This window comes from Lactuca serriola, chromosome 2 (assembly GCF_051521515.1).
Source record: "Lactuca serriola cultivar US96UC23 chromosome 2, Lser_US96UC23_V15, whole genome shotgun sequence".
Taxonomy (NCBI): domain Eukaryota; kingdom Viridiplantae; phylum Streptophyta; class Magnoliopsida; order Asterales; family Asteraceae; genus Lactuca; species Lactuca serriola.
The window spans coordinates 183,116,589-183,185,243 of record NC_136409.1 but is presented as its reverse complement, the minus strand read 5'-3'; the positions used below and the strand labels follow the sequence as shown (position 1 = coordinate 183,185,243).

Genomic DNA, 68,655 nt, shown 5'->3' with positions numbered 1-68,655 from the left:
TAAGATGTTATCGTCTCACCAATCACTCATGATACAATTCATGGAGTGATCCAAGTGAGCGTGGGTTTAATCCAATGCTCAAATCATATTCATAAGCACTCATGAACGTTGCAGCAAACATTTGCTTATATCTAATCCTCTTTTAGACAATCCACACACCAATTCACAACAGTCTTCATTCATATCTACTTCCAACATACGAACGACTGTGGCTCGTTCGAAATCAGTAATGCTTACAACCTACTGCTTATGAACTCACCAGCTTTATGCTGATATTTTTAAACTGCTTGTATTCTTAGGAAATCAGTAAACATGTACCTGCTTGGTTTTTGAGGAGTTGGAGCAATAAGAGTTTAATGTTTATATTCTATATATATTCCGTATGATGAAATCCAAACAAGTTTCAGACAATTTCCAAATTGATGTAAACATTTTTATTTAAGTATTTAATGTAATGGTTGCGTTGCTATGATTGCTATTATACATTAGTTGGGATGTTATACATGACGTCCTCCACCCCAGAACGTTTCCGCCATTCTGGTTTTGGGGTGTGACACCCCGCCAGGCTTCGAGCCCCGCTCTGTGTACATATCTGTTTCTCTTAGGCCCCGCCTGTCTATGGGCTCCGCCCGCTAAACATATACAACATATAACATATCGCATAGCACATAAACTATAACTACTCTACTGCATTCTTGTACTAAGGCCTTGCCTGTCTTGGGCCCCGCCCTTATCCTGCTACTAATGAGTCATGGAACCTCGTCCACACTCCTACTGATAGTGAGATACGGGCCCATCCCACACTCACTTCTTTCTTGACTCGGGCCTCGCCCATGCTCGGCTACTAATGAGATATGACACCTGTCCATACCCTGCTAATGGTGAGATACGGGACCTCGCCCACACTCACCTCCCTACCAGGCACATACAAGTATCATACAGACAACATGTGTACTCTATCATACAAACCATTCCTTGGGCACCCGCCCGACATTGGACCTTGGTCCTAGTTATCATACTAGCAACAATGCCTAGGGCTAACCCCCGGGGTCTTCCTACTCATAACTACATGGGCCGGCATTGTGGCTGTAGACCCATTCATACAACAAGGAGACTCACCTCGAACTGTTGAAACTGCTGATAACCCTCTGACTGCTATCCAACAACTCTCCGAACCGTTGCTCCTTTAGCTCCCCGAGCTACCAATACCAAATAATAGAAACACTTAGCCTAACTGTCCTCAAGAAGTCAACTAAGTTACCTCTGGTCAAAGTCCTTCTCAAGGTTAAAGTCCTGGTCAAAGTCAACCTTTCAGTTGACTCGACTCGTCGAGTTGTTCTGCCAACTCACCGAGTCCATGCTCCTCAAATCCCAAAACAACCCCGACTCCACTCGTCGAGTCTAGCGAGAACTCGACGAGTTCTCATTCGTCTAACACTTCGGGACAATCTCCAACCGACTCGCCGAGTTCATCCTTGAACTCGTCGAGTTCATTATCATCGCATGAATATCTAGTCCATGACTCGCCAAGTTGTATGAACAACTCGTCGAGTTCATCTTCATAACTAAGAAGATTTCCTTGGACTCGCCGAGTTCCTTTTCGAACTCGTCGAGTACTATGATCTTCATGTCCATTACGGACCCAGTCTGGTTGAATCCTTTACTAACTCCACCTAGTGATCCGAATCATAAACACAAGGGTTTGGGTTTGCGACCCGACTCGCCGAGTCCATGAACTGACTCGTCGGGTCCACCTTGTGACATCTCTATTCTGCCGATTACAGTTCATTCCAACACCTTCAACTCATAGATCTAGACTTCTAATGCTAGCTTTGCACGTAAAGTTGCTAACTTTATGTGCATGCAAGGTTTTATGAGGCTAGAACACTTAATCCAAGCTTCAAAGAAGGCCTAGGTCATGAAATGAAGCCATGGATGGGTAAAGTTGCCCCCTCAGAGCTTCTCAAGCTCAGAAATGCTTAGATCTTAAGTCCTTTTTGTCCTCAATGGCTCAAAGTTCGGATTGACCTTGGAAATGGTCCAAATGTGATCAAATCTATGCTAGAAAGGGGATCTAGATGATTAGCAGCCAAGGTATAAGCTTTTTACCTCTAAATGGTCTGAAATGCCACCCCAACTCTGGATCTATAGGTTCTTCTTGCACCACCAAGGTCCTTCTTCCTTCTCCAAGCTTCAATTCACTCTCAAGGCAAGAACTAGCTCAACAATGGAGTTGGGTGGCTAGGGTTTCGAGTTATGGACAATAGGGGCCGCAAATGAGCCCTAGGGAAGTGAATAAGATGCTTAAATATGGTACCAAGTCTCGGAATTAGGGTTTCCTAACCTAGACCTGACTCGCTGAGTCCACTTGCCGACTCGTTAAGTCGGTCACTTAACCTTGCTCATGGATCCCGCTCCGACTCGTCGAGTTCTTCCCTAGACTTGACGAGTTGACCCCCTTTTGACTTAGGGTTTCCTTCCCTTTCTTAGTCTTTTGTATTTTAGGTGTTACAACTCTCCCCCACTTAAACTAGACTTCGTCCTCGAAGTCCGCTACGGCCAACTGTCCTGCAATCTGCTTTCAACCTTCCTGCCTGATCAATCTAACCCTTGCTGACCACTTCCATTGACCTTCCGCCCGGTCATTCAGACTAACACTAGTCCTTGCAAATATCACTCCTCAAGTGCACTCTGATCCCGTTAATCCTAAGAATACAACTTACTCAACTGACAATCCTACCGGTACTCCCCGAGTACTTATGCTGGACATTTTAGGGGTTCACCCCCTTTTCCTTGCACGTTTTCTGACCTTCCCGAGGCAACATACCTTAACTAATCATTTCTTCTAACACTGTGAAGGGCTTACCCTTCACGGTATCCATTACTCCAATCACTCCCAGTGTTGGCCACTACTGTCGGTACACACTGAATACTTCTTACTACTACAATTTAGTGCTAAGCACCCATCCCCGCAAATGGATCAGATAATCCTTCGAGTAAAAGATTCATCCCTGCAATGGTTAAGACTCAGATGAGAGCTGCACAACAGGGTCAAATCCTTCCCTCTAAGATTATCCAACCCTCCTGTGAGAGGCGTAGCACCCTCGGTTAATTAGTTGTCTCATACCATAGTCCTCTTATCGTCACTGCCACTAACTGAAAATTCTGCTGCCCCTTATCCGCCTTCTGAATGAACTAGGACCACCCTGGTCCCCACTCATCTATCAATATCTGTATTACCGGACTCCCACCAATCGTTACTCCCAACACAATCTCCTAGTTGCTCCTAGCGACTTCCGAAGAAACTTCGGCTATCTAATACTGCTCCATCTACTCTACCACTCTGGCGGTACAAGTCCTGTGATCCTCGATCCCCTAACTTGACCCTAAGGTCCCTACCAGGTCCCACCTGTGCTACTATAATCTCACGGGCCTCGCCCACGGGTATCACCCAAAACCATATTACCGAGCAACCCTAATCTCAGGTCTCACCTATACTGCTACTCACATACAAGCCTCGCCCGCGGGTCTCACCCAACTGTATCCTAGAGCGGCCTCTCCCAAGGTCTCACCTCTCTAGGGCTACGCAGGCTAACTCCATACTGTTCTCAACAACTACCCTTTCCTAATCTCTACCTTGATCACTAGGAGATACAGGCCTCCACGCACACTCCGCTAACTATACTGCTAATGAATGCTACGGCTTACCCGCAGTCTTACATCACTTCCCTCACTAACTCGCTGCTGGGGAATGTTGTTGCTATCCCACAGTTCTACCATGCTCCCCATGATGTCTCTGTCACCGACTACTAATTCGAAAGCATCTCATGCCGAACGTTTTCACAATCTACATTCCGACTCACTCAAGTCCTACAGGCGATTCCTCCAACCTGATTTTCCCAGACTAGTTACCAACCAGCTCGAAAACATGAACTCCATGTTAAGAAGTTTCTCAAACTCCCAACCCTGTGCTCCCTGATCCATCAGTCGTCGCGCTACTTCCTTTCTTTCTCAGAGGTCGCGCACTCATTTGGATCCGCGTGCTCCTGCCCTTGACTACTCGGAAGGTTCTCCCCCACTTTGATTCTACTAATACCTTGCGGCTCAGTGCTTGAATAGAGTTCCCAATCCTTCCGATCATTCAATAACCAATCTGCTGCAAACCCAAGCTTACCACAGCCAGGGGTCTAACCGATCTATCACTCAACAACACCTTCCTAAACTAGCGAGACACCACCGATTCCCACACATACATGCTACAATTACTGCATCCTAAGTAACCGGCTCTAGAAAGGAACATCCTCTAACTACCATTCTAAAGTCATCGGTATGCAATTGGCATATATCTTACTCATAAGCAGGCCACACAATTCTGAAATACTAATACCAGTAACGATGTAGAATCGTAACAATAAAATCATGAGTAAAAGTTCATGAGGGAATAAAAGATATGCACCTGCAACGTCCGGTGTTGCTCGGGTCTCCATGGTAGTAATCTGAAAAGCCCTGCCTCCTACCGGAGGCGCCTCTGCTCGGCCTTGACGGTCGTTTGCAATCCTCAACGTCGCAGGGGCAGGTGCTATCACCCGTCCTGCTGAAAGCAAACTCGGACACTGGGCCTTCTTATGGCCCCGTTGACTGCAATGAAAACATATCAGGTATGATTCCTGAGTGGTGGTCGCAGTACAATCTCTGCTAAAATGACCAGTCTAGCCGCACTTGAAGCAACCAGAATCTCCACCACTACCACTCCTACACACACCCTCGTGCGTCCGACCACACTTCCCGCATCGGCTGCGGTTCTGATAATCCCTTGATCTCAAATCCGACCCCTTGGGCCTTTTGCCCGAATCGAGTACAGATCCTCTGCTTTCAGTAGTACAGGCCTATACTACCATCTAGATCTATCCGTACTTTCCTCAAGAACAACCTCGACTCCACCAGGTCCCTTTTTCTACAACTACCGCTCCCAACATTAACTCATCCTAGGCTTACCCTAGGGAAACCTCCAACCCACACCCAGTCCTCAGTTACTGAAGGTATCTTTATAATGCAAATTAGCTACTACCTGAATACCATCACATGTGACGAGGCTCAGATAATCCTTCGAGTAAAGGACTCGTCCCTACTACGGTTAGACTCAAACGAGAGCTGCGCAATAGGGCCAAATCCATCACTCTGAGATTATTCAACCCTGATCACATTTGAATTGATGTATTCACCTAGTGGTTAACTCCCATAACTCAAAGTCCCACAAAGCACAAAGCACAAAGCAAGTAGCATTCAAACAGAAGGGGAAATCTAACCATCACATAATCAAGCAATCACATTCACATAACAAGAATATGCACTAGCATGCAACATAAGCTCAAAAGCACATATAATAGGCACATAAGGCATCCTCCCTAGATCCTTAGCCTTAATCTAGCATGCTATTCTACTAACTGATAAAAATGACATAAACTTGTATGGGTATTTTGGGGTACTTACTTGAGTTCGTCTGATTGCACGCACCACACTCCTTTTCTCCTTTCAAAGTTATTTTCTTTCTAATTTCTTTTTGCTTTTTCTAAAACTCTTTTCTCTACTCAAAGCTCCTTCTATAAAAATGATTTTCCTTTTGAAAATTTCTATACCAATTCCTTAGTTTGAGTTCAGACACACCCGAAAGTATGTCCGAATCCCTCAAACCAAGGCTCTGATACCAACTTATAACGACCCAAAAATCACAACTAAAAATTTCTTTTTAAAACATTACTTAAACCACAATTGTCAATTCATAACATAAATCATAAAAATCAGAGTGTTAATTCAAACATTTTCTTATTATCAGAGTAAAACATCCCAGGCTGACTAACTATGGTGCGTGCCATGCAATCATCCCGAGCCCTTCCCTATGCTACCGGAAGTACCTGAAAACAAAAATGAAAACTGTAAGCACGAAGCTTAGTGAGTTCCCCAACCTACCACATACCATACATATAACTGCATACTGCAAATATTGGGCCTCGCCCACTACCTCGGGCCTCGCCCGCTACAATAGGCCCTGCCTGGCATCGAGCCTCGCTCGGTGTACATATCTGTTTCTCTTAGGCCCCGCCTGTCTATGGGCTCCGCACGCTAAACATATACAACATATAATATCGTATATCACATAAACTATAATTACTCTACTGCATTCCTATACTAAGGCCTCGCCTGTCTTGGGCCCTTCTCTTGTCCTGCTACTAATGAGTCATGGAACCTCGTCCACACTCCTACTGATAGTGAGATACGCGCCCAACCCACACTCACTTCTTTCTTGACTCGGGCCTCGCCCATGCTCGGCTACTAATGAGATATAAAACCCGTCCATACCCTGCTAATGGTAAGATACGGGACCTCGCCCACACTCACCTCCCTACCAGGCACATACAAGTATCATACAGACAACATGTGTACTCTATCATACAAACCATTCCTTGGGCACCCGCCCGACATTGGACCTTGGTCCTAGTTATCATACTAGCAAACAATGACTAGGGCTAACCCCCGGGTCTTCCTACTCATAACTACATGGGCCGACATTGTGGCCGTAGACCCATTCACACAACGAGGAGACTCACCTCGAACTGCTAAAACTGCTGATAACCCTCTGACTGCTATCCAACAACTCTCCGAACCGCTGCTCCTTTAGCTCCCCGAGCTACCAATACCAAATAATAGAAACACTTAGCCTAACTGTCCTCAAGAATTCAACTAAGTTACCTCTGGTCAAAGTCCTTCTCAAGGTTAAAGTCCTGGTCAAAGTCAACCTTTCAGTTGACTCGACTCGTCGAGTTGTTCTGCCAACTCACCGAGTCCATGCTCCTCAAATCCCAAAACAACCCCGACTCCACTCTTGGAGTCTAGCGAGAACTCGACGAGTTCTCATTCGTCTAACACTTCGGGACAATCTCCAACCGACTCGCCGAGTTCATCCTTGAACTCATTGAGTTCATTATCATCGCATGAATATCTAGGCCATGACTCGCTGAGTTGTATGAACAACTCGTCGAGTTCATCTTCATAACTAAGAAGATTTCCTTGGACTCGCCGAGTTCCTTTTCGAACTCGTCAAGTACTGATCTTCATGTCCATTACGGACCTAGTCTGGTTGAATCCGTTACTAACTCCACCCACTGATCTGAATCATAAACAGGAGGGTTTGGGTTTGCGACCTGACTCGCCAAGTCCACCTTGTGACATCTCTAATTATCCGATGACAGTCCATTCCAACACCTTCAACTCATAGATCTGGACTTCTAATGCTAGATTTGCATGTAAAGTTGCTAACTTTACGTGCATGCAAGGTGTTATGAGGCTAGAACACTTAAACCAAGCTTCAAAGAAGGCCTAGATCATGAAATGAAGCCATGGCTGGGTAAAGTTTCCCCCTCAGAGCTTCTCAAGCTCTAAAACGCTTAAATCTTAAGTCTTTTTCGTCCTCAATGGCTCAAAGTTTGGACTGACCTTGGAAATGGTCCAAATGTGACCAAATCTATGCTAGAAAAGGGATCTAGATGATTAACAGCCAAGGTATAAGCTTTTTACCTCTAAATGGTCTGAAATTCCACCCAACTCTGGATCTATAGCTTCTTCTTGCACCACCAAGGTCCTTCTTCCTTCTCCAAGCTTCAAGTCACTCTCAAGGCAAGAACTAGCTCAATAATGGAGTTGGGTGGCTAGGGTTTCGAGTTATGGACAATAAGGGCCACAAATGAGCCCTAGGGAAGTGGATAAGATGCTTAAATAAGGTACCAAGTCCCTGAATTAGGGTTTCCTAACCCAGACCTGACTCGCCGAGTCCACTTGCCGACTCGTCGAGTCGGTCACTTAACCTTGCACACGGATCCCGCTCCGACTCGTCGAGTTCTTCCCTAGACTCGACGAGTTGACCCCCTTTTGACTTAGGGTTTCCTTTCCTTTCTTAGTCTTTCTGATTTTGGGTGTTACAATTTTCGTCTACAGGCCCAACTAAAGTTCCATTTACGGTTCTAGTTGGTCCTGAACTAAACCATCTAACTGGCGGAGCTTTATCTCAACACCTCTCAACACAGGTGATATCATCCACTTCAACTTCTCTCTCAATCCACCGATTATCACATCTCCTATTACAATGAAACCCCCTCTCATTCTTTAAACTTAATTTGTACCCCTACCCTGCCATTCCCATCACTGAATCAGTTGAACCGAATACATCCAATTTTGAAAAACATAATGAAAGTGAGAAGACTGTCAAAATTTGGAATGAAATCGGGTTCGAAATCACAACTGATGATCTCATCCTAGCAGAAACCATGGGCGAATACAGTGATAATATTGGTGTCCAATGAAAGTGGCGGGTATGTATCTTCTCCTTATCTCTTTATTTATATTGAATTGCATGCTTATATTTGTGTTATTTGAGGATCGTTCCTCGTGAACAGTATCTCTGCATTGATATTATTTGATTTGGGGGTCTTTTGTATTGCTTGCTCTTAGCAAGAGGTTTTTTGGAGCTCCGGGGGAGATGGATTATCCTTTAGAGGCTGAGAATGTGGATGATTGATTTGTCCGGTATCAGGGTTCATCAGGGTTGTGTTCTTGAGATGTTCAGCGAGCAGTATCCGATTGACTTGGTTCCCATTCCTTTGCGTGGGAACAAAGTTATTGTATGGATGGATTGGTCGAGCCCCAATGGGGCGGTGATTGATTATGAGCATCAGTTGGTATATATTCGGACCCAAAGTAGGAGAGAGTTGGTGGTGCCGATTCTTTGTTGTAGCTAGGGCCAAACGCTATTTTCATCAGGGTTTGTTCCAAATATTTCACCTATGTTATGGATGCCCAAGATAAGGGTAAGGCGACTGTGGAGGATGTGTCAGTTGTATGGGAGTACCCAGATGTGTTCCCGGAGGATTTTCCTAGGGTGCCTCCGGAGAGGCAGCTGGAGTTTAAGATTGACATGGTTTCGGGTTTGGCTTCGATAGCCAAGGCACCGTATCGGTTAGCTACTCCAGAGATGCATGAGTTGACTACAAAGCTGCAGTTCACCATGGAGAGCACTGATCATGTTTGTGAAGAATAAGGATAGGTCTCATTAGATGTATATTGACTACTGGGATCAAAATAAGCTAACGGTGAAGAACCATTATCCAGTACTAAGGATTGATGATTTGTTTGACCAACTTTAGGGTGCATCTTGGTTTTCCAAGATTGATCGTTCAGGTTATCATCAGATGAGGGTTAGAGAGGAGGATGTGCAAAAGATGGCCTTTTGGACTCGTTATGGTCATTACGAGTTTGTGGTGATGCCCTTCAGGATCACCAATGCTCCAGTCACGTTCATGGACCTCATGAACCGCTTATGTAGGCCGATGTTGGATCGTTCCGTGATTGTGTTTATTGATGACATCATGGTCTATTCTAAGACCTAGGAATTGTATGAAGAGAATTTAAGGGAGGTGTTGGAGACTTTGAGGAGGGAGAGACTTTTTCTGAAGTTTTCCAAGTGTGAGATCTGGTTACGTGAGGTGCAGTTTCTAGGGCACCTTGTTAACCAGAACGATATTTAGTCGATCCGGCCAAGATCGAGGCGGTGATGAGGTGGGAGATTCTGAGGTCTACATCTAAGATTCACAATTCCCTTAGGTTAGCATGCTACTATCAGAGGTTCATGCAGGATTTCTCCAACATAGTGGTTCCTCTGACTCGGTTAACAAATAAGACATTTACTTTTCGTTGGGGGCCTGAGCAACAGGTAGCTTTTGAGACCTTGAGACAGAGATTGTGTGAGGCACTGATTTTGACCCTAGCAGAGGATGTCGATGATTTCATGTTTTATTGTGATGTGTCGATCACGATTTTGGGTGCAGTTCTGATGCAGAAGGGTCGCGTCGCGTGATCGCTTACGCTTCGAGGCAGCTAAAGCCTCATGTGGTAAATTATCCGACACATGATTTAGAGTTGGAGGCTGTGGTTTTCACCCTCAAGATTTGGTGACATTGCCTCTATGGGGTCCGTTGTACTATTTACATGGATGTAACATCCCAAAATTTAAGACCAAAATTTCATTTATTATTAAGTTATTATAAAACCAACAGTATAAAAACATCCATAATAACATCCCATGTCAAAATCAAAGTGTCAATAATCAAAACATGTTATCACAAAACAATATCATAGTGTAATCCCAAAGATCTCATGTGCGGAAAACATAGTGTGATGCACTGCGATTACCAACTCCTTTCCTTGAAAAACAAAGTATCTGAAACCAAAACTGAAAACCGGAAGCACGAAGCTTAGTGAGTTCCCCAAATACCACATACCATACATATCATCATGTTGCCTAGTATATATGGGTGCTGGTCTACCCATTCGGTCCCTTTCAACCGAATACTACCATACATAACTGTGAGCCATACAAAACAATCATATATCATAATTAAATAAAATGTTATGTGCCAAAACATAGTCTTGCCATTATGCCACGGGCCGACACATGGCCTTTCTTGCCAAGTCGGGGGCCACCCTCTTCGGTCTTACAGACAAGTGCCAAGAGCCACCTCCTAGTCTTCCATGCAAGCATCACAAAGACAACTAACATACATACTATTCTACTTAGCTAATCAACATACAATGTGCCAAGAGCCACCTCTTGGTCTTTCATACATATTGCCTAGGGCTAAACCCTGGGTCTTTCTACCATACATAATAGCATACAGTGTGCCAGGAGCCGCCTCCTGGTCTTTCATACATAATGCCTAAGGCTAACCCCCATGTCTTCCTACCATACATAAACTAAATGGGTCGTCACTGGTGCCTTAGACCCATACAAACAATGAGGAGACTCACCTCGCACTGCTGAATTCCCACGAATAAATACATGGTTGTTGGCTGACAGATCCCCAAACTGTCAATCATTAAAACAAAACCCAATTAATAATTGGGTTCTAATACATAACCATAAGTACACACTTAGGGTAAAAGACTATTTTACCCCTAAGTCACACTTGAAGGCCTAAAATCCAAATAATCAACCAAGGCCCATTTATGGCCCAATTTTTCAAATTGGGCCTAAGCGCCCTTGCATGGGCCTTACCCTAAAGCCCATTCAAAATCCTAGTCCATACACCTAGCATTTCGAGGGTCCAATATTTCATAATCATCAAGGCCTAGTTATGACCCACCTATGGCCAATTTTCCAAATTGGTCCCAAGCCTTTCCAATGGGCCTTATCCTAAAGCCCAATAATTTCCTTAGTCCATAAATTTGTTCATGGATGGCCCATTAATAACCCTATCACCAGAGCCCAACAAAAGGCCCATTTAGAAGCCCAAACTAATTACGGTTTCTCACATGAAATGACGATTAGGGTTAAGTGTTCTTACTTAACCATTAAAGACTTAACCCATAAATTCCAATATTGTGTTACGACAGTTATAGGGCATTATTATGTATTATTTAGAAGTTTAATTAATGACTTCAATGCGGGTCCCGACAATCCAAAACTAATCATCACCAAAATTAGGGTTTTCTAAACCCTAATTAGGGTTTCCAACCCAATCGTGTGCCAATCAGTCCAACGGTTAAATTTTTAGATTAATTAATGTTAAATAAGTCGGGTACCACCCACTACCACCTCGGGTAGTGGTGGTCAACGGCGGCTCACAGCAGCATCCACCACCTCGCGGTGGTGGTTATGATTCTAGACCAAAATACATCAAATACATCCCAAATAATGGTCCAATCACATGTAAGAGCACACAACCACCTAAGGTGGCGGCTGGTGGCGGCGTGAGGTGGCAGCCACCACCTCACGGTAGTGGTGGTGGGTGTTCCGGCCAAATATTGCTTATACAACGTCAAAACATGCAACACACAATTAAATACACCATTTCACACACACACACAACCACCTCTCACGGTGGCTGGTGGCGGTAGAAGGAAGAAAACTTGGCGGTAGCCACCATGGTTGGCTGCCATGGTGGTTCGCCTCACCTCTAGCCGACTTAACAACTCCTCCACACATTTTACAGGTTCCAATAGCAACACAAGCGTGAACAAGACCTATAACCACCATTCTCAGCCACCAACAAGGCGGCTAACTACACTGGAAACAGAAACGACAACCAAAAGCCACCGGTGACAAAGGACGACGTGCACGACGTCAAACCATAGAAAAGAACAAAGGTGGGTGGCGATTATCCTTACCGAGAGCTTACCTGTCACTCACAATTTGCACAACAACAAGCACAACTTGCTTCACCGGTCTCGATGGTTCTCCGGTTGCACACAACGTATTCGGCAACAAAGCTGCTGTGGCGGCGTCCAACGATGAGGTTGCAGGCGGAAAAGAGGTGGCGATCGGCTCTTGATGCAAGCGGCGGATGAGGAGGCTCCAAAGGTAGTGGCGATTGTAGAGAATACGTTAGGGTTAGGGTTATATGCATCCAAAACGAGAGGGAAGGAGTGACGGGTTTAAGTCCCGTGCTCCTTTCAAACTTTAGTCCCTTTTTTTACACTTTTGATCCCTCTTCCATAAAGATTTTTCAAAACAACTCCAATATTCACCAAATAACTCCTATCTTTAATAATTCCTTACAATTCAAGTTCCAATAATTACCATGCAACCACTGTCTTCATAAATATTTACAAACTGAATTCAGATTTTACCTTTTAGTCTCAGCCTCTAAAAATCCTTTCATGCAAGTCCAATATTTTACTAAACACCCCCCTTGACTTCTGAAAATCTTTACAAAATACTCCCATAATTACATTTTAACCCACGAAATCCCAAATATATTATTTGGCTCCCCAAAACCACTACCCCGCTAAATATTATGGACTTTAGGATTACTATTCATTTATTAATCTTTATCTATTTATTTATTTAATAAACGGGATGTTACACCAAATCACAAGAACTTGAGGTATTTGATGGATCAGCCGAATCTGAACATGAGGCAGAGCCGGTGGTTGGATGTGGTGAAAGATTATGATTGTGAGATCCTTTACCATCTGGGGAAGGCCAATGTGGTGGTCGATGCTCTTAGCCGCAAGGCGCTCGTGGATCCAATAAAGGATATTTGTTTGAGGATGACCGTGATTACTACACTTTTGGAGCGGATTCGAGAGGCTCAGGTCGAGGCTATGAAGGAAAAGCACCGGAAGAGTAAGTGCATAGTGGGTTAGGTGGCTTCCTTTGATTATGATAGTCAAGGGTTATCGACTCTCCATCAGAGAGTGTGGGTTCCGTATTGGGGTGGCGTCAGGTTCTGATGGAGGAGGCATACAAATCGAGATTCTCCATTCATCCCGGGGCGACGAAGATGTATAGAGATCTTTGTCTGATTATTGGTGGCCCTGTATGAAGTGGATATATAGCTTGGTGCGTGGAGAGGTGCTTGACTTGCAGGAAAGTTAAGGTCAAGAATCAGCAGCCGCACGACAAGATGCAACAGTTAGACATCCTCGTTTGAAAATGGAAGGAGATTACCATGGATTTCATTACAAAGATGCCTCAGACTGTGCGCAAAGTGGACTCGGTTTGGGTCATTGTGGATCGATTGACCAAGAGCGCACATTTTATTCTAATTCAGGAGAGTATCTCTGCAGAGAAGTTGGCCGAGATATACATCAAGGAGGTCGTGGCACGACATGGGGTGCCGGTTTCGTTGGTTTCAGATAAGGACGTCCGATTTACTTCCAGATTTTGGAAGAGGTTCCACGACGAGTTGGGTACTTGCCTGCATTTCAACACGACCTTCCACCTACAGACTGATGGACAGAGCGAGCAGACTATTCAGACCTTGAAGGATATGCTTCGAGCGTGTGTATTAGATTTCAGTAGGAGTTGGGATACGTATCTTCCGTTAGTGGAATTTTTGTATAACAACAATTATCACACCAACATTGATCGACCCCCTTTTGAGATGCTCTATAGGAAGAAATGCAGGACCCCGATATGTTGGGGTGAGGTCGGTCAGCAAGTCATTGGGAGTACCGAAGTGGTACTCAAGACTATCGAGTTGATTCAACAGGTCTGGAGTAGACTCCAGACAACTCAAAGTCGGCAGAAAAGCTATGCTGACAAGCATCGATCGAATCTAGAGTTCCAGGTTGTGGATATGGTTCTCCTGAAGGTGTTACCTTGGAAAGGCGTCATTCAATTCAGGAAGATGGGAAAGTTAGGCCCTAGGTAGATCGGTCTTTTCAAGGTTTTGGCCCGGGTGGACCGGGTTGATTATCGCTTGGATCTGCCCAAGGAGCTTAGTCAGATCTATAACATGTTTCATGTCTCTCAGTTGCGGAAACGTTTAGTGGATGATTTCGCGGTGGTTTCATTGGAGGATATTCAGATGAATGATCGTTTGAATTATATCGAGAGACTGATGGTGATTCTCAACCTGAAGACGAAAGTCTTGAGGAACAAGGTTGTTGAGTTAGTGAAAGTTCAGTGGCAACATCGTAAGGGTTCAGAATGGACGTGGGAGCCGGAGGACAATATGACCGGTGGCGATTCGTCGACTTGCAGATCGTTGCCATGTTCTTCGAGTTCCTTAGGATCCAGATTAAAACCCTTGATGCTCATCAGATCTTAAAGACGAAAACCCTAGTTCCGGATGAGAAGGGTGGTGACACTAGGATTTCATAAAAGTGGTGTTCAAAACATATCGGAAATGGTGGTGTGGGAATCAGATTAGATTCAGAGGCTGTGTGGTCATGGTGGCGGCAAGGAGAAACGCGATGGTTGGATCTTATAATCATCGGAGTTGGAGTCTGACAGTCGTAATCACCGCCTTCTTCTGGTGCTACCAACTGGGTGTGCTTTGACTCAGATGCTTCATCATTATTCTTTCGATCATCAAGTTTTGTGATGAATTTTTAGCTTGGACCTGTGTAATTTTTGGGTTTCATGTATCTAATTTGATGTTCTTCAACCATTTTTTGATGAATATTTGGGGAAGAAATAGTTAAAGAGTTATAGTAAAGGAAAAGTAATGAAGAAAGAAATGGGCATTAGTGTGTGTGTGTGTGTGTGAGAGAGAGAGAGAGAGAGAGAGAGAGAGAGAGAGAGAGAGAGAGAGAGAGAGAGAGAGAGAGAGAGAGAGAGAGAGAGTATTTTCTTTTTCATTTTTTATTTTTTTGAATTTCTATACTAAAAAAATAAAAGAAGTAAATACAAATGGCAAAATTGTCATTTTAGAAAAATTCAAAACAAATTGTATCAAACTTACAACTAAATAAAAATTTTGGAGCTTTCAATTTTCAAAATACACGACATACCGTTTGTGCAGTTTAGTCTTGAAAATAAGCTCATAACATTTGTTCTTGGCGTTATTGGATGGGCCTTTTCACAAACCACAGGTTTGAACTTTGAAGTTTGTACTTTGAAGCAACCATATCGAACTTTCTTGGTTAATCATGGATTGGGCCCCAGCTCTCCTCGTGTCCGAGATCTGATGAGCGACTCGCAAAAATGCCGCAATAGATGAGAACAAGAACAAAAACTATCCCTGCAACTTCGACATTTCTTTGCAATCGAATGCTCGTCAGCATCCAACGAAACACCCGCTTCATAAAGGTCAGTCATCACTTCGCTCTTTTCTCTTTCAAACACCACTGTTCTTCCACACCCTTCAACCCAGAACCACTGTCAAACCCACATAAATCAAACAAATCCCAAATAGATGCATGTGCGGCTTACCTTTCTGGTTTTACAAAATCGGTCCTAGATAAATGTTCTGATCTTTTGATTAGAAAAACTCAGCCCTCAACTGCTAATGCTTCGTCTCTCGGCGAACTTCTTCTCAGTGTGTCCTATCTGAACCCTAGATTAACCCGTAAATTTTGGAGAAAGTCTGGATTAGAACCTCAAGATGTTCTTGAAGTGTTGTTGGGTTTTGAATCTAATATCGGGAAATTGGGAATTGATGTCAAAAAGGTTGAATCTTTATTTGGGGTTTTTAAGTGGGCTAGTTCTAGTAGCAACCAAAGTAGGAGGTTTAAGCATCTCGGTCAGTCTTTCAAGATCATGGTGGGGTTGTTGGTGCGGGTCGGGTTGTTCAAGGATGCCGAGTCCTTGCTTTTGGTCATGGATAAAGAAGGAATTTTATTGGATAATCATGAAACGTTCAGTGCTTTAATCGAATGGCATGTTAACATGGATGAATTAGAAAAGAGTACTCACATGTATGATAGAATGAGGAGACTAAATCTGTCACCATCGTTGTCATGCTACCATACTCTCCTTAATTATCTGGTCAATAGAAGTCAAACCCAATTGCTGTTTCGAGTGTGTAGTGATTTACTTGAGATGGGTATATCAGAAAAAGATACCTATGAGAATGTCATTCAGGCACTATGTAGAGATGGAAAAGTTCAAGAATCAAGAAATTTAATCAAGAATGCCTTTGTTTATGGAATCAAACCAACCTCTGTACTTCTTGATGCAATTGCCAGTGGATACTGTAAGAAAAAGGATTACTATGATTTGTTTAGTCTTTTCACTGAGATGGATTGTGTTCCTGATGTCATGGTAGGCAACAAGATCTTACATTCAATGTGTCAAAATTATGGAGTTCAAGAAGCCTTTATATATCTCAAAGAATTAGAGCACTTGGGCTTCATCCCTGATGCTATAACCTTTGGGATCTTGATTGGTTGGAGTTGCCAAGAATCAAGCTTGAAAGATGCCTTCATTTATCTCTCGAATGTTTTGTCTAGAGGCCTAAAACCCCATATATATTCCTATAATGCAATCATTAGTGGGGTTTTCAAGAAAGGTTTGTGGAATCATGCAAAGGACATTGTTCTTGAAATGGATGATGAGGGTATAACACCTGATATGTCAACTTTTAAAGTTCTCTTAGGTGGATATTGTAAAGCTAGAAAATTTGATGAGGTAAAGATGATGATTGAAAAGATGGTGCATAATGGCTTGATTGAACTCTCTCCTTTACAGGATCCTATATCAAAAGCGTTTATATTGTTGGGTATTAACCCAATGGATGTAAGAGTGAGGAGGGACAATGATGTGGCGTTTTCAAAAACCGAGTTTTATGATAACATGGGAAATGGACTCTATTTAGAAGGTGATGTGGTCAACCTTGACCAGGTTATGACAAGGGTTCTTGATGATTCAATGATTCCTGATTATAATCATCTTAATACCATAGATGAATTGGTTCACTGGGGTCAAGAACTTTCATCTGCTGCTTTCTTGACACTTTTGAAGAAGTCCAATGCGTCTAATTCAAGTTTTAAAACAATTACCACTTTCTTGAAAAATATACCGAATTTACACGAGCTTGATGGAGAAACACTCAATTTGCTTGTTCAAGCGTGTATTAAAAGGGGTTTTGTACATAACGCAAGGAATCTGTTTGATGAAATGCTCAAGAGAAACCTGCAAATCGAAAAGAAGACGTATTCTGCTCTAGTAAAAGGTTTATGCAAGAAAGGGAACTCAAATGACCTTCATGATATCTTGAAACTAGTCCATTCCAAGAACTGGTTACCTTTCTTGAATGATTATAAAACCCTCATTTGCTCACTATGCAAGAACAATATGCTGGTGGAAGCTTTATCTCTTTTCGAGCATGCAATGCTCGATTACCCACATGAAGTACAAGAACTCTTTTACACTTTTCTTGAAAAACTTTGTGGAATTGGGTTCACTAAAGCTGCATATACTTTGTTTGAGGAGCTTCTATCGAGGGGTTATGATATGGATCAGGTAGCTTATACTCATCTTCTTCAAGGGCTTTGCAAAGAGAAGCGTTTTTCAGAAGCTTTTGTTATGTGCAATACAATGTTGACCAAGAATACCACCCTAGATCTTGATGTTGACTTTTATAATGTTATGCTTCATGGGTATTGTGTAGCTAAAGACTTGAGGAAAGTCAAGGAGGTTGTTTGTTGGATCCTAAAACAGAACATAACCATCTACATCTCAAGTTACAGCAAGTTAGTGTCTCTAATGTGCAATGAGGGTCAATTCCGATTCCGATTCCAGTTATGGATGAAAGATGTTATGGTTAAACAAAGTTCTTCACATATAACGGTGTATAATATCCTGATTTTCCATCTTTTTGCCTCTGGAAACAGTGAGTGTGTTGATATACTTTTAGATGAAATTCAAGAAAAGGGACTGGAATTCGATGGTGTCACTTACAACTTTCTTGTTTATGGATTCTCCAAGTGTAAGAACATATCACGTGCTCTTTATTATCTGTCAGAAATGATGACTAAAGAGCTAAAACCGAGTAATCGATGTCTACGAGGAGTAATCAGTTTGCTTTCTATCAATGGAAAGTTGAAGAATATCTTGAAACTGAGTCAAGAAATGGAAGCTAGAGACTATATTCATTGTTCATATGTTCAAAATGAAGTGGTGGAGTCTCTCTTGAAGATGAAGAACCTCCAAGAAGCTGTAAACTTTCTGGACAGATTGATTGTTAAAGATCTTGTTCCAAACAACATAAACTATGATAATCTAATCAAGAACATGTGTCGCCATGGAAGAAAGGACAAAGCCCTTGATCTTCTTGACACTATGTTGAAGAAAGGAAACATCCCTGATTCAAGAACATACGATTGTTTAATTCAAGATCTATGTGTTTCCCATATGATAGAAGAAGCTCTTGACATGCACACAGAAATGTTGAACATGAAACTAATCCCAAGCATTGAAACACATGAAGTTGTGACTGAAAAGCTTTGTAAACATGGAAGAACATTAGAAGCACAAAAGGTGATTGATGATGTGATTTGTGTAGGAGAGGTTCCAAGTAAGGTGATGTTTGGGTTATTGGTTAGTAGGTATCATTTTGAAAGAAATTTCAGCAAAGCTTCGGAGGTTTTACAAAAGATGCAACAATTTGGGTACAAGCCTGATTTTGAATCTCATTGGTCTCTCATAAGCACTTTGAGCAGGTTTAGTGGCAAAGATAAAGAAGACGACAATCGTAATTTTCTGTCAAGATTGCTTTTTGATAGTGGGTTTCATCCAAAATCCAAGTGATTTAAAGAATTTTTGTTAGAATTAAGATATTTATTTTCAATTGTGTTGTGTGTAAAGTTAAGTAAAACAGAAACAACTAGATATATAACCAGTTAAGTCAAAAAGAAACAATACCTATGATTGATTTGCGCTTAAAATCGAATCTTTTAATAGCTATATGTATCTTAATAAAGTGCCCACATATAGAATATTCAAATTTATTATATTTTAAAATTTTAATGTACCTTTCGTAATATTTACTTAAAAATAAATGTCATTCAAGGTTATGGAGGTGGAGTAAATTTCATTGAGCAAGTGATATTACATCCACATGACGTGCATTTACTTAACGAGTGTTATGAAGAGTTAAAAAAGACGATAGTACTTTTGTAATAAGGTTTTTGATTATAGTACAAAGGTACACCATGATTTTCCTTCTCTTCCCACGAAATAACCATTAATGATAATGGGCTATGTGTTCACTTATGAGTAGTACCATAATATGAGTAATATTATGAATTCAGTCTTAAAAGTTCTCATTAATGAAACATTCTAATGAGACTTTATCTTTTAACAGCATACGTATCCTTTTTTGAATCCTAAATACTTTTTGAAATTTCGTTTAAGATCTTGTGTTGATAAAGAGTTTACGTGAGAATTTATAACTCATCTACATTTGTGGATGAGAAGTTTGATCATCTTATGACACACTAATTCTAAATATTTATTAGTTTATCTAGCCGATATCCAAATTGGATTGATATGTCTTTATATGGTAGATCCCGTAAAAATAAAGACTAATCAAATCAATTATTACTTAATTAAAATCTAATTATCATCTAATTACCATTCAATATACCAATGGCCATAACATACTAGCTGTTTACCAGCGTCAAGCGCCATACAACAAATAGTTTCTTTTGGAAGATAGTTTTAATGTGATGAAGACGACAAATAGTTTCTTTTGGAAGATAGTTTTAATGTGATGATTAGTTTCATTTAGACGTGAGCTATTCATTGCGGCATTTTGGTAGACAATTTTGTGTCGAATAGTTCATTTAAACGGATAGTTTCTAGCTAGGTACATACTCATACAATACACAATAAGTTGAGTATACATTTGGAATTTTATCTAATAGTTCATTCTTGAATTTACAATATATAAATTACAACAATACGTAATCATGTAGTTTTGTATATTTATAACTTGTACAATATATAAACTACACCAATCTACAATCATGTTGTTTCATCTGCTAGCCCTACATTAAATATCAAATGGGCATATAAGAGACATATTTGAAGAAATTGAAAATAATAAGTTGTTGATTGTGCCTTGTTAATCACATAAAACTTCTTTGTACACAACGTTTGATGTGTAGATTTCATCATTATCAAACGTTTTTTCCGGCTTTACTAATACATTGGTATTGTCACGTGGTATTTCTCTAGACAATGCCACATAAAGTTGGCCATGTGAGAATACTGATTCTGGTAGATAAACACCTATGTTTGGAATTGTTTGTCCTTGAGCTTTATTGATTGTCATAGAGAAACTAAGTTGAATTGGAAACTGCTTTCTCTTTAGTTTGAATGGGAACATCTCATCGTCAGACGAACATAGAGGAATTCTTGGTAAAAACACTCTTTTTCCAGCATATTGACCAACAATTATCTCTGCATCAATGACATTTTGTTGCAAAGCTCGACATATCAATCTGGTGCCATTACATAACCCATTTGAGGAATCGATATTTCGCAAAAGTATTATTGGGCACCCAGTTTTTAACTGAAGATAATGAGGGGGTATACCACTAACATTTAGCGAGTTCAAATATTCCATCGGATATAAGTTATTTTTGTCATCTTCCGCTTCATCAAAACTATAGTAAACTTTTTTGCTCGCCAGAAAATCGTTCGATCAACTTATTATTAATCTCATCAACACTTTCATTTTTAGTTGACAATATCGCCCTCGAAATGATAAATTTTGAATCGGTGCCGTTGGATTGCAAAGAAGGAAATATTGCATCAATCAAGAGCATTTACTGAATTAGTTTTATCAATGTATGGAATGAACATGTTATCAAGTATATGAATAAAGGTCTCGTCCAATGTTTCCTCCTTTCCATCACCGACTCGTAATAAAAAATCAAAAAACCATGGGTCATTACCACTCTCATGTTGATATTTAATTCGAAGCCTTTTAACTGAAGCCCATAGAGGTGATATTCGTAAGCTAGAGTCCACAATTTGTGCTCGAGTGCCACATCTCACGACCGACAACACTTGTCTAAAGTCACCTCACATAACCATTATCTTTCCACCGAAAGGGAGCTTCTCATCTGCGATGTCTTGCATTGTCCGATCAACTGTTTCTACTGCCTGCCTCTTAGCCATTGCTGCTTCATCCCATATGATTACCTTTGCCTTGCGAAGTAGCTGAGCCTTCCCACTTTGTTTTGTGATCTTGCACATCGAGTTATTATCAAGATTGAGGGGAATCCCAAATCGTGAATGAGCTGTTCTCCCTCGTGACATGTTGTTAGCCACAACACCTGACGTAGCAGTTGCAAGTGCAATAAGACCATTGGCATGAATATTAGCTAACAAAAATTTGCACAAAAATGTTTTTCTAGTTCCACCGAGACCATCTATGAAGAACACACCCGAAATATTTTCATCCACATGCCTCATTATCTCATCATATGCAAACTTCTGGTGTTGAGAGAGTCTCGCGCATGTAAGTCTTCATATTCCATATTTATAGAGTAATCTTCTTATACCTCACGATAACCTCTTGATTGTATATCGATGTGTGCACTGGCATTTGGAAGGTCGTAATCACTGTTGATTCGGGAGATGCATTTATAAAGTAATCTTCTTACACCTCACGATAACCTCTTCATTTTCCTTTCTCCCTATCAACAATGTCTTCCATTCTGTCACCATCTTTGAACCTAACCAATTGTTGATTCGGGAGATGCATTTGCAAGGCCATCACACAAGGGTGGATTTGTGAAAAAGGAAAGCTGAAAACTCGCCATAATCCCTCAGGAGGGGATACATAACGTGCATCTTGAAACTTTCGTATCTCATTAATAACAATATTTTCTTGGTCTTTATCAATATGGATAACTTGTTTGTCATGACCCTTATAAACATATTTGAAGAGGTACTTCACACACTTGGAGAGGTTTAAGAGGTTTAAATGGATCCTAATGTATTTCATTAATAAATGTATTTCATTAATACTTAAACTCAAGATTCACAATTTACTTTCATGACCATCACATTCACGTACCTTCAATGATGTCTAATACCTTTGCAGACATATTTTATAATTACCTAGTTTGGAAATTTCCCAAAGAGAACTCCCTACAAAAGCTCATCAAATAAGGTTTATGCATAAGACAAAATTGCTTCTCATCAAAATGGCAACGTACTTTCATTTAGTTAATAGCTAAACCTGTGAACAAATCCACATCGTATGTCAACGGGTATCTTGACATGAATTAGTTCACCAAACACCCCTCTTAGGGTTTCATCAAAAAAAGTTCTTTAAGAAAATGTTTCTCTAAGAATAACGTTGGAGGAAACTTAAGGTGTTTGTAAAGTGTAATGGGTTTACCGTAGAAGATCTTCCTCTGAACATTCTCAAGATTGTTAGCAATGGCTCATTTTTAGGAATTGCCACTGTACAATTGTAAATTGTTGGAACAAATGAGCGCAAGTGATTGACTGCAGCAACAAAACAATCTCCAATCAACTAAAGGAGCATTGACTGGCCTCTTCTCATCCTCTTTAGAAACATCAAATGTGTCACAAATTAATATTACTAACAACGATTTACATGAACACACCAACACACCAGAGAAATAGAAAAATAGGTGTGATATGCAAATGTAAAAGTAAATGGATTTCCATCAATATTTGTATTTCTGATTCGGGATGTCAACATCAAGGATCCAGCAGGTCCCAAAGTAACCCTCAGTTGATACTCAAAGCTACAAATGACATAAAAAAAATAGAATATAATTATTTATGAGAAAGATAAAAAAAAGTATCTAAGATTAAAGAACAAATCACAACCTAACCCAAGCACCGATCCAATGATTAACTCCTTGACCACACTTGGGCCTTTCAACACTGGATGAGCAACCCTACCAGCAAGCATGGTTAATTTTGTACTCAAAATCCAACAAACTAGAATACCAGTAAATCTCCCCATGACCTTAAAGAAACTATTGCCCATATAAATATGAGTATATGACAATAAACATACATGTCTAGAAATGAGGCAAATGTTACTTATATACACACACACAAACCTTCACAAGCAACTCTAACTCATGGATCTTAAAATAAATCAGATTGATAAAAGATCAATTCACTATATATATGAACAATTTCGACACACATATAAAAATGAACAAATTTTTTAGAATGTATTAAGATAACTTACACAACACATCGAAAAAACAAAGACATACCCATGAAATGAGTAGACTTTTATTGATATAATTAGCGGTTGCTCGCCTAAAGTTAAGGGCTATGAGTTTATACATATCGGATGTTTTCCCCACCAATCATACTTCATTTTTCCATGATTCAAATTCATAGCTTGGACTGGAGCTAAAGCACAAGATAAAAAAATACCCTAATCCATTACTAAGTCTATGAATAAACAATGAAAAATGGCGATACCGATTTTGATAGCTACCGATCAAGTCAAATAGCACATAGAAGTAAATAAATCGATTCAAGTTTATATTTGTTATACAACAAAACAAATCGTATAAGCGTGAACACACTAACACACCGGAGTTTCCCCCAAATCGTTGCATGCTAGTCACAAATTCCAGATCCCATTTTGTATCCGATCGCTGTGGTTTGCTAAGAATCGAACGGAAAGGTGGTTGATCGTGGCAGCGGGATAGGGTTAAGACTACTCGTCTTGACAGAATACAGAAGTGGCGGACAACAGTGACGAAAAAGGTAGAGACAGGTGGTGGTCCGCTGGTTGTGTGTGATGTTGCCGGAGTCAGGGACCTAACGTCGTGGAGGTGAAGAGATAAACAGAGACGGATGAGAATTGGTTTGATGACGGCTGTTGTGTGTTTAGGAGATTAGGGTAAGGTAATACTGTGTAATACGTATACGATGTGGTTATAAGCTTAATATTATTGTACATAAGGTAATACCTATTGTACCTCTTAATTTTCAAGAAAGAGACAATATATTTAATAATATAGTAAATATATTTATTAATATATACATTTATATAAGTTAAATGCCTGTAAAGAAAATTTTAGAAAATAAAAAAAATAATTACGTTGGGTTTTTTTCTTGGCAAAAATAAGTTAGGATATTGTAATTTAACGTTTAAAAAAACCATAAAAATAATTGATTGTAGTTTATAAAATAGCTTATTGATAATTTAACTTAAAATAGCTTAGCTTATAAATTGGTTTGTCAAATACAACTCGAATAGAATTTGGATGGATCCAATCCAATATATTAGATAGCATAGTGAATATTCAATGGATATAACTAACTAAATCTAATATTCAATAGAATCGATATGGTTCCATTGACCTCAAATAACTGGATTGAGATATAATTAAATGAGTTCTACGCAAAATTATTGGATGTAAAATTTATATCGTAAACCAATAAACCCCATACTATTTGTCATATCTAAATATATGGTTTAACTTAAAAAGTTTTATATCATATATTCAGAAAATACTAATCATTTGAAATGCTTAACTCATGAATAGAGTTGGTTATATCATTTCGGAAAAGGTGACAGTTATTAAATAAGTTTTTGAATGTTTGGTTTGGTCACTCCATTTTTAAGAGCAATTGAGTCATTAAATTTTATTCTGTCCTAATGTTACAACCCTTTTCTCATTTTGCACATATGTTCATCTTTACCATTTTATAGATTTTTTTTTATTTATTTTTTTTTTTTAAACGGCAAATCTAAACTACTCCTTAAATCCACTTATGTCCACAACGGGACTCGAACTCTCAACCTCAAGGAGGGAGGACAACACTGGATACCGCTGGGCTAGAAGCCCTTTGGTTGACCAAATTTAAACATTTTAAAATAAATTACTACTTAATCATTTTGTCCGTTTATAATGTCATTTTTACCTAGTTTATTATTATTATTATTATTATTATTATTATTATTATTACTAAAATAGGGTTATTGATTTTTTTTACCAATCTGATATTGTTTCTAAAATATTTGTCAATCTAATATAGTTTCAAAAATATTTACCGAACTAGTGTTTTTCTTCTTCTTCTTATTTTTTTATTTATTTTTTTTAATTTTTTGTATTTTTCAGTTTTTCTAAATGTTTTTATTTTGTTTTAAATATCAGTTTTTTTTCTTGTATTTTTTTAGGTTTTTATTGTCTTTTTTTATTTTTTTCAAACATTAGTTTTTGTTTTCTTTATTTTGTTTTTTTCTTTTCTTTGTATATTTTAACATTGTATAAAAAACAAAAAACACATAATTTCATGTATTATCGTCAATTAAAAATAAGATGCTTTAATGAATTACACTATTATAATTAAGGCTGTAAGCGAACCGAACACATACGAACGAGGGCTTGTTCATGTTCGTTCGTTTAAGTTAGTCAAAGAAAATGAATGAACACTAACAGATAAACGAACGACTTTTCTTGTTCATGTTAGTTCGTTTAACAAATTATATTGTTCATATTCGTTCGTTTATGTACGTGAACATGCTAAACGAAATAACATAAATTAACAAAGATAAACAAACATAATTGAACATATGTGATCATATAATATAATAATGTAATCAAACAATATTAAACACATATTAACATAAAAAGAACTTATATGAACAAACATAAACGAATGTAATCGAACAACATAAACGAATTTCACGGAAATAGTTGAAAGAACGAAACCATTGTTCATGTTCGTTCGATTAACTAAACGAACATGAATTTGTGTTCATGTTCATTCATTTATTAAATAAACAAACATAAACAAACTTCCCGCCGAACGGTTAACGAATAAGTTGCCGAACGTTCAGTTTGTTTACAACACTAATTATATATTGTCATTGTCGTATAAAAAGTCCAATGAAAAGTAGAGTTTTCTCATTCCGCTAATTTTTCTTATAATAGTGATATAATGTTTCATCACTAAAACGATAAAATTGAACGATTTAATTTTATTTGTTATAATGAATTATCGTCATCTCTAATTCACTTTATCATCATAATGTTAATTTCACTTTTAATAAGGTCATTTTATTGATTTTAATATACGTTTAACATAGATGTTTTATGTCAATTAAAAATGAAACATTGTATAACTATTACAAAGATTTCTAGCTGAATGAGAAAATTCTAATTTTTATGGTATTTTTTTATGATAGATGTTAATAATCAATTATAATAATGTAATTCATTAAAGCATCTTATTTGTAATTGCCGATCATGCTTGAAGTTATGTATTTTTTTTCTATATTATGTTAAACATATATTAAAATAAGAAAAAAAAAAGCTGAAATTAAAAAGACTGATATTTAAAAAAATAAAAAGAAAACAATAAAAAACTAAAATAAAAAACTTGATATTTAAAATAAAATAAAAACAATAAGAAAATTTGAAAAATACAAGAAAACTAGACAAATACTAATTTGATAAATATTTTAAAAATTATACTAGATTGATAAATATCTTTTTTAATAACTATATTTAAGATCTTTTTTTTAGCTCAATCTAGGCCTTTGAAAAAATTTAATTCCTCATGACCGAACTTGAACATATAAATTATACAATCACACCATTTTTATATAAGCCTACCCAAAATGACCAAAGTTGGTTTGGATTACGACACTTTACACATAGTTAACAAAATAATTTTAATAAATGCAACTGCAAAAAAATTTAAAAATAGGACAAAAGATGAAGAAAACCAACTTAGTAAAAGAGAAGTTCAATGAACATTGTTTTAGCATTAGCTAAAGCATGTGTATATAAGGTTTGTAACTTTGTATCTAGTTTGGAGTGGGCGAAGAGAGTTTTGGACCTTTTGGTAGATATAAAGAAAGATGGTTTTACATTTAAGATTTTGATTTATCCATATAAAATATATGTTTTATTGATTTGTACAATAGCTAAGATGATGTATTTTATGTGGATGTACAAATCGATATTTTAAATAGAATAATCAATCCCCAAAAGAAAAGTTTGGTAAATCTTTAGATGTTTGGTTTGGTGACTCGAAAGGTTTTATTGGATACGAGTAATCTATTCATAGTTTTTATTTTTCAGTTCAATAAGAAGGTTTGACTTTCAACCATTTGGTTGTAGTGACTTGATAAGACATATGGAAGATATGATATTAACCTATATTCAAATCGTGACACTACTTAACCCTTATGATTATGGAAGTTCGTTTGTAGTGACTCCATGACATAAATCATTACCTCATGTTTGCAGTGAATGATTAGTCGGTAGGCAAAAATTGCCTTGATAACCCTTGTTAGAAAAGTTCCATTTAAAACAAAAAGAAGGTTTGACTTTCAAACTTCCAACAATTGAATATAATTTGTAAGCAACGGTGGTGGAGATTATATAGGTAAAACAAAATGGCTTAAAACTATAAGTTTAAGGTCTAATTTGTAAACAAAGGATTAGTCTAGGGACCAAAACAGTAAAAATGAGAAAACTAAATTTTGACCACGAAAATTAGAGGTGTCTATTCTTTCTATATTTAGGAATAAATTGCATTAATAAGAAATTTGGTTTTCAGGACATTGTGGTTAGTTTCTTCTTATAATTTCTTTCCTGATTATTGGTTTGAGCTTTTGGCACAAGAAGTTTATAGAAAAAAAGTAGAAAAATCTGGTTCACATCGATATTGCAAAAGTAACTTTTAAACTAGGAATCATTTATTCAAAAAAATCTAACCCTGAAAACAAAATCGAACATATTTAGGGGTCGTTTGATTTGCACTTACCCAGTCTGGTCAGAGCTGACTGCTGACCCGGTCAGTAGTCAGACTGTTTGATGGGCCTCCATTGTGGCTGACTCGGTAAGCACTCCCTGACCAAAGGGCTGACTCGGTCCAAAAAAAAAAAGATGCTGACCGATTACCCTAACACAAATCGCCGCTGAAATCGCCGCTCATTCATTCTTCTTCCTTCGATATTCAGCGCGACACAAGAATTGAAAGCTGCAGCTTCCGGCCACTTCACCTCCTGCGCCGACTAGGACTCAGCACCGGCGACGAAGCCACAGCCCCGACGAAGGCACTGCTCGACTGCAGGTACGTCTTTTCTTTTTTTTTTTTGTTTTTTTTTCTGAAATCCCAAAACCCTTCAATGTTTACAAGAATTGAAAGTTGCAGTTTCCGGCCACTTCACCTCCTGCGCCGGCTAGGACTCAGCTCCGGCGACGAAGCCATAGCCCCGACGAAGCCACAACTGCCCGACTGCAGGTACATTTCTTCGTCTTCTTTTTTTTGTTTTTTTTCTGAAATCACAAACCCTTCAATGTTTGCTGTCAAATTGATAATTTCATTCTGAAATTAGGATTTGAAATTACTTCTTTCATTATTCTTGGATTCAATTAGAACAAAGGGTTAAATTGAATGAATTGTGTAATGTATGTATATATGATATGTTTATGTGCATATGTGTGTAAGATCAAAATGGTCAAGACAATGATTAGAATTTGAGATCTTGTCTTCAAGCCCTTATATAATTGTTAAATTGAATGAATTGTGTAATGTATGTATATATGATATGTTTATATGCATATGTGTGTAAGATCAAAATGGTCAAGACAATGATTAGAATTTGAGATCTTGTCTTCAAGTTATGTATTGTGTGTATATGATATCTCCCAAGTAATGTCTTCAAGTTGTATTATCTTTAGGTATATGTGTATTACCAAACTGATATATGAGATCTTGTCTTCAAGTTATGTACTGTATGTATATGATATCTCCAAAGTATTGTCTTCAAGTTATATTATCTTTAGGTTAAACAAAAAAATATATGTTTTATCTTAAACAAAAAAATATATGTTGGATGATTAGATTTTTTTTTCTTTTTACAATAGACATGACAGATAAAAGAATTAGGGTTAGTTGGAAGTCGGAATTGGTGGACAAAACTTTTTTGGAAGCATGTATACAAGAATTAACAAGCAATGGCCGGGAGGGTAGCGGACTAAAAGCAAGCTCATGGGCTGTGGTCGCGGAGAAATTGAAAACAGATCATAATTTTATTGTCGACAAAAAACAAATGAAAAACCGATACGACTATTTAAAAGCAAAGTATGCAGTGTGGTTAAAACTTAAAAACAAAACAGGAAATATTTATAATCCCGTTACGAATTCTTTTAACATGACTAATGAAGAATGGGAAGCGGAAGCGAAGGTACATATATACATATTTTCTAAAGTAGATTATTTTATTTACTACTTTAATAATATTTATTAAATTTGTCAAACAGTTGAACAAGTATGTAGATAAGCTGAGAAATGCACCCCTCCCTTGCCCTGAACTTTGTACCCAACTATTTGATGGGGCAACCTCGACCGGTGTTCACAGTTGGGGGCCATCTTCGACATTACCTCATCCCAATGAAACCTTCAGTACACATGATTTTGAGGATACAGAGATGGATGAGCCAGCACCTCATGCAGATACCCCAAGCTCAACAATACCTCAACCTACTAGTGAGGAATCATCTGGGCGGACAAAAAACAAGGGAGGCAAACGAAATGGTCCTAAAGAAACCACACTTGATGATGAGTTGAAAGAAGTTGGAAAAGAGATTATCAAGGCTGCACAAGCATTCACCGAAGCAAATAATCTTGACAAGGAGATGGATGCTTGTATGGCGAAGTTGACATGCTTGGAGTGGGGAGAATATGATCCGAAATACACCACTGCTCTTATGTTATTTGCTGAAAGTGCTGGTAATAGGAAAATTTGGTTGCGCCTTAACTTGTCAACTTGTGAGTCGTGGGTAACAAATGCGGGAAAAAAATTTGGATTAATTGGTTGACTTTAGTATTTACATGTTACGTTTGACTTTAGTATGTTATGGTTCATTGTTTGACTTTAGTATGTTATGGTTTAGTTATGTTATGGATTGTTTTTCTTAGGTGCGGTTATGTTATATGAATTTATATGTTATGGAATGTTATGTTTTTCGTATTTACATGTTACGATTTGTTATGTTATGGATTGTTATGTTATTGATTGTTATGTTATGGATTGGTATGTTATTGATTGTTATGTTATTGATTAAAATGTAATTTGTATTTGACATCTAACAGGACACATGGATAAAGAAGGTGACTTTTTATATTTTCTTATATTCTCGTGGTATTGGTTGATGTTGGTCCGACAAAGGCAACGAATAATTAAAAGAATAAGAGCTAGCGAACAGGTAGCCAAGGGATATGTGTATACGCAAGATTTGATACACGGATGTCCTATACAATGTTACGATATGATACGTCTTTCACAAGATGCATTTGTACTATTATGCAATCACTTTACACAAAGAAATTGGTTGCAATCTAGTAGGACGATAAGCGTTGAAGAGAAGATGGCTATGTTTTTACATGTTATAGGACATAATGAACGTTTTCGAGCCGTTAAAGAAAGATTTCATCACTCCACACAAACGATTCATCAATGTTTTCATGAGGTCTTACGTGCAATGATGTGTTTTGCACGAGAAATTATAGTACCAACCTCGTCTAATTCAACAACAAATACCTCAGAACGACATAGACGGCTAATGCAAATATTTCCCGGAGCAATAGGTGCACTAGATGGAACACTTGTACATGCAGTTGTGCCTGTTGATCAACAAACTCGTTATAGGGGAAGAGGAAAAGGTGAATGTTATCAAAATGTAATTGGAATTTGTAATTTTGATATGATATTCACCTTTGTATGGGCTGGATGGGAGGGCATAGCACATGATTCTAAAGTTTTGAAAGAAGTTGCATTTAACCCAACTTCCGGATTTCCATTCCCTCCACCAGGTTTGTAACTTTACTATACGTTTTATTATCTATATTATTTATATGATAAATTTGTCATGCATCTACAGATAAATATTACCTTTGTGATGCCGCATACACCAACACCCGTGGATTTATGGCTCCCTACCGCAATACTAGGTATTGGTTAGCCGATTTTCGAAGAAACAGAGCTTTGACTAAGGAAGAAATGTTCAATCATGCTCATGCACAACTTAGAAATTACATTGAACGTGCTTATGGTGTGTTGAAGGCGAGATTTCCAATTTTAAAACAAATGGCTCCTTATCCTTTTCCAGTGCAAAGAGACATAGTCATTTCTTGTGTTGCGGTCCATAATTTTATAAGGAAATACGATATTGAAGATGAATTATTTACGAACTTTGAACAAAACACTATGGTTAGTCATAATGTGGGTGGTGGAGGAAATGAGGGTCAAAACATAGAAGGCATAGAATGGGGTTCAGAAGCCGTTAACTATATGACTAATTTGCGTGACCAGATTGCTAATCAGTTATTTTCAAATGGTTCACGTTAAATGGTGTACTTTTTTTTATTATGTATGACAATTTGTATTTGGATTTTGTATTACACTTTGTATTTGGATTTTAATTGATGTATGTTTAATTTGGATTTTATATGATAATTTGTGGTTTTATAATTTTTTTATCCAGCACAAGAGACAACATAAGGGTAATATGGTCATTTTTTCATTCAGCACAACCATTCAGATAAATAATCAAACAACATAAACTCAGTCAGATATGGACTCAGTCAGCATTTCTAACCCAGTCAGCTTCTAACCCAGTCAGCTCTAACCCAGTCAGCAACTATCAAACGACCCCTTACTCTTTTAAAACTGAGTTTTCAACGTTCTTAATGTCCGATGTCTATCTAGAAATTTCTAAGACTGATGGGAGTGGTGACATATTTAGTATGTTGGCATCTCAGATTTTTTCATGCCATATAGGCTACAATAAATGATAGCATCAAAGTTGTAAAAAAAATAAAAAATGATGGTGTGTTAGTTTAATAGATTTTATTTTAATTTAAAAAAAAAAACAAAAACCACCCAATCAAAACTTACCATTTCATTTTCTCTCTCCTCTCATCTCTTGCTATGCAGGTAATGAATTCTTTAACACCTCCTTAGCCAAGGGCGGACCTAATAGGTGTCCTGATGTGGCACCGGCAACACCTATTTTTTCTGTTTGCAGTGGAAAAAATTTTGATTTTTCGATTTTTTTACCTTATTTCTCTACATCGGCAACACCTACTGTGTATTCCTGTGTCCGCCCCTACCCTTAGCATATGACAATGGATGGTGTAGCGGGTGCTAAGAATGCCTTGGCGAAAGCTCTTGACGAGCCCACTAAGATAAGTCGCTAAACATTAAATTAAGTGATGTTTGTCAATATTTTAACATTTTTTTTGAAAAACAAAAAACACGGTTCCTAATTTTTGGGGGGTTATTTTTTCGAAGATGAAAGAAATCTATGATGGCCTTTAGTGTTTTCACAAAACTCATCCTCCTTAATAAATGAAGGTTTTTTGCCACATGTCAATCTCTTATTAATTTTGACACTTGTCATTTTGTGGTATTTTTGAAATAAATATTATCCACTTGTCAATTTTTGTTTATTTCAATTTTTAAAATTAAAGTCATATACTTATATATGTAAACTATTAAATATGATATATGATATATTAAATTGCAATAAATATGTATTTTCCTTAATTTAAAGTTATACATTAAAAAATATTTTTCGTTTACACTTTAATGTTAATTTTTTTTTTAAATCAACCCGTGTAATACACGGGTTTCACACCTAGTAATTTATATATGAAAAAGATGTGATAAATTTCACACTGTTTCTTCTAATTTCCCTCACTGAAAAATGAAATGAAAAAAAGTATCGTCACAAATTTACCATTTATATGAGGTTTTCATATTAAATAATAGAAGAATTTTTATTTGTAGATATTAATGCCAAAGAACAACTCAAACATGGAGAGTACCCATCATGTATCTAATGATATCCATACCCAGCTAAAAGGCAACACGTATCCATGTTGTAAAATGAGATCGACCATCCCATTAAATTAGGTTTAATAGCCCTATTTTATATATCAAGATACAAAATGACATTATATATATATATATATATATATATATATATATATATATATATATATATATATATATATATATATATATATATATATATATATATGATGTCATTTTGTATCTTGATATATAAAATAGGGCTATAAAACTCATTCGACAGTAACTCGACGGTCGATTGGTGTTAAGGGATTTATTGGTCTTGACGGTGATTAATCGGGGACTATAGATTATTAATAATATATTAAAATTAATCCAAGATTAATATATTTTAAGAAAAATAAGTACTTCAAAATTAGAAAATAAGAGAATTTGTAATTTGAAAATATAAAGATTTTTGGTATAATATTTGAAAATTTGAAAATTTTGGAGTAAACAAAATTTTAATTTTTTGATTTTTTTTTTTTTTTACTTTTATGACTTTTATTGATCAATTAATCCCTCTAAACCTGACAAATCCCTAATTTCCGTCAAACACATTGGAGTAAACAAAAATTCGGAGCCGCAACCGCCTTGCGGCTAATAACATCGGCCACCACATTGGCCTTCCCCGGGTGATAAATGATTTTACAGTCGTATTCCTTTACCACGTCCAACCAACGAAGATGCCTCATGTTCATCCATCACGTACTTCAAACTCTTGTGGTCCTTGTAAATGGTAAAACGAGCCCGATAGAGGTAGTGTTGCCAAATATTGAGGGCGAAAACTACAACCCCCAGCTCCAGATCATGCGTCAGATAGTTCGCCTCATGAGGCTTCAACTGTCTCGACACGTACCGTCGTACGCAATCACGCGACTCCGTTGCATCAGTACTGCACCCATTCCTGTGATCGAAGCATCACAGTAAACCACGAACCTCCGGCAAGATCAGAATCGGTGCCTCGCACAACCGCTGTCTGAGAGTCTCGAAAGTTGTCTGCTGCTCAGGCCCCCAACAGAATGTCACGAACTTCTTGGTCAGTCGGGCCAATGGAACAACAATATTGGAGAAATCCTGGATAAATCTCCGATAACAACCCATCAGACCAAGAAAAAGAGACCTCGAAACCTCTCACTGCATCACAGCCTCTACATTGGCCGAATCGACCAGAATACCCTTATGGTTGACAAGGTACCCCAGAAACTGCACCTCGTGCAACCAAAACTCATATTTGGAGAACTTTGCGAAAAGTCTCTCCCTCCTCAGTGTCTCCAGCACCTTCCTCAGACGCTCCTCGTGCTGCTCTTGGGTCTTGAAGTAAACCAAAATATCATCGATGAAGACTATCACAGACCGATCCAACATTAGTCTGCACATGTGGTTCATGAGATCCATGAACACGACAGGAGCATTGGTGAGTCCAAACGGCATCACCATGAACTCATAATGACCATAACGAGTCTGAAAGTCAGTCTTCTGTACATCGTCGTCCTTGACTCGCATCTGGTGATAACCCGATCGCAGATTAATCTTGGAGAACCAAGATGCACCCTGAAGCTGGTCAAATCAATTTCCAATCCTCGGGAGGGGATAACAGTTCTTCACCATTACCTTATTCAGCTCCCCGTAATCTATACACATCCAATGCAACCCATCCTTCTTCTTCACAAACAGGATCGGGGCTCCCCATGGCGAACTGCCTGGCCTGATAAGTCCTTTGTCTAATAGCTCCTGCAGCTTGTAGACAACTCGTGCATCTTGGGAGGAGCTAACCGATATGGTGCCTTGGCTATCAGAGCCGTACCAGGAACTAGGTCAATCCTGCACTCTACCTGTCTCTCCGGAGGTTCCTCTGGGAACACGTCTGGGTACTCCCGTACGATCGATACGTCATGCACGGTCGAATTACCCTTATCCCGAGTATCCATAACATAGGCGACATAACCTGCATAACCCTGCTAAACTTAGCGTCTAACTCTCGTTGCTAAACACAAAGTCAACCTATGTTGCGGCCTCTCACCCTGAATCACCAATCGTCCCCCACTTGGGGTCCTAACTCATACTAGCTACTACTCATAGTCAATCAACACCCCATTGAGGCTCAACCAGTCCATAACCACGATAACCTTATTCCCTCACAAGGAATAGGGACTAAATCAGCGGAAAACTGCTCATCAAACAACTACAGTGTACATCCCCGGTGAACCCTCGCAACCCGAACAGTCCTATCATCCGCTATCTCTACATCAAGTGGACAATCCAACTCTCTTGGAGCTCTAAAAAATCACTTGCTCAGTGCGTGTAACGTCCGTGTTTCTAGGCTAGGCATTAATGTTGATGTAATAGTCTAGGTTAACCTTTGTAACTCATTTTGAAATAATAAGAATGTATTAGTTGAGTATTATGTGTTTTATGCTTAATTGTATGGCTTAAATGAATTAAGAATAAAAATAAGCGTAAAAATAAAATGTTAGATAAAACCGATATCGATATATGACGACGTAGTGGTCATGACAAGGTTTCCGAAAATATAAAGAATACCGAAATTCGAGTTATAACGAAGAAGTTATGATCTGTCAAAGTTTCGCGACAGAACCAGCAGGACACTGCACGACGTAAATAGTGAATTTACGATAGAGCAATATTTAGCCTTAGTGATTTAAACGAAAGTCGTAGAATACGTTAAACCGAGAGCGTCTATATAAATAACGTCTAAATCTAACTTCATATGAGGAAGTTATGTTTTTTCTAAGTTTCGACTTAGCGGTATGAACCTCAAATATCGAAATTGAGATCGAGTGATATTTGGCCGAAACAATCTAAACGAGAATCGAAGATCTCGTCGATAGTAGTGCAACAGAGGAAAGACAGACGAAAACGGACGTTATATGAAGAAGTTATGAATTTCTAACGGAGTTTTCTTATCCCGGCCTACTAAAAATAATATAATAAAAGTAAAGTCAAAATTAGTCGATTGAGTCTAAATGAAAGTTATAGACCATAGTCTCACCTACGCGTGGATATAAAGAATGTAAAAAACGGAGCTCGTATGCAGAAGTTATGAATTTCAGAAGTTTTTAAATAAATAAAATAAATAAATAAAAATATTAATTCAGAGCTTATCCGAAGTCGTGATGCATCCGGTCTGATCCACCCAGTACGCCCAGCGTACATGTCGACAATGGAGTATGCCCAATGTACTCTTTGAGTACGCCCAACGTAAATCGGAGTTCAGCCCCTATAAATAGAACTCGAGGGTTGCCGATCTTTTTTGCTAATTTCCATTATTTCACCCCTTTTTCTTTCTTCTGCTTTGCGAGAAATACCACCGAAGCCCCGATATCAACTCCGACACCCGAAGCGAGTACCGAAGCCTCGAAGATCCCGAGAAGAAAAGAGTTTCCAAGCCGAAGCTCTGCCCGCGAGAAGCTCGGTGTGTGAAGATATCCCGGTTTCATCGAAGATTATTATTTTAAGAGTCATAATGTTGTCCGGGCATCATCTTATCAAGTGAGTTTGTAGTTGCTTTCTTCTAACACCTAGATATGAATTATTTCTCTATAAAATACATGATATGTGTTTATATATTATCTGTTATTTGGAATGAGTATTGAATGAATATATTATACAGGTTTTAAGTTGTGTATGAATGTATATATATATATATATATATATATATATATATATATATATATATATATATATATATACAAAAATGTTGGGTAAAGCATGGGTAGATAGTTGATTTGTGATGAAATAAAAATGATGAGAGGCATCGATGTTGTTGTTGATCTAGTCATCTAGTGAAGTATGAATGACGACCACGGACTTTTTCTAGACAGTCTAGTGGAACGCTAGTAGGTTCATAACTTGTAGGTGTTGTGAACGATGTGTTCACCGGTGTACTCTATCCCCCTCATGGTTGCCTTTAGGACATCTATTTTCAAGGAAGCCCTTTTGCAGTAATGTCCATTCCGATGAAAATCCTAGATTAGGCCCCTTGTAATAGTTGTTGTCATAGGGACGTAAAGTGAGGATAATGGGAATGGGTAATTGAGTTATTGTTGGATGCTGAAAATTAAATATAATTATTTATTGTGGGTTGAAAACCCTATATGCTCACCAGGATCCCAAGCCTGACCCACTTAGTTTCTTTGTATTACAGGTAGTGGCGCGAGAGCATAAGTTGGACAAATTGTGAAGATATTTTGTTTATAGGCCAGTAGTTGTATATAACTGTTGTAAGGCTTATAATGTGCCGTTTATGCTTTTGGTCTGTATCGGAACATGCGTCCCGAGTTTTGTTATATATAAAAATACGTTTCTTTAAGGAATGATTTAATAAACCTTTTATTTATCATATTTCGTTTTGGGAACAAATTCCGCAACTCTTTTAATCAAAGGATTACTCTGAAAATTATTTTAAAAACATAAATTAAATCGGTCTTTTCTGGCCATGATTTCGGGGATGTCACAGTTGGTATCAGAGAATTAGTTTAAGCGAACTAGGAATTTTTAGGATTTATAGACTTAAACTTAGAATGCTAAGTGAAAATTGTGAGATGAGTGTCTGTCATATTTTAGACACGAGCACTAGTTATTTTAGGAAAGTTGCCTAAAATGCTTTTATGTGCTAAATGTTATATGTTTGCCATATATGATATTATTTGTTTGGATCTATGGTTGTTGCCAACCGGATCTGGAGACCTTATGTGTTTAAGATTCTAAGCGTATGATTACGGTATTAAAACTAGCATGTAAACATTTCGGAGCGATAAGGACGATTTAATTATCTATTATGGATGAGGATCTAATTTCACCTTATTCGGTGTATAGATCAAAAATGGTAAGAACCAGAAGTGGCGTTGGAAACGCAGATGAAAATAGGAATCAACCACCTGTGATTGAGCGAGTGGCTGTTATAGTAGCACCTGAGCCAATAACAATGGCCGATATACAAGCGATGATCCAAATGATGTTGGATCGTCAAATGGAAGAAACTAGGCGTCTGCTTCAGCAGAATCGCGAAGAACCTTCAATGCCGATTGAATAGCCCGAATTGAATGAAGGGCATTCGGAAAGAGGAAACTTCAGTGGGACTGTTGGTTAAGCCGACCCACCGATTGTTAGGCAAATCAACCAGGATGGAGCAAATGATAGGCGTGGGTGCAAGTACAAGGATTGCATGGCATCCAAGCCACCATGTCTATCCGGAAGCCCGACACCAGTGGAAGTTATAAACTGGATCTCTAAAATGGAGAAAATTTTCAAGAGTTGTGAATGCAGCAACATACATGCTCTTGCGATCCCTCTGTTAAAATCTGGAGTGTTGAGTTGGTAGAAGCTGTTAACTGACTTGATGCCCAAGGGGGAGGCGAGAAAGATGTCTTGGGAAGACTTTGTAGTGCAACTCAAATTGCAATACTGCTCCGAGCAGGACCTTATGGAAATCAATAATGAGTTTTAGAATTTGAAGAAGGGAAAAATGAGCATTACGGAATACGCTGCTAGTTTCACAGAAAAGATGAAGCTTATCCCATATTTAGTTCCAACTGAACTCTCTAAGGTCAACAAGTTTGCCCTCAGACTACCAACGGACTTTGGTCCAATGGTTAAGCAAGCAACCACATTGAAAGCCACCATCTGGGCATCTAGAAATGTTGAGACCCAAATCAGGGAGAAGGGTCTGGAGAGGTCAGAGGTTGGTGAGAAGAGGAAGTTTGACAGACCCTCAAGGTCCAACAAAAAGGGTAAATTCTCGAAGTCTAGTTCAAGAGGAGGTAGAGGAGGCGAAGCGAAATGGTGCGAAAAATGCAAGAAGAAGCATCATGGGGAATGTGGCGGGGAAGCCACATGCTTCAAATGTGGAAAGCCAGGGCACTATGCCAATGAATGCACCCTTAGCAAGAAAGTCTGCTATGGGTGTGGTGAGGTGGGGCACATCTCGAGGGATTGTCCGAAAAAGAAGGAGGCAGCAAAACCCAACATTCCACCAAAACCGAAGGCGAGAACCTTCCAGATGACACCAGAAGATGCTAAAGATGAAGCTGATGTCGCTTCAGGTACCTTTCTCGTAAACAAATTGTCTGCCCAAATTTTATTTGATTCTGGAGCCAACTACTCCTTTATTTCACATGAATTTGGTAGAAAACTAGCTTTGCCCGTCGATAGGCTAGATAATGATTTATTAGTCGAAGTTGCTAGTGGCAAGTTTATACCTGTTAGCCATTGTATGAAAAAATTCTTAATTGATTTGAATGGGAATAAGTTCCACGAGGAATTATTGCCTATTGAGTTGAATGGTTTCGACATCGTGCTGGGAATGGATTAGCTTAGCGCCAATGATGCCGAAATATTGTACAAGAAGAAGATTGTAAAAGTAAACCCGCCAAGGAAAGAGTCATTTATGGTGTATGGGGACAAACACAGAGTAAATTCTGGAATTATTTCCCTAATAAAAGCCAGAAGGTGTTTGGCCAAGGGATGTACATCGTATCTAGCATTCGTGATCAATGCTAAGAAGGAGAAAAAGGAGATGTAGATCATTCCTGTCGTGTGTGATTATCCAGAAGTATTTCCCGAAGATCTTCCCGGATTACCGCCTGATAGACAAGTGGAGTTTAAAATAGACTTGTTACCAGGGACGATGCCAATAGCAAAAGCACCTTACATACTAGCACCGACGGAGATGAAGGAGCTGATAATGCAACTTCAGGAGTTATTGGACAAAGGTTTCATAAGACCTAGTTCATCACCCTGGGGAGCTCCGGTGTTATTCGCAAAGAAAAAGGACGAGAGTATGAGAATGTGCATTAATTACAGAGAGCTGAATAAGGAAACGATAAAGAATAGATATCCATTGCCAAAGATTGATGACCTGTTCGATCAACTACAAGGTTCAAGTAATTTTTCAAAGATCGACCTAAGGTCAGGATATCATCAGCTGAAGGTGAGAGAGCAGGATATCGAGAAGACTGCATTCAGAACACGATATGGACACTTCGAGTTTTTGGTTATGTCGTTTGGACTAAACAATGCTCCAGAGGCATTCATGGATTTAATGAACAGGGTTTGTAAACCGTTCCTTGATAAATCTGTGATAATGTTCATAGATGACATTCTGATGTACTCGAAAAGCCAAGAGGAATATGGCAGACACTTGCGAGAAGTGTTAGAAGTCTTGAAGAAGGAGAAGTTGTATGCCAAGTTCTCCTAATGTGATTTTTGGATTCGATAAATCCAATTCTTGGGTCACGTGGTCAACCAAGAAGGTATAATGGTAGATCCAACGAAGATTAAAGTTGTGATGAAGTGGGAACAACCGGAAAGTCCCACGGAGATCCAAAGGTTTCTGGGATTAGCCAGATATTACCGAAATTTTATTCAAGGCTTTTCTTCGATCACTACTCCGTTAACAGCTTTGACTCACAAAGGAGCTACTTATGCTTGGAGTGATAAACACAAAGGAGCATTCAAGCTGCTAAAGAAGAAGCTATGTGAGGCACCAATTCTTTCTCTACCCGATGGACTTGAAGACTTCGTTGTTTATAGCGATGCGTTTGGTGTTGGGTTGGGTTGTGTTTTGACCCATAGAGAAAAGGTGATAACATATGCGTCCCGACAGCTGAAAGAGCATGAAAAGAACTACCCCACTCATAATTTGGAGTTGGCAGCGGTAGTATTTGCCCTAAAAATATGGGGACAATACCTCTATAGCTCGAAGTTCAAACTTTTCACTGATCATAAGAGTCTTCAATATCTCTTTAATCAGAAATAATTGAATATGAGGCAACGACGCAGGCTAGAGTTACTTAAAGACTAAGACTGTGAGATACTTTACCACCTTGGTAAAGCAAATGTTGTCGTTGATGCTCTCAGTCGGAAAGTCAATCTTGAAAGAAAAAGGCCAAGAGCGTTGAGAATAGAAGTTGTCTCGACAATTGTGGAGAGTATAAACAGTCACGAACTGAAGGTATTCCAAGATCGAATTTGGGTGCCTAAGTCAGGAGGAGTAAGAGATCTTCTGATGGAAGAAGCTCACAAAACCATGTACTCAATTCATCCCGGTAGCACTAAAATGTATAGGGACCTAAAACCCTACTACTCGTGGCCGACGATGAAGCTTGATATTGCAAAGTATGTGGCCGAGTGTGTGACATGTGCAAGGGTCAAGGCACAACATCAGAAACCATACTGGAATTTAGAACCTTTACTTGTGCCTATGGGTAAATGGGAAGACATTGCTATGGATTTTGTCACTAAACTGCCCGGAACAAAGCACGACCACGACATGATTTGGGTGGTCGTTGATCGCTTCACTAAGAGTGAGCACTTCATAGCAGCCAATGAGAAATGGTCTATGTATAAGCTTGTGAATTCTTACGTGAAGGAAATTGTGAGGCTTCACGGTGTTCCGTTAACGATTGTGTCAGATCGTGACAGCCGTTTCACCTCGCGATTTTGGAGAACTCTACAGGAGGAATTGGGTATCAAGTTGTGTTTGAGTACAGCTTACCATCCACAAACTGATGGTCAGAGCGAACGGACGATATAAACACTTGAAGATATGCTGAGAGCATGTACCCTGGAATTCCAAGGTAATTGGGATGAACATTTACCTTTGGTAGAATTCTCCTATAATAATAGTTGCCACTCGAGCATAAAGATGGCACCTTATCAAGCTATTTACGGACAAAAATGTCGTACGCCGTCTTGTTGGCTTGAGGCTGGGGAAAAGCAGTTTATGGGACCCGAGATAGTCCATCAAACTGCTGAAAAGTTGAAAATAATTAGGGAGAGAATGTTAGCAACTCAGGATCGTCAAAAGAGCTATGTTGACAACAAGCGAAGACCGATGACTTTTGAAGTTGGAGATTCGGTTTTGCTTAAAGTCTCACCGTGGAAGGGACTTATATGATTTGGTAAAAGGGGAAAGTTAAGTCCAAGGTTTATTGGACCGTTTAAAGTTCTTCAGAGGATTGGGAACCAAGCTTACAAGCTAGAATTATCCGAAGAACTGAATGAAATTCATAACACTTTCCATGTGTGTTATTTGAGGAATTTCACGAGAGAAGTTCCCGATATAATTCCAATTTTTGAATTAAGAATTGATGAGAACAAAAGGTTGATTGAAGAACCAGAGGCAATCGTTGACCGAAAGGCTAAGAAGTTTTGACGTAAGATGGTCGAATTAGTTCTTGTCTGATGGAAAAATACGAATGGGCCAAATCTCACCTGGGAAATGGAGAGTGACAAAATGAGTCGCTATCCACATTTGTTTGTTGATGTGTGATTTCGGGGACGGAATCATCCTAAGGTGGAAAGAATTGTAACACTCGTGTTTCTAGGCTAGGCATTAATGTTGATGTAATAGTCTATGTTAACAATTGTAACTCATTTTGAAATAATAAGAATGTATTAGTTGAGTATTATGTGTTTTATTCTTAATTGTGTGGCTTAAATGAATTAAGAATAAAAATAAGCATAAAAATAAAATGTTAGATAAAACCGATATCGATACATGAAGACGGAGTGGTCGTGGCAAGGTTTATGATTATATAAAGAATGCCGAAATCCGAGTTATAACGAAGAAGTTATGATCTGTCAAAGTTTCGCGACAGAACCGACACGACACTGTGCAACGTAAATAGTGAATTTACGATTGAGCGATATTTAACCTTAGTGATTTAAAGGAAAGTCGTAGAATACGTTAAACCGAGAGCGTCCATATAAAGAACGTCTAAATCTGACTTCGTATGAGGAAGTTATGATTTTTCTAAGTTTCGACTTAGCGGTATGCAACCCAAATATCGAAATTGAGATCGAGTGATATTTGGCCGAAACAATCTAAACAAGAATCAAAGATCTCGTCAATATTAGTGCAACGGAGGAAAGACAGACGAAAACGGACGTCAGATGAAGAAGTTATGAATTTCTAACGGAGTTTTCCTGTCTCGGCCTACTAAAAATAATATAATAAAAATAAAGTCAAAATTAGCCGACGGAGTCTAAATGAAAGTTGTAGAGCATAGTCTCACCTATGCGTGGATATAAAGAACATAAAAAACAGAGCTCGTATGCGGAAGTTATGAATTTCTGAAGTTTTTAAATAAATAAAAATATTAATTCAGAGCTTATCCGAAGTCGTGACGCATCTGGTCTGATCCACCCAGTATGCCCAGTGTACTAGGCATACGCCCAACGTATATGTCGACAACGAAGTACGCCCAACGTACTCTTTGAGTACGCCCAACGTAAATCGGGGTTCAGCCCCTATAAATAGAACTCGAGGGCTGCCGATATTTTTTGCTAATTTCCATTCTTTCACCGTTTTTTCTTTCTTCTACTTTGCTAGAAATACCCCCGAAGCCCCGGTATCATTCCTGACACCCGAAGTGAGTCTTGAAGCCCCGAAGATCCCAAGAAGAAAAGAGTTTCCGAGCCGAAGCTCTGCCCACGAGAAGCCCGGTGTGTGAAGATACCCCGGTTTCATCGAAGATTATTATTTTAAGAGCCCTAGTGCGGTCCGGGCATCGTCTTATCAAGTGAGTGTGTAGTTTCTTTCTTCTAACACATAGATATGAATTATTTCTCTATAAAAATATGTGCTATGTATTTATATATTATATGTTATTTGGAATGAGTATTGAATGAATATATTATACAGGTTTTAAGTTGTGTACAAATATATATATATATATATATATATATATATATATATATATATTATCTACAAAAATGTTGGGTAAAGCATGGGTAGATAGTTGATGTGTTATGAAATAAAAATGATGAGAGGCCTCGATGTTGTTTGTAACACCCCGATTCTCAAATACCAACTTATGGTTATAAATTCTCATGAATTCAAGATCTACTCGACGAGTTGGTAGCCTGACTCGTCGAGTAGCAGTGGGTTTGGGCCACGTGTTTAGGTGACCAACTCACCGAGTCAGAAGAGTGACTCGACGAGTTAGAGCTGGTGGGTGAAACCCTAATTTCTAGGGTTTGACACCCTATTTAAGGGATCATTAGCCTCCCTTAGTTCCTTTGCAACCCCTTGAGAGTCCAGAAACCCTAATTCGTGTGTGTGCTCCATATTAGTGTAAATTTCAAGATTGGAAATAAGACCTTGATGCAAGAAGCTTGAATATCAAGAAGTTGGAGGCAAGAATGTTTGTGGGTCTGAAGTCTATCTCAGCTAGCTTCATTTGAGGTATCAATTCTTGATTTTGGCCTCAATCCTTTCTAGATCTCTTTAGATGAAGTTTAGGGCTTGTTGGATTGGTTATGAAGCTATTCTTGGGTATGAGCTCAGATCTGAAGTTGTAACTTCAAATCTGAACTCTCTTTGATTTGTAAGTCCATAAAGCTATCAGCATTAGCAAGAATAAACCCCTCCATAAGTGTAAAACACCATTTCAAGCTTGTTTTTGGCATTTGAGTCATTAGAGCCTTGCATGCACGTAGAGTTTGCAACTTTACGTGATAAGCATGCCTTGGGAACTTGGATCTGTAGTATGGAGCCTTGGCATGGCTTAAAAAGCATATGTAAGGGTGAAGGACTGAAGGGACTAAGCGAGTCGCATGGTAGACTCGGCGAGTCATATGAAGATGGTCATGAACTCGACGGGTTTGATGAACAACTCGGCGATTCCGATGAAGATTGCCTTGGGCTCGGCGAGTGGCATGGTGACTCGGCGAGTTGGCAAGTTATGCAAGGAAATCGGTGAGTAGCTGAGGGTACTCGATGAGTTGAGGTCAACATGGAATGTTGACCTTGGTAGTTGACTTTGACTTTGACCAAGGTTTGACCGTTTTGACTTTGAGGATAATTGGTACACGGATATTTATGAATTGGATCATTAATGGTTATAGGTGTTTGAGTTTGGGGGCAGTGTTTCGGGAGCGTGATTTTGTGGTTCAGTCTGGCATTGCAAGGTGAGTTATCCTCACTATACTAAGGGGTCTAAGGCACCAAGGCCGGCCCATTGGATATGATATCCTAGTAGTTATTGATATGTTGGGTTGAGTTAGTGATGTATGCCAATTGATTTGCTAGTCGGGTAGATCTGTAGGATTACGTGTGATACTGTATGATTATATGTATGTGCATTAGTTATGTTATATGTCGACATGTTATGTGGGATGGGTTGAGGTTGTACTGCTCCGTGCGGTAGCCAACAGACCCTAGAGTATTCCAGATATGAGCTGAGGGTCGGGCAAGGCATGCTAGACTTATACTGAGGACTCAAGAGCATTCTAGATATGAGCTGAGTGCCGGGTAGGGCATGCCAGACTCGTACTGTGGGCTCGGTGGTGATCCATATGTGAGTTGTGGGCCGAAAGGCAATCCAGACTCACATTATGGGCCCAGGTGAAATCCTGTCTGTAAAGTTGTGGATCCATCGCATGTTGTTCAATTTGTTATGCTATGATATTGCTGATATTGTTGTGGACTGTATGTGTATTGGTATTTTGGGGGTAACCCACTAAGCTTTCGGTCTTACAGTTTCAGTTTATTGTTTCAGGTTCAGCGGATGGTCGCGGGTAGGCGAAGGCATGACCGTACACTTCCTCGATTGACAATCATGATTTTTGGGAACTCAGATGTATAACCTATTTTGAAAACAAATCGTAATAATTGAATGGTTTCAAATGATTTAAAAAGTTTTAAATTTTCTCGAATTTTATGGGTGTTACATTATTGTTGATCTAGTCATCTAGTGGAGTATGGATGACGACAACAGACTCTTTCTAGACAATCCAGTGGAACGTTGGCAGGTTCATAACCTGTAGGTGTTGTGAACGATGTGTTCACTGGTGTACTCTATCCCCCTCATGGTTGCCTTTAGGACATTTATTGTCGAGGAAACCCCTTTGCAGTAATGTCCGTCCCGATGAAAATCCTAGATTAGATCCTTTGTAATAGTTGTTGTCATAGGGACGTAAAGTGAGGTTAATGGGAATTGGTAATCGGGTTATTGTTGGATGGTGAAAATTCGATATAATTATTTATTATGGGTTGAAAACCCTATATGCTCACCAGGCTCCCAAGCCTGACCCACTCAGTTTCTTTGTATTACAGGTAGTGGCACGAGAGCATACGTCGGACAACTTGTGAAGATATTTTGTTTATAGGCCAGTAGTTGTATATAACTGTTGTAAGGCTTATAATGTGCCGTTTATGCTTTTGGTCTGTATCGGAACATGACATCCCGAGTTTTGTTATATATAAAAATACATTTCTTTAAGGAACGCTTTGATAAACCTATTATTTATCATATTTTGTTTTGGGAACAAATTCCACAACTCTTTTAATCAAAGGATTACTCTAAAAAGTATTTTAAGAGCATAAATTAAATCAGTCTTTTCCCACCGAGATTTTAGGGATGTCACAGTGCGAGTGATACAAAAGATCGGGTAGCCCCCGAGTCAAATAATACCAGAGCAGATATACTGTTCACAAGGAAAGATTCTATAATAAAACACATAAACACGAGCACTAATCAATATAAATAAAGAGATAAGGAGAAGCTACATACCCGTCACAACATTGGGAACTGCACGTGCCTCCTCCGAAGTCAGCTAAAAATCCCTAATCTTCATTGTAGGCGCCTCTGTCTGGCCCTGACGGCCATCGGTAATCCTCAGTGTTACAGGAGTGGGTGTTGCCACCTGTCCCGCTGTTGCTGCTGCTAAAATCGGACACTGGGACCTCTTGTGGCCCCTCTGATTGTACTAGAAGCAAATCAGATCAGATACTGCAGTGGTGGTGGTGGTAACAGTACAATCCCTGGTGACATGACCAGTCTGGTCGCACTTGAAGTAGCCCAAACTACCCGCCCTGCACGCCCCCTCGTGAATCTTGTCGCACTTGCCACAGCGGCTGCGCCCATGCTGGCTCCTCGATCTGTGATCTGATACCTTGGGCTTTTTCCCGAAAACCCTGTCTGAACCCCATATGGTTTCCTCTTCCTCTCTATCTCTAAATCCAGCTCCCTTTCCCGAGCCCTCGCTATCATATCCTCCAGCGTCTTGCAGCTGGAGCGACTAACAAACTGTCGGATATTGCTCCCCAGCATCTCATGGTATCGGGCCTTTTTCATCTCCTCATCCGCCACATACTGCAGAACAAGAATGGCCCTCTCCCTGAACATGGCGATGATCTCAGTCACCGCATCAGTCATCTGTTGGAGATCCTATAACTCCTATGCAAGTTGTTACACCTCGATCATGAGAGCGAACTCGGCCCTAAACCTGGTTATAAAATCGCTCCAGGTCATGGTATCAAGGGCAGCATCACCAATGGCATGACCAATCTCCTGCCACCAATCCCACGCCCTGTCCTTCAGGAGGCAGGAAGCAAGTCAGACTTTGTCCCCCTCAGGACAGCGACTGGTGCGAAAGGCGTTGGCGACATCCGCCAACCACCTACTGCTAGCAATGGGGTCCCTATCTCCATGGTAATCTAGAGCTCCACAAGCTCAGAACCTCCTGAATGTCATCGTGCACGCCCCTATCATGGCCGCCATCTCAGTACGGAATGCACCCGACCTCTCATCAAGAATCTCCAAAATGCCCTCCTTGACCGTGCCGAAGATCATAGGAGTCTGGTCAATGATACTGCACGTGATCTCAAGACTCTGATCCCTTGCCGGCGCCAAAACTGCCAACTGGTCTAGTGTGTAGCATAACCATACCTGAAAATACACCATAACAATCATCAGAATACATATTATAACTCGAGGGATCTCACACACTACAAGTTCCTTGGGTTCATCTCATCCCTCCTTGACTCGAGTACAGATACTCTTCTTTCAGTAGTATGGGCCTACACTACCTTCCACATCTATCCGTACTTTCCTCAAGAATTCCCTTGACTCCACCAAGTCCTTTTCACTACTACTGCTCTCAGCGCTAATCTCATCCTAGGCTTACCCTAGAGTAATCTTTGTCCCACGTACTCTCCGCCATCAGCCGCATAAGAAGTCCCTGTTACCTTTTCCTAACTAGCTCGCGAATACCATTACATATTACTAAGACCAAATAAGTCTTCGAATGAGAGGTCTCTCCCTACAACGGTTGGACTCAAACAAGAGCTGCGAAATAAGGCTAAACCTAACTTTATGAAATTATTTAGTCCTCATAACATGTAACTTAGCGTATCTGTTTACTAGTTAGTTAAAGATATCTAGAACTCCTAAAGGCACAAAGCAAGCAACATTCGAGCATTGAGTAATCATAATCAATCATATCCTAATCAGGCCATCATATCACTGACTAATCAGTACTAGCATGCAGTTCAACAAGCTCCTATAATCGACATACAAGGCATCCTTCCTATATCCTTAGCCTTAATCTAGCATGCAGTTCTCATAATCATATCATATCATAACAAACATGTATGGGTAATTTGGTAGAACTTACTTGAGCTCGGCTGATTCCATGCACCACACCCTTTTCTCTTTTTAAAATCCTTTTTATAAAAATGGTTTCCTTTTGAAAAAATTTATACCAAGTCCTCAATTTGAGTTCAGACACACCCGAGAGTGTGCCTGAATCCCTCAAACCAAGACTCTGATAACAACATGAAACATCCCAAAAACCATGACCAAAATTTTCATTTTTAAATCATAAATAAAACCATAGATATTAAAATCATTTCATTGAAAAATAAGTAATAGTATCTCACATCAAAACATATGTCAAATATATCAGAGTAAACATCTCAGGCTAAAACATCATGGTGCATGCAATGCAGTCATTTCGAGCTCTTCCCCTTGCTACCAGAAGTACCTGAAACCAAAACTGAAAACTAGAAGCATGAAGCTTAGTGAGTCTCCCCAAACTACCACATACCATACACAAAATCACATAATCCCATAATCACATAATAACATATCATGGGCCTCATCCGCTTCATCGGGCCCTGCCCGACATCAGATATAGTCCGGCATTGAACAAAGTCCGACATAGGTCCCACCCGACATTGAGTAAATCTCAATATACATATAAACATATTAACAAATACACATAAAATAAACACATAACATAAACATATAAACATTCCTCAGGCCCGACCAACATTGGACCGAAATCCGGAAGCATACTAACATTCCTCGGGCGTTTCCCGACATCGGACCGTAATCCAGAAACATAAAAATATAGACACATGCAAGAATCAAGAAGACATCAAGCATACAAACATTCCTCGGGCATATCCCGACATCAAACCGAAATCCGAAAATCATTTAATCATACGTCGGGCACCGCCCGACATCGGACCTTAGTCCGGAACATACTAACATAAATATACGGGCCGACATTGGTGCCTTTGACCCGTTCATACAGGAGGAAACTCACCTTGAATGTCGGATGCTAACTGAAACGTCTTTTCCCCAGAATCAGCTCTACTCACTCCCTAAATCAAAACATCCCCTTATGTCACACCCCGAAACCGATGGCGGAAACGTTTCGGGGTGGAGGACGTCATGTAATGTATCACAACCAATGTACATAGCAAGCATAGAAGTGTAGGTGGCAACATCGGAACCCTTCATCTTTAGGTTCCAGAGTTCGTGTTCCAGTTTCTGCAATTCGCCCCGAGGGCAATACTCAGCAAGTAAGAGCTCCTTCATGCTCTCCTAATCCATAGCATTTGCTACTGGTAAGGTTAAGGACTTGACTCGGCCATTCCACCAGGCCAGTTCCCTATTGGCGAAAGTGCAAGCGGCAAATTTTACTTTGTTGACCTCGGAATAGGAACAAATTTCGAAAATGGACTCAATTTTCTCGATCCATTGAGTCAGGGAAATAACACCTCCTGTGCCGTCGAAGGATATGGGTTTTGCGTTCATGAAATATTTGTAGGAACACTCCTTCTGGTGTCCCTGACCACCTTCCTGGTTTTGAGGCTGAGTACCACCTCCTGGCCCGCTGGGACCGCCAGGGTTCATTTGTGACATAGCAGCATCCACAGCAGCAATAACGGCTGCTTGGAACATGGCGGGATCAAATTGAGAGGGAGGTGGTGGAGGAGGATTGTTGTTCTTTGAACTGGGTCTTTTCTTTGGAGGCATATTAATCTAAAATGATCAGGAAAGAGAGGATGGTAAGTCCTTTGGATAGAATCAAGAGGTATGAAACAAGAGATATCTCATTATGGCAGATAGAGTGTTCTACTAAACGATAGAACAGGAAAAAGTTACTAAAGCAAGTAAACTATCGCTAAGAAAAGAATGAGTAGCAACACTTGGAATGAATTTCTTCAATGTATTTGGCTTTGGCTAAAATACTCCTATAGTATTTTATATTTTGTTGCGACGATGACTCGTTGTTTAGATATTTGGTAAGTTTTAGGCCTGTTGTTCACCACAGTCACTCCCAAGCACATGTTGGCCGTGTCTCGAATGAATATAGTTGATCAGGCTATATTGACCCGAGACACGACTACATAACTGCCCAGGTTTAACCGCAGTGTACAACACCCAATTACTTATTTTATGTTCTACTCGTGGTACCGGTTTCCGGCGTTTAGGTATTCTTGTATACTTGGAGTAAAAATACTTATATTTTTAAAGTATACTTTTAGTTCAGAGCACTTCGGCCCTTATTGTTTATAGTTATATACCATGTAAGGTTCGGTATACTTAGTTCACTATAAACAAGGGCTCTGATACCAATCTGTCACACCCCGAAACCGATGGCGGAAACGTTCTGGGGCGGAGGACGTCATGTAAAGTATCACAACCAATGTACATAGCAAGCATAGTAAACACAACCATTACATTACATAGGAATATTTACATTTGTTTGAAAGCAAAGTATTACTTGTTTTATATATACATCATTATGAACAAAAGTAAAGGTGAGACTTCTATACACTCCATCTTCTCCAAAAGAAAGCGGGATACCTGTCTAACGTGAACCTGAGAATACAAGCAATTTTAGAAATATCAGCATAAAGCTGGTGAGTTCATAAGCGGTTTGTTTCTGGTGAAAGAAAATGTTCCTTTAAGTTTACGAAAAGTTGTTTTCCAAGAAAATCCCATATTTTCTTATAAAAGAAGTTTGGTTCTCCAAATGTTAAACAACCTGTTTATGAAAAGTTATGTTATCCCACGAAAAACCCTTATTTTCCTTAAAAGTTGGTGGTTGGTTATCAATTCGGAATGAAGTGTACAAGTATCTACCATACTTGTAATGTTAAGTTAGGTTTCCCTAAAATTTTGGTTATCCTTGAAAATTACATTAGTTTTAACACGTATATAAAACTAATCAGTAAGTTGTGAACTAATACCTAAGGGTATTACTGATCCCCTCTAGTAATCAAACAGTTATTACTTTGAGGTTAGTTCACTAAGTTCATTATTACTTAAAAGTAAATATCCATTATCTAAGTTGCGAGTTCCATAACCATACGATAAACTAGATATGGAAATAAGAAGTCCAATATCATTTTATGACTTTTGTCACCCATAGACCTGTCGGCCCCACTGCAGCTAGCAACAAGGTGCGGGGTAGTCAGCCACGTATAGATCTATACACTCAAGTCACGTTCTCCCTCCAGGAGATTCTGGTTTCAGGGGCAGTCCTCCACTCACGTATCTTCGTGGAGTGTTACTGAAGACGTGTCTCCAATCTTAAGAATAACGAATTTACATGTAATAATATGGAAAATACTGTTTTATGAATGGTATGAAATCCTTTGCGAAATATAAAATATAACATTTTATAATGAGTTTCGCAGTTAGTTTGAAAACTAACTCTGCAAGTTAAACGGTTGGTTAATACGGTTTTCAGTGTTAAAAGCATACTGAACATGTAACTATAACATTCGAAATAATAAGTTTTGAGTACAAGTTCCCTTGTATTTTTGCTTGTATCCCCCCCATGAAAACATGAAAAACATGGAAAATGGTGTAGGGGTATGAACTCACCAGACGAGAATGTGCCAGGTAGGATGCTAAGTGTCAGTTTAGGGCTTGAACACGCGCGAGGATCCTATGTAACATGAGGAGACACATAATTGTATCTAATTAGACTTTGAACCACTAATTAAGTAAGGTAATACACTCCAATGCATGAAAACACTTTATCTCAAGTGTTGGAAGTGATACGGGTTGCATCTAAGGAGTGTAGGGCCTTGATAAGGAGTTTACTCCTCAAGTGTAAACCCTTAGGGGTGTTTACAGCCCAAAGACCATATCCCCCATGAGTTTACGGCCGTAAAGTCATGGGTGGGGTGTTTTTGGGTGTCCAATGGTCTTATAATGCACAAAGGAAGGTTCTAGGGTTGAATCAAAGGCTTAGGAAGTGATCGGGACTTGAAATGACCTTGGAAATGGAGTTTACGGTTCTTGAAGGACCCTTGGTGAGTTCACTGCCGTAAACACATGATTTTACGGCCGTAAACTCATGCTTGGTCCATTCTTGCATGATTTTGGGTTTCAAATGAAATTATACAAGGTTCTAGGCACTTATGCAAGCTTTTGGAGGTGTTTAAGGGCATTTAGACACTTAAAAAGGTGTTTACGGTTCATGAATGTTCATGGACCGTAAAATCATGTTTACACCCATAAAGACATGATTTTGGGGTTCTAAGTTCATGCATGCAAGTTTCTAAGTCATAGCTAAGCACTAGAAAGGATTTGGAAGGGTTTGGGGGCTTCAAAACCCACTTATGGGAGTTTACGGTTTTGGGAGGTGTTCCCCAACCGTAAACAAAAGTTTTTGAGAGTTTTGGATGATTTAAACATAGATTTGCATGCTTAACAAGTTAAACAATAAGCTAGGATAGATCACTTACAATTTTGGAGCTCGAAAGGGGCGTTTTTGGATCAAAACTCGAGTTGTAGAGAGAGAGTAGAGAGAGAAGGCTATGAGGGTGGGCAAAAGGTTTCAAAAGATGACCACTCAACCCTTATATAGGGTTTGAGTTTGTGGCCACGCAGGGATCTACCCAATACTGACGTTAAAAGGAGTTTATTGTCGTACCCGATTAAATGGTCGTAACCCGACTTGGTCGTAAACTAGAAATTTTCCAAAGGATTATCAAGGGTGTTTCACGTGATTTTATTTCATTTCAACATTTAATGAAATAAAATAAAAACATTAATTGATTTGCCTAACCCAAAAATTAACGGAAAAATGTCAATAAAAATAAATTTTATTAACGGAAATGGGTTACAGCGACGGAATAAATTTTAGGTTGTCACACCTTAGATACCATTTCATACCCATAACCCCTTAGGGTGAACTATCGTCAAAGTCAATCCCGGGTCAAAGTAAAAGTCAACGCACCCAACTCGTCGAGTTTGCCCTTCAACTCGCCGAGTTCCTATAAATCACATAATTGTGATTTCGCGAGCCAACTCATCGAGTTCTTCGATAAACTCGCCGAGTTTTTTCCTTTCATAGAATCGAGACACTTCCGTTCAACTCATCAAGCTCTTCCATGAACTCACTGAGTTTTTCCCTATCACAGAATCGGGACACTTCCGTTCAACTCATCGAGTCCATCCTTGAACTCGTCGAGTTCCTCTGTCTGTTAGCCCTTTCTTACTCATTAAGCCATTACTCTTCAGACCTAGATCCTATACTTCAGATCTCGACTAGAAATGCCTCTGAAAGGGTAAAGTTTCCAACTCTACCCATTAATACATTTCCTAAATAGGTTAAGCTCAAACCTTAACCCAAAAAGGCCAAAGTCTTAATCCCAACATCACCAAAACTACAAGATAAACCATGAGGTCATAGATCTGGACTCTAGGTACAAGAAGATCATGTAAAGTCCCAACTTGCTCTACATGCATGGCCATTAGATGCTCCAAAGGCCAAAATTATGGTCTAAAGGTTGTATGGGACTTCCGTGGCCATAAAGTTGGCACCTTTATGCCATGAAAACCTCTCAAGACCCTGGATATTAAGTACTCTCTATTTGGGACGTCCAAATCCCAAGAACCATGTCATTTGGACCAAGAACAAGCAAAATAACCCTAAAAGAAGATCTAATCAACTACAAGGCAAGGTTCAAGCTTTATACCAGAAAAGTGACGTAGATGAGGCAAAGATTCTAGATCTATATGTTCCTTCTTGTGTCTCTAAGTTCTTCTTCTTTCAATAGCTTCAAATACACACCAAACACTCAAGAAATAGCTCACAAACACTCAAATGGCTTTAGGGTTTTCGAAATTTAGGGTTTGGGACTTGGAGGTTGGAAATGAGGCCAACATGAAAGGTTTAAGACGTTTAAATAGGGTGCAAACCCCAGGAATTGGGGTTTCATATCTGCCAACCTACTCATCTAGTTGAGGCCTCCCAACTTGTCGAGTAGGTTTCTCAACTCGCGGTGCTAATATTTCTACTTGACGATTTTGGGGCTTCCAACTCCTCAAGTTGCTCTACAAACATGAATAAATTATCAATTTAAATGTATACATGGAACCAGGCATTACACCAACCCTGAGAGATTCTAAATCTCAGATGAAGACCTCAGAAATTTCCAATCATAACCACCTTTAACATTATGGATTTCATGCAAATTCATAAGCAAAACACCAACTTACTATCCAAAAAACATACACTCCTCGATTTCAATCCAAACGGTCAATTCATCGCAAAAATCCTTCATAAATACCAAAAGGCATCATTATGATAGTCGGGATACATTAGAGACAACAAAATTTGTTGCTCCTGATTCTCCTGAAACCATTAGCTAGCAACTGACTTGCCTATATGCCAAGAAGTAGACCCTTGGTATCATCACGAGGCATCCATACCACAACAATCCTCCTGCGCATTCCCATGCTGTCATACAACCGCCAAACACCGTAGCCCTATGTTGGCTTTACATCCCAACTTTGAAAGTAACAAACATGCCTACTCCTTCTCCGAACTCAGAAAACTAGAAGGGCATAACTCTCGCCATAGATAGTGACATTCCAATCCATCTGCCAATCACTCATCCTCCGGCCGAATTCTCGATTCGCTCCCAACAATTTCTTCCTTCTTGAGTCTCATGTCCCAACTGGCACTACTTAAGCAAGGCTCCTAAGACCTTAAAATCAACTAACTCACTTAGGTTTGCACCATTTTAACCCCAAACTGACATGCCCACTAAAGCACAAAAATCACCAGACTCATCCTCATCCTGGACAGCCATAACCAAAAGATTGACAGATACAAAAACATTGCCACGATTCATGTTTATCCAACCATGTTCTCCACCCTAAACCATCTCCTTAGATTCCTCGTGACTTCCTTGATTTGAGTATGGATCCTGTGCTTCTAATAGTACGGGCCCAATACTACCTTCCACACCTATTCATACTTTCCTTAAGAATCATCCTGAGTCCTCTAAGTTACCTACTAAAACACTTCCTAGGCTCTCCTAGGATCCACAACTCATCCTACCATCAACTACCAAACAACCCTCATTGGTGCCAGTTAATTACTACATGAATACAATCATATGCAACTTAACATAAGTAATTTTCGATTAAAAGATTCAACCCTACAATAGTTGGACTCAAAAAAGAGCTGCTCCATAGGACCAAATCCTTCACTCAAAAATTATTTAACCCACACAACATGTGACTTAACGTATTCAGTTAATAGTTAATTCACACCCGAAAGAGTCCTACAACAATAAGCAGGAAAACTCTATAGGAAATAAGACATCATACAATAGGTAATTCTATCATGCAATTCCTGAAGATCCATATCCTACAACTAGCATGTTGTTCTACCATATCATAAAAAGTAATAGTGTGGGTAACTTGGGATATACTTTCTTGCTCCAGCTAATCGTACATATCACATCCTTCCTTGGTTGTTTTGAAAACAATTTGAAAACCATTTAAAACTTTTGCAGTTCCCTAGTTTGAGTCTGGATTCACACGAATGTTCATCCAATTCTCTCAAACCAAGGCTCTGATACCAACTTGTAACACTCCAAAAATCAAAGAAACTAAAATTTTAAAAAGCAACCATTAACCAACAATGTTTACAAATGGAGTAATTGTTTCAAAAACATTATTTCAAAATCAGGCTTTTCCCAAGACCCAGTGACATAAAATAGGAAGATGTGCACGATCACGCCTTTGCTTTCCCACGATCCTCAAAAGTACCTGAAACAAAAAATAAAATTGTAAGACAAAGCTTAGCGGGTTCCCCCAAAGTACCAACACACCACATAACCTGCAAGCATACAAACATGAATATCCAACCTGACCGGACCGCCTCGCAGGGCCCACAGCCTATCTGGACCGCTCTACGAGGAACCAGCCTGACTGGACCGCCTCTCAAGTCCTATAGCCTATCCGGACCGCTCCACGAGCCACCTGCCTGACTGGACTGTCTTGCAAGGCCTACAGCCTATCTGGTCGTCCCCAGGTGTCTTGGCCTAAATCACAAAGTAGGACCGACTCAACCCAACACAATATGTCGACATATGTAACAGATAAACATAAACATAGAACCATCAATACAGATAATCATATGGATTTACTGAATAGCTACAACTATCATATTATTATCCTGACCATGATAAATAATCTAGTGGGCCAACATTGGTGCCTTCGCCCACGGCTATAGTGAGGAAAAGTCATCTGTCATTCTTAATGCAGTCTGAATAATCCATGCTTCGATAACCGGCTCTACCAGACTCATAAATATCAAAACATTTCCCATTCTAAATTAATAACAATTTTCCTACAATACCCTTGGTCAAAACTAGTCAAAATCAAAAAAGCAACCGAGTCAACCCCACCAAGTCAACTCAGGCCTCGTATGTGGGGCGTACTTCGGATGTACCCGGGGCATACTCGAGGTCTGAGGCACCGGGGCTTAAACTGTGTACATGCAACGTACCATTTAGTACACCCAACGTATGCAACATGTTTCCCCCTTAATCCATTAAGTGCTTAATGCTTGATCCTTTACGTCTAAAATGTGGATCCAAGTCCAAAATGACGTCATTGACCATAAAGTTTCCAAGTTTGTTGTTTTGTATGGCCAAAAAGTTCTCAACACTAAAAACCTTATCTACTTAACCCATTAAGACATCACAACTCTTTCATGGAAGGGATGGAAGGGCCAAGATCACATTTTTATAGTTCATAATAGCTCGATAATGGATGAAGTTTCCAACTTTATCCATTAGAGTGGTCCAAAAAAAACAAAATCTAGTCCTTAAGTCTCAAAGAGACCCAAAAGTGCATCTTTTTCAACTTAATCCATTAAGTCCAAGTCTCTAACCTTCAGATCTGGATTAAAATGATTTTTAGATGGATAAAGTTTCCAACTTTATCCATAACAAGGTTACAAACTTTCAAGATCTAAAGTTTATGAACTTAAAGTGACCAAAAGCTCATAACACCTAAAACTAGCTAGATCTAACAATTTCATCATCAAGATTCAAACTTTATACTTCTAGAAGAAAGATCAAAGTGAACAAAGTCTGGATCAACAAGCTCCAATGCAACCAACATTTCTTCAATGAATTCCTTCTTCTCCAAGGTGCACCAAGAACACTCCAAAGCACTTAAAATCACCATCTTTTTTATCACAAGGCTCAATCTAGGGTTAGGGTTTCAAGAGAGGGCGGTGGAGAGGTGGAGGATAAGAATGGAACGGATTTGGGGAAGTTAAGGAGCTTAAATAGGGCTCAAACCACAAAAATAGGTTTTCGGTATTGATCGTGTACTCCCTGCATACTCCTGGTACGCCCAACGTACTAGGGATGCCCTAGTATGTCCAACATACTCCACGTATGCCCTGTGTATGTGGCTAACCCAAAAATCATCCTAACTTTAAACGGTCATAACTTCTTCGTTCCAACTCCATTTTCAATATTATTTATATCCCCGGAAAGTTGTTGAAGATCTCTACAATATTATTTAAATATCTTGGACTAACAACTTCTCAAAAAAAAATCCATATTTCATGCAAAAACCCGACCTATGACTTTTCCCTTCTACCATTCGGCCCAAAACACAATTCAAGGGTAAAATCTCTTAAATATGATTACCTCCTTCCACATGGACTAAAATTTGCCTCCTTAAGGCCCAAAACCTTACACAATCGAATTCTTGTCCATGGCTCAGAAATGGCAGGAAACAAGATGTTACAGTAGAAGTTTCTTCTGCAGTTGATAGAAAGGTGAGGTGAGATTCATAATGACCTACGAGCAGTGTTAGAATGTGCTAGTGTGGGTTTTAGCATAAGAAGAATCCTAGAAGGATAATCTACGAAGATTAGTGGTGTGCGCTCATGTGATCATGTATATAATATGTTAGAACGTAAGTAGTGGTCATGTGTAGTGACTTGGTAACTTTGAGGAAATTCTTGGGATGAGTATAGATAGGTGTGGAAGGTAGTATCGACCCATACTACTGAAAGTATAGGATATATACAAGGATCAGGAAGAGATGGAAGGGTTAGTAAAGAGCTAACCTTGTGGTTTGGAACGATGTTTTGTCTTCATTTGTTCCGTCTCTTTCGATGATGTGGGTTTGGTTAGAAAGGACTAGGATGATCTATGTTATGGTTCGGCCCCATTGGCTAGGATGGTTTAGGTTTGAGTGTTGAATACATGCCTAAGTTGGTTCGTTTTAGGGTCTCGAGGGCCATGATTGATGTAGTGCCAGTTGAGTCACATGACTCAGGTGAGAAGTGATAGTGATTATCTATTCGATGATTATAGACTTTGACTAGGTGGTCGGACGATGGCTTATGATGTCGTTCTTTTCGACATGGCTATATTCTTCCAGCCCCCCGTTTTTGAGGGATAAGAATATCACATTCATAAAGAAATTGATGTTGTTTCCTGTATCAGTTTCTGTCATGGGGAAATAAGGTCTGATTTTTCCTATCGTTTTCGTCTTAAAGTAAAGGGAGGTTCAAGACTCGTATGTAATTTCAGTTTGGTGGCTGCGATGAAAACCATCTCGCAAGTTGAATCTTTGATCTAGTTTGAGAAGATTAGGTGCCTCCTAGGATGCATCGAGATGTTCCTGATTCGTTTAAGAAAGTACTATTGTTATGTTGGGTTTATCGAAGATAGTGTTTGAGCATCTGTAAGGGGTTCTTGAAGTTTCAAAGGAGAAAAATATTGTGGGACATCTTTTCAAACACAAGTTTTGACTGCACGTGGTGCGGTTTTTAGGTTGCCTCATCAATCAAATGGTATCTGGATCGAATATTCTAAGAATGAGGCAGTGATGTTGTGGGAGTTCTGAGGTCTCCATCTGAGATTCAAATTTTCCTTGAGATTAGATGGTTATTATCTGAAGGATCATCTTACGTTGTGTTATGCATTCCGAGAGTCAAGGTCAATATGTATCTTGTTGAGCCGAACCGAGGCTTTGTTGTTTATAGATGTCAGTTGGTGATGGTTTGAACCCTATGTGGGGGAGAACCAGGTATTCTACTTAGAGGATCATCAATCTGTTCAATTGTTTTTGATGGTTTCAGTACAATGAGTCAAAGGAGTATGTGGTTCAAGTGTATGAGGTTTTGGTTCATGTTTATTGATGTATAGTGAAGGAAAATAGGTTACCATTGAAGTGCGCATGGGTAGGAAGCTCCAAGTTGCATTTCTCAAGGATCTATTTGTGTTCATGATTTAAATAATTAAAGAATTTGTTAGATCGTGGGTGTAGATCAAGTTGCAATCAGATTTTGTCTTCAAGAATGCATGGGTGGTCCTTTCAGCAAGAAGTTATTGGGCAAGGAACTTGTTGTGGCCAATAGTTCCTTACCAAAACACCAAATATTATGCCAAGAAGCATTGAACCGCTCAGGTTGTGTATCGGGTACTGAGATATTGATTAGCTCACAGTATGGATCGCTATCTATGGTCAAGGATGAGCAGTTGTACATCTGTTTGTAGACTGCAGGGTTCGATATGTGTATTTTCGCATGGGATCATTAGGTTTAGTTTTCGATCCATTTTCGATCGCTTAGTCATTTCGTTCATCTTCAACAACTAAGCTTGTTCAAAGGTCTCGATTTATATCAGTTGAAGGTGTAGTTGGTGCATTAACCCTTTGTCAAGTTCTTTCAGGTGTATATCCTGGTTTCTAGGTATGCGTTCTATTGACTGTGTGGTTGTGGAATTATTTTTCCTAGCAAGCTCGAGTTTGCCAATTGTCCTTGGTTATTGGAAGTACAGATGTTGGAGCAATATTGTTCAATTTTCCTGGTGTGACCTCAGATTTACTCAAAGTTCAGTTTCAGATGTCACGTCTATGAGATTGGTATTTAGGGTCGATCTGATCGTGGTTCTAATAGCATTTCTGGATGATTTTGTATTTTTTTTATGTTGGGGAGTTTTATCTATAATGCCATGATTTTTCACCATATTTCTATTATTTTAAAAACATCATTTAACAGAATAAAGCAACATAAGTCTTATTTATAGTTTATTTTAAAACACCACCAATGTTACTTAAAAATATTTTAAAACAACCCCATCAAAATTAGAGTTCACAAAACCAACACCAAAATGAGTTCTCAAAACCAAATGTACATGAAATCTGATGACAAGTCCAAATTGGTATCATCACTAAGGTAATACTAAAAGTAACTACCCAAAAGTACCCATCCTTACTAAGCCATCAAATCATGCTACCTTTACCAATGCAAGGCGAAATAACCAAACAAAGAAACAAGTGTCAGTATCAACCAATGTTGTAAAAATCATGACTAGGTCTTGATTAATCTCCAATTAATCCCTAGGTGCTACCCGACCGATTAGAGGGCGTCTAACAATTAGTCCCTGCCTACAAAATGAGCGAGGCGGTAGAAAATGATTGAATTTTAACACTTGGAAGAATTTTTTGTTGATTAGGTGTCTAAGCCCATAACTATTTTTGTATGTACTTAACCCGATTATGAGCATGGTCCTTTTGGGTTGCCTCCACTCATGCAACTTGATAGGATGACAAGAGGAGAGAGAGTAGAATTTATTATATGAATAATAAATTGGTACTCCAAAATGGTTTTATTAATATATTAAAAGTTTAATATATTATTTGGAAATCATAGTATTTAATTGTTATTGATCAGGAACTAATTTGGTATTAATTTGGTGATAAAAAGAGACTGATTAAATGAAGGGGACCGATATTGCAATTAACTGTTAGTTTCTAGTTGGTCTGACGGACTCCATAGAGTGGAGTGGATGAAATTTATGGGGAAGCCCATAAGATTTCGTCCAAGGGATCTAAGGAAGGAATCCATGGGCTGCTTAGGCCTTAAGCAGGAATTAGGGTTTCCTTCAGAAACCCTAGCAGCCCACACAACTATATAAGGAACCCTTTACATAGGATTTTCGGCCCCATGATTTTTATGAGAAACCCTAGCCGAGATCCTTCCTTCTCCAAGTCATCTTGTTGCATTGAGTGTTTGTGATTCCATTAGAGGTGCAACATTTGAGGCACTAGGCTTTCAGAAGTCAAGATCAAGAAGGATTGTGATCGTTAATTGCTACATAACAAACAAGGTAAACTTTCTAACCTTAATCATATGTGATTTTCAGATTTGTATGCTAGTCAATTAGGGTTTATTGCTTTGGTATTCAATGTTGTATGTTTAATTAGAAAAACCTAGATCAAAGCAATTAGGGTTGCATGAACACCATAGGAATGATGTTATGCTCATAATCCATCAGTTTTATGTCAACAGAAACCTTTTAAGGAATGATTATTGTTATATTAATCATATTAACTGATTGTATTATAATATTAGTGATATTTACGAACATTGTTAATATATTAGTCATATTTAACTTCTGAAAATTAAACGAATTGGAAATTAATGGTCCCCGATTAGTCCCCACCTAGCCGATTAATCCCTTAACCCAAGTCCACTAACTAGGTAACATCGAGTGTTTTTTACAACCTTGGTATCAACACATTGATTCAATCTCAAGTGCACATGTATGGAAACATGCATATTTCATACAATACAACCAATCACATAAAAAACCATACTACATGTTTCTTATGTTCACTACTCTGACGTTTCTTGATGCGTTGTCGTTTGAAATTGGTATATTTGTTATTTCCATTCTTATAACCCCCACTCAACCGTGATGCTTGATCCGGCGTCACTACTGATGGGTTTTGGTCCTAAGAACATCCTATGTGCTCATACAAACCCTAATGCTTGGATCTAGGTTTCTCTATTGTACATGCAAGTTATCCACGGCTATAAACCCTAATTCTAGCATATGGAAATCGATATTGACATATAATTAGGTTTAAGATATTACCTTGATTGTTATGTAGTAATAACAATCCCAATTCCTCCTTGAATTGACTTTGGAAGGCTTAGAGTCACAAGTGTCACTCCTTTAATGGCTCACAAACACCATAAGCAAGAGGATGAAGAGGAGAGAGGATAGAGGCTGCCAAAACCATGTGAAAACCCTAGCAAGAAGCTTAGCCACGTTTTTGGTCCTTAAGGGATCTATATATAGTGAGGCAATTAGGGTTATTTAACATGGAAACCCTAATTTGGATGCTTAAGCCCTAAGCAACCCATGGAGCCCTTTCCATAAGGCCTTGACGATTTCATATGGGCTTCCCCCATAGAATTCGTCCACATTATAATAAAAGGCAATCCATGGCCCAAATTGCAATTATCTTATAATTCAGCCCCTTAAGTTTAATTAATCTCTTTTAGTCACAAAACTAATTACCAATTAATTATTGACTAATATTAATTAAACAATATGATTTCTCCTTTAATATATTATTCTCATAATATATTAATAAATCATATTTAATCCTTTCTCTCCATAATTCATCCTATCAAGTTGCTTTGGTGAAGGCAACCCAAAAGGACCATGCACCATCGGGTAAGTACATACCAAAATAGTTATGGACTTAGACACTAATCCAACAACTACTTCATCACTCCACCCCCACATGTTGGGACCATGCGTCTGAATGGTTGCCTAGAAAACCATTTGACACCTTTCATGGCTTAATCTCTTTTTCCCATAGGTAATGTTCCAACCTAACAAGCCACCATTGTATCCGGATAGGGTACATACCTAGATTCAGGTTACTACCTTTTACCCCCACCATATATATTCCCCTTTCTAATTAATCTATAATTAATTAATTCAGTCGCATGTGTCATACACATACCTCTCCATTCACATTATGTATTCATGATTATATCTAATTTATTAATTCAAATCACCATACACCACATGTTATACTACGAAAAGCATGTAAATCGATATACAACATATCATCATACAAAAACATGTAATAAATACACCTTTTAGCAACATACTTTCTAACATGTGTTTCCTATTTCTAAACAAACATGTTATAACATAATCATATCATGAACAACTTCTTAATTTAACATAAAATACAATACTCACTTCTAGCATGAACCTATCCACTCTTTTCATGCACAAATTCAACATATATGAAGTCTAACATGCAAATCTCTCCTACATCGTTTTTCACCATAGAATATTACAGTATTACAACCCAAACATCACACAAAAAGCATAGTGTAAGACCACATACAATATCCTAAACCGAGCTCTTGTACTAAAACATCTAAATTTCCATATATGTACTAAACAACCACAAGAATGACCCACCTTAAATCCTAGTTATAGGAAGAAATGAATAGATAAATATCCTCCTAAAACCTCTATTGATCACCTTAAACAATTGCAATCGATACCAAAAACAAAATCTAAGTTTCATATTTTGAAGTTTCACAACCTGACCCCTATTTAGTGTTTGGAGCGAAAAACAAAGATTACAATTCCAAATGGACTGATATCAAATTACCTAGAAATTAGACTCGATTTCCTATAATTTTTTCTATCTATCACATTGTCTAATACAAACCAGATTGAGTTCTATAGGCCTCACAAAACAGATCAACAATTTTTTCCAAATTTCTAACTTTTAACAAACATCACCAAATACTTCAAGGATTAAGACAAGGACTTGAAAATAGAGATGGATGGCAAGAATGTGATTTATACCTCCTGGAAATTATGAGATGACTTCAACAGAACCACTAGAAGGGAAGAATCTCCAAGAACACCATAAAGAATCCTCCAAAAATGCTTCAGTTTTCATACCTTCTTCACTAGATTCACTCACACACAGCACAAATGACAGGCACACTTAGGAACTCTCTGAAAACAAGATGGAGGTTGGAAATAGGTTTTGTTGGCTACAAATATGAGGTGAATCCCGTATTTTAGGGTTAGGCTTCCTTAAATACATGACAACTTTCAATCTAGGTCCCTAAAGTTTGAGAAATTTACCCCATGACCCATATACATGATCACTTATCATTTTCTTGCACCCTCAAATGTTAAATTTAACTATGCCAAAAGGTAATATTAACATGGAAACACAACATAAACTAACCTTGATGATGGAAATAGAAATTCGGGTCGTTACATTATCGGGTTAATGGCACATTAAGGGAATCTATTTAGATTTATTTAAGGGTTGAGATATTGATTTACTTGTTTAGGAGAATGTTCCCGTTGGCAGTTGAGTTTCATCATTGTTTTAGATCCACCGGTACTTCACTCTTTAGGTAAGGTTGTAATGAAGAAAGAATGCAGTAGATCCGGGGTTGGTTGTGTGTTCTGCTTGAGAGTGTGTGCTTTGTTAGTTCATCAAATATTGTCATGAGGATTTTAGGTGGACTGAATAAGATAGCCTGAGAAACTAGGTTCGACCTTTTGTCATGGTCCTTATCTAATTTATTGCTTTAGGGTTGGAAATTTTTTTGAACTGTTTATCTTATTTTCTGGTCACGTGCACTCATGTTTTCATGTGGTATGGTGTTGGTAGCATCCTAGACCACGATGGGGCCATGTCTTTTAGAATTGTATAGATTGAGTTACATTTGGCAAGTGCTCGAGGAATGTAGAATGCATTTCTATAGGTCGGTGGGAAGATGTCCTTATGCCTATAGGCACACTGAGGTGATGGTCGTGAGTCTTCAGGTATGTGGTTGGATGATGGAAAGAGTGGTGTAGAGCTAAAGGCTTCTTAATCCAATGATTGGATGGTTTCACGACATATCATGAACTAATATGGATAGGAATTAAGTAGATGACACCTTTGGATCTTGGTTCATTAGTATTTTGGCATAGTTGCGAGCTAGAGTAGTATGGTATTACTATTGGTGGCTTAGTGTTCGGCAAGTTTGGGGTCAAGCATTTGTAGGATGTTGACATGTTGGAAAAGAATTAGTGGATCCTTGTTAATTTTTTATTAAGAATAGTTTCATGTGAGTTAAGTTACGAGTGATGGAGTGCATTGTAGGTCTTTTGGATGATTTGTCAAATTGTGGTGTACCTGAGTTGTTATGGGAGTTTGGATGCCACATGGTATTTCTTTTGGATTGACCATTGTTACACTCGTGAGAGCGATGGGGGTAGTGATGACTTGTCAGAAAGTCGATGGTGCATTTGAGGTCTTTTAGGCTTAATTTCAGGATTTAGGATTGGATAAAATTCATGATCAGAAAGTTTCGAGTGTTCTTTTCTGCATGGCTTAGTAGTGTCCCTAGTAAGGTACTAAGGATATGTATGTTGAATGGATGATCGTTAGTCTTTATGTATGATTTCTGGAGTTTAGACCGATGGGTTCTCGATCTTGTGAAGTATATTAATATAGTTGGTTTATGGTTGCAGTTTTGGAGTTTTCCTAGTTTGAGTGCTTTTCGCTATGATTTGCATCGTGCCGTTCGGGGGAGAAAGGTAGTTGTTGTAGCTGAGTGTTTTCAAGGGATTGGGTTGTTTATTGGTATTTTCTAGATTTTGAGTGGTCTCACGAATTCTCTTTGTAGATACATGAGTTTTATGTAGTGGTTGGAGGAAACATATGGATTGTGTTGGTGATGTTTTAAGAAATTCTAACCAAGACATATTTCAAGGACAAAATCCAGCTTAAGTGGGGGAGAGTTGTAACATCCGGTTTTGGGAAGTTTTATTTTTGGAATGGCATACTTTAATTTAGTCAAGAGCAGGTATCAGGATTCAAAAGGATAAAGTTTGACCTTATTAGATGTTGATAAAATTGGTTAAAGTGATTTAAGCCACTAAATTATGTTTTGGTGCCATAAAGGGGTAAAATGGGGGAAAAGGTAATATTCTAGACTCTTTGCATATATTAATAAACTAAGTGCTATATGCTTTAAGTTAAGAGTAATTGGATATAATTATGGGGTTTTTCAATACCTTCACGTACATATAAAGATCACCGAAATTGGTTTAGAACGAAGAAGTTATGACTGTTTAAAGCTAAAACTGAAAATATGTGGAATTGTGCTGAGGGATCGAAGCGCTTTTGGCCTAGTGGGATGCATGTTTTACGGTATTTAAAGGCCATTAACCCTTCAATTTTGTCATTTCCCAACCTCCAACACCCTTAGATCATTCCTCGAGTGAAAACCTAGCCTCCGTTAAATATTGTGAGCTTATCCTATCTCTTTGAACCATTTTTGTTGATTTTGGTGGTGATTTAATGAAGATTGAAGATCAAGGAAGTTTATTTGGTTGCAAGGAAACTTGTTGCAAGCTTGTATCGAACATAGTTACTTCATTTCTGGACTCTTATGGGTATAAATTTCATATCTTTTTCTTTAGTTCTTTAGATCTAGTTATTTTTGGTTTCTAGCACTTTTGGTCCATTTTGCGGGTGATCTTCGAGTTGAGAGTGTCCAACACCTTTTGATAAGTTTGGAATGCTTCTTGGACCTCATAGACTAGGAAAGTTACGATCTTTTGTTTAACAACCCAAAAACCAGAATAAAATTTTTCATTTTAAATAACACAAAAGTTACAATCATAACATTGCTCCAAAAATAGACAATAATAATAATGTCAAATCATTAGAGTATAATATCACAATGCAGAAAATAGTGAGGAGTGAATGCTGCGCCATCAAGCCGAGCCCTTCCCTTTAGTACCGGAAGCACCTGAAACCACAAATATAAATTGTAAGCAAAATCTTAGTGAGATTCCCAATCATACCACATACTTAAAACATATAAGTGCCATGGGCTACCCCCATGGTGTTTTTCATGCAATGTCGAGGGCCAAATCTTGGTCTTACATATGAGTGCCATGGGATACCCCCATGGTATTTCCTTGCGATGTCGGGGGCCAAATCCCGGTCTTACACACAAGTGCCATGGGCTACCCCCATGGTCTTCCATACAATTATCACAAAAATCAACAACATTCCACATAATAAGAAATGGGCCGACATTGGTGCCTACGAACCATGAACATGGTGAGAAAACTCACCTCAACTGTTGAAATCCCAGACAACGCTCTGGCTGCTAGACTAGATAAATTCTCGTGCTAACTAAACAATATGTAACAACCCAAAAACTTAGGATATTTTTTTCATTTATTAACTAGAAATATTATCCATAACTGTTTCCCACAAATTTTGTTACATAATACATTGTTCAAAAGATCAGAGTGTCCAAAACAACTAGTGTGGATCACTGGAGAGTACATGCTGCACCAGGAAGCCGGGCCCATGCCCTTAGAGCCAGAAGTACCTAAAACATCCATCAAACTGCAAGGAAACGCCTAGTGAGTTTTCCAACATACACATCACATACACATCACATACAATCACATAAAAAACATGAAACAGAAAGGCATACATGAATTGCCATGGAATCCCTCCATGGTCTTTACTTGGAATGTCATGGGCTCCCCCATGGTCTTTACCTGGAATGCAATGGTCTCCCCCATGGTCTGATAACAAAGTGTCATGGGCTCCCCCATGGTCTTCACATAAAACAGTCCATACCACAAAGCATACAATTGCACATCAACTAATTACTACATATCAAATAATGGGCCAGAATTGGTGCCTTCGACCCATGGGTATGATGAGATGACTCACCTCAAAGATAGCCAAATCCTACAAATGTTGCGGCTACTATGAATTAGCTCCTAACACTGAGCCAAACCCAAAGCTAAACTCAGTAAATAATTATGGCTAGATTCAAACAATAAGCCCACAAATGGCCCAAGTACCAGGCCCATGAATGGTCCAAACCCATTGAGCCCACTAAGGCCCAAAATACACTCCTAGAACCAATAGGGCAAGCCCAACAAGAAAAGCCCAAATAAGAAGTCCACATTACAAGGAAACCTTTAGTCCAAAATAAGCCTAACGAACAGTACCCAAACCAAACCTAAAGCTCAAGAGTCTAAAAGATGGCCCAAGGAAAAAGTCCACTGACTGACCAAACGTTGGGCATTCTCTTATGGAGCATGAGGCGTTCATCACCAGCCAACATATCACAAACCTTAGCCAGAACGCTGGGTGTTCGTACGCCGACTCCCAAAAATGCTCATTAAGCACTTAATGCTTAAAGCCTCATGACCAAAACAAAGATCCAAGTCCTAGAGAGCATCAGGACCATAAATTCACTGACTTGGCGACTTTGCATGCCCCAAAAAGTTCCAACCTCAAGATATAGCATTCAACTTCCA

At 38.9% G+C, this 68,655-nt stretch overlaps 3 protein-coding genes across 4 annotated transcripts; 2 read left to right on the top strand and 1 right to left on the bottom strand.

Moving 5' to 3' along the window:
• Positions 1 to 15,341: 15,341 nt before the first annotated feature.
• LOC145087671 (Pentatricopeptide repeat (PPR) superfamily protein) lies at positions 15,342 to 19,183 on the top strand. The gene has a single exon (XM_079025686.1). It carries the CDS (start codon positions 15,494 to 15,496, stop codon positions 19,025 to 19,027), a length of 3,534 nt encoding a protein of 1,177 aa, XP_078881812.1. The 5' UTR covers positions 15,342 to 15,493; the 3' UTR covers positions 19,028 to 19,183.
• Positions 19,184 to 20,345: 1,162 nt separating this feature from the next.
• LOC145089845 (uncharacterized) lies at positions 20,346 to 20,849 on the bottom strand. The gene has a single exon (XM_079028236.1). The coding sequence runs from the start codon at positions 20,847 to 20,849 to the stop codon at positions 20,346 to 20,348; it is 504 nt and encodes a 167-aa protein (XP_078884362.1).
• A 7,296-nt stretch (positions 20,850 to 28,145) lies between these two features.
• LOC145090632 (uncharacterized) lies at positions 28,146 to 31,830 on the top strand. Of its 2 annotated transcripts, none has more exons than XM_079028769.1 (4): positions 28,146 to 28,333; positions 28,415 to 28,504; positions 30,359 to 31,078; positions 31,147 to 31,830. In XM_079028769.1, the coding sequence occupies exons 3-4, from the start codon at positions 30,364 to 30,366 to the stop codon at positions 31,611 to 31,613; spliced, it is 1,182 nt and encodes a 393-aa protein (XP_078884895.1). In that variant the 5' UTR covers positions 28,146 to 28,333; positions 28,415 to 28,504; positions 30,359 to 30,363; the 3' UTR covers positions 31,614 to 31,830. The 2 variants fall into 2 exon arrangements, with proteins under 2 accessions (XP_078884895.1, XP_078884896.1); XM_079028770.1 differs by lacking the exons at positions 30,359 to 31,078; positions 31,147 to 31,830 and adding exons at positions 29,131 to 29,450; positions 29,527 to 30,099.
• Positions 31,831 to 68,655: the final 36,825 nt, after the last annotated feature.

Excerpts from the sequence above, each read along its gene's own strand:
- LOC145087671 (XM_079025686.1), top strand. The coding sequence starts at position 15,494 with ATGAGAACAAGAACAAAAACTATCCCTGCAACTTCGACATTTCTTTGC.
- LOC145089845 (XM_079028236.1), bottom strand. The coding sequence starts at position 20,849 with ATGGAATATTTGAACTCGCTAAATGTTAGTGGTATACCCCCTCATTAT.
- LOC145090632 (XM_079028769.1), top strand. The coding sequence starts at position 30,364 with ATGGATAAAGAAGGTGACTTTTTATATTTTCTTATATTCTCGTGGTAT. Across the intron at positions 31,079-31,146 it reads ATTTCCATTCCCTCCACCAG|ATAAATATTACCTTTGTGAT; the intron begins GTTTGTAACTTT and ends ATGCATCTACAG.